Source organism: Diabrotica virgifera, chromosome 2, assembly GCF_917563875.1.
Source record: "Diabrotica virgifera virgifera chromosome 2, PGI_DIABVI_V3a".
Classification (NCBI taxonomy): Eukaryota; Metazoa; Arthropoda; class Insecta; order Coleoptera; family Chrysomelidae; genus Diabrotica; species Diabrotica virgifera.
The window spans coordinates 57,913,351-57,985,439 of record NC_065444.1 but is presented as its reverse complement, the minus strand read 5'-3'; the positions used below and the strand labels follow the sequence as shown (position 1 = coordinate 57,985,439).

Below are 72,089 nucleotides of genomic sequence, written 5' to 3'. Positions count from 1 at the left end.
AGTGGGTTCCAGCGAGGATTCACGATTTGTTTCAGACTCTAGTGCATAAAGACACAATTCAAATTACTGATAAGTATAGCGGCAGTAGCCTTGCATTTGTTAAGTTTTCAATTATTTTTTTATGTACTTCAAAAAGGTATGTTAATTTTTTTAGTTAATAAAAATACAGTTGCGTTACAACCATTTCTGTTTTTTTTTTAATTCGATTTTTAAGTAGTTTTTTAGTACTCGTATTAATGGTTTTGTTACAAATACGTCCGTGTAATATTTTTAGTTCTTTATACCCAAACATTTCCTTAATTTTGTAAAATAGGTATGATATTTTTCGTAATAGAGCTTCGTCTTTGCCGTAGGATAGGTAGCAAAATTAATATTAAGTCACAGTCAAACATTTATTTTTCAGAGCGAAAATGTGTTAAGTCCATTTTTTCCAAAAACAGTAATTTTTAGAAAATTTTCTTTTTAGTGGTAAAAAGAACAATGATCATTATTCACATTTATAAGAATTTGCCAAATAAAACTTAATGTATTAAATGGAAAATGTTACAAAACACTAAAAATAATTTTTATTTTCGCTCTCCTGTAAAATTTACATTTTGTGACTTAATACACTTTTGTTCTGAGGTACGGAGATAGAATTGAGTGGAGAAATGCAATTAGGGAAGCCGACCCCGCATAGGGATAATAGGCAAAGAGAATGATGATGATGAACTTGTATTTGAAACAATGTGTTCAATCTTCGCGATAAAACAATCGCGCGACTACAAAATTAAAATAATGGTATAGTATTACCAGCAATCTAAGAGACTCATTAATATTCAGCTCGGCGGGATGCTATTGTTCAAGGTGTGTAATTCCATAAACAAGGAATATACCTGTTTTATGAAATAATCTATGTTTATTCAATTTCACACCTTGAACAATAGCACCCCGCTGAGCTGAATATAAATGAGTTAAGACAGCTGGTAGTACTATACATATATAACATAATCATGTAGTTACTCTTATTGGTTCATATTCTGACGTTGACTGCGTTAAAATAATTGAATGATTGATAAGGAAATAGCTTCCGAACAATACTCCTAAACAGTGTTCTGCAAACAAACTGTATTTCTTTTAATAGTATTATTCAATGTATGTAATAAAGATCTATTGACAAACATACTGGAACGGCTGAACGAAAAGTGTACCATATACAGGGTGTTTGGTAAAGAATGGGCCATAGCTTAACCTTAGATTCCTGAGGTTAAAATAGGTCGATTTAAGCTAACTTACCTTAGTACAAAAGTTGATAAAAACCGAAATACAGGGTGTCAAAGTTAAACTTTTATTTTAAATTACAAATGGACCTTATACCAAATTAACGAAGGATCCAACGAAAACACTGGAAAACAAAATCTATAGAACTTTATTCAAATTTAAAAATGATCTAACATACTATCAAAGAAAATTAATTACACCTCATTACAGTAAGTCACCACATTTTTATGGAGTACCGAAAATTCATAAAGCGAACATACCACTTAGACCCATTTGTAGTACCATCAGTTCTCCTTGTAGTGAACTATCAAAATTTTTATTAAACATTATAAAACCATTTGCTAATAATGATGACACATTTATAAAAAATACAAAACATTTTGTAAACAAATTATCAACTATTGAGTTTAATCCAAATAATATTTTAGTAAGTTTTGACATAAACAGTTTATTTACAAATGTGCCATTAGATAAAACTTTAAACATAATCAAAACGAAATTAGAGAATGATGATACATTGACAACTAGGACAAAACTAAATATATCAGCTATAATGGAGTTATTGACATTATGTACTAATAATACCTATTTTCAACTAAATAATGAATTTTATAAACAAAATTTTGGTCTAGCAATGGGCTCCTCTTTATCTCCAATATTGGCTAATATATTTATGGAGGATTTCGAAACTAATATCATTTCTAAACAAAATTTAAAACCCACTGTATGGTGGAGATATATAGATGATGTGTTTTCAATATGGCCTCATAGATCAGAATTGTTGGATACATTCCTGAATATTATAAACGATCAAGAAGAGACAATAAAATTTACAATGGAAAAGGAATATAATAACACCCTGCCTTTCCTCGATGTTTTAGTCTTAAAGAAGGATACTGGATATGAGACTCAAGTGTATAGAAAACCAACACATACCAACAGATATCTCAATTACAAATCAAATCACAACATCAACGTTAAAAAGGGAATCATAAAATCCTTATATGATAGAGCCAAAATTACTTGTTCTAACGAAAATTCCTTTTTAGAAGAAAAACAATTCTTAACATCTGTTTTATTAAAAAATGATTATCCTTTATCGTTTATAAATAAGGAATTGTCAAGATTGGATCGAATGGAACAGAACAACATAGAACGGGATCCTACAACATTCACAAGAAATAATACGAGGAAAATATCAATACCATACATAAAAGGACTATCCGAGAAACTTAAAACAATAGGAAATAAATTCAACATTTCAACAACATTCAAAACAACCAACACATTGAGATCTATTCTATCTAAAACTAAACCTAACAATGAACAAGAAAGGACAAAGAATTGTATTTATAAAATACCTTGTGAATGCGAACAGTTTTATATAGGTGAAACATCAAGACCATTAAACGTTAGAATAAGTGACCATCAATCTTATATTAAAAATAGAGAATTTGATAGATCTCAAATATGTCAACACGCATGGGATAATGAACATAGAGTTCAGTGGAGAGATTCAAGTATAGTCCTGAAAGAAACAGACAGTAAAAAGAGAAAAATCAAAGAAGCGGCTCTAATTATGCTAAACGAAACCAATTGTGTCGCAAATTCCTCGGTGGAATGCAGTAGGATGTGGATACCCATACTGAAAGAGGAAGTCAATAGAAAGAAAATACCACAATTAGTAAGTCAATAGTCGAGTTAGTACATATTTTATATTTTAGTATTACTTATATACCCATGTATTATTGATATTATTTATAATTTAAACAAAATTATAGTAAAGTCAGAATTTGGTATTAATTTTGAGAGTAAATTAAATGTAAGACCAAATACTTACGATGTCGGGATAGTATCACGAGGTTTTTCCTGGTTTTCCCTCGTGATTTACTATGAGATCTCTAACGCGAGAATTTTAATGTCACCGTTGCATGTGGTTGTCTTTTTAAAGACAGATCACATGCTATGATTTTTTGTGACGGATATTCTTGAGTTGGGGTTGATTTCATGTAATCGAATGAACTATCTTTCAGTAAAGTCGTCCCAGGAACGCAACTCATAAATATTGGCAATATAATTTTAAAGTCTTCTACTTTAAAATGTATCATATGTATCTGAATTGCCGATATAAATGAGTCAAATTAAATAAATTATTAGAAGAATTTTTTTACTAAGCAACAACATTTTTGTTTATATTAATAGTATTTTGTATTTTGACAACGGCACCCGATTTGGGCGTCGAAACGTTAATAAAAATCATTTTTTAATAATATTGTGGCTTATTTCCCATTCTAAATAGTTAAAATTGTAAAAATGCCACAAGAAAATAGCTTCAGAACAACATTAAACTTTTATTTTATTTATTTTTGAATATTTCCTGACAGACATGGTAAGTTTATATAAACATAAATATTTCCTAACATAAACAACACGAAATTTGGTAAGCGGGGTTTTTTTGGGATGAGAAATCTAAATTCGCCACCAAAAATGATGTATTACCCAGAGTGCGCCACATACGTCTTTCAGTGCTCATTTAATAGGTTCCGTTTTTTTTTATCCCCCACTATACATACTTTTTGAATCAAAATTTTTATTCTCTTAATATTTTTACTTAAAAAAGGTATACTACATTCATCTCGCTAAACTCAACTGTTTTCGAGATAAACGCATTTTAAATCTGCGATACAACATATTTTTGTGCATAATATCATTGTAGTTAGACCCGAAAAATAAACTTGAAACCATAATAATGGCACCTATGTACGCCGTTGCTCCCGCCTGGCGGCGCTAGTGTAGTTGGAGGTCAAAGTTTTGACTATTCGTGAAGTTTGTATTAGTCCTGTCGCCAGGGGGGGTACAACGGCCTTCTTAATTCAGATGGACTTACCCAAGTTTTTTTTATGTATTTTGACCCGTAGAACACGAATTTTTTGGGTAACAGTTGATCCGGATGTCGATAAGATTGTTATAAACAAAGAAGTTGAGGAATTACATAACAGCGATTTCTCGCAAAACAAAACATTTTTTTGTATTTTTTGGGTCATTCTAACCAAAAAATGTTCCTACAAGTTTTTTCGTAGGATGCATAGTTTTCGAGATAAACGCGGTTGAACTTTCAAAAAATGGAAAAATTGCAATTTTTGAACCGGAATAACGTTTGAATAAAAAATAAAATAGCAATTCTGCTTACCGCCTTTAAAAGTTTAAGTCAAATTATATCTGTTTTGAATATTTGCATTGCTAAAAATTTATTTTTTGATTGTTAAAAAAAGCTATACACACATACTGTTTCCCGTGCCTAATACATGCGTTTTAATGCATGCTACTTAGAAATAGCCCCGCTTGCACTTTTACCTCCTCTACGTACTCGTTCGATTTTAAATGAGAAATCATTGAAACATCACTCAAGCACTAGGTGTTTATAGCTTTGTTTTAACAATAAAATAATACATTTTTGGCAATACAAATAATTAAAACCGATATAATTTGACTTGAACTTTCAAATGCGGTAAGCAGAATTGCTATTTTATTTTTCAATCAAAAGTTTTTCGGGTTCAAAAATTCCAATTTTTCGATTTTTTGAAAGTTCAACCGCGTATATCTCGAAAACTATGCATCCTACGAAAAAATTTGTAAGAACATTTTTCGGTTAAAATGGACCAAAAAATACAAAAAAATGTTTTGTTTTGCGAGAAATCGCTGTTATGTGCTTCCTCAACTTCTTGGTTTATAACAATCTTATCGACATCCGGATCAACTGTTACCCAAAAAATTCGTGTTCTACAGGTCAAAATATATAAAAAAAACTTGGGTAAGTCCATCTGAATACAGGAGGCCGTTGTACCCCCCCTGGCGACAGGACTATATATGGTGTTTTTGATTACGATTTAATAAATAATAAATTATGGCCGAAATATACGGATCTTGGAGACTGTTTGTGCGTTGAAAAACGAATTGAGAAGGGATGCGAGAGTTACTGGAAAAAGGAAACACTTATCGAATGATAAACTATATTAATCATCGTCTCAATGTTTTATTTCTATAGCTCAGAGGGTATTTATCTGGTATTGATTAACTCCCCACACGAGTCTGACAACTGTGTATAATATGATATGTGCGATCTGCCTTACTTTTTTTTATCAATTTAAAATTCACAATTAAGTGGGCTCAGCATTAATTTTTATGTTTATCTTATTTAAAAATGTGATATTTTCAAAATATGGCTGCTATGACAGTTGCGCATTTGGTGTAAATGTGGTTTAAGCATGGGGTGAGCGCAGTTGATTCTGCAATGTTGTCTTATTTAAAAAAAATTATAACTCCTTATGGAAATATAGAATGTGTTAATTTAATTAAGAGGAAACAGTAGCGATCAACAGGTAGCGAAAACGCGTTCCAAGATTGCGGCTGTAATTTTGAATATTTTTTCGAGATATTTGGCACACGTATTCGTAATATAATAAAGACAGAGGGTACAGAGCCCAATTTGAAAAATATATTAATATGGGGAAATTACTCTGTAATTAAATACAATATTAAAAAAACGAGCCTGTACCGCCATTAAGAAGAACAAAAAAATACACTTTCTTCAAATAAACTTTTTTATCCGATGCATAGATTTTGTGTCATTTTGGAACTACTAATGAAATAAAAAATTTTAGTAGTTCCAAAATGACACAAAATCTAGGCATCGGATAAAAAAGTTTATTTGAAGAAAGTGTATTTTTTTGTTCTTCTTAATGGCGGTACAGGCTCGTTTTTTTAATATTGTATTTAATTACAGAGTAATTTCCACATATTAATATATTTTTCAAACTGGGCTCTGTACCGCCATTCTTTATTATATTACGAATACGTGTGCCAAATATCTCGAAAAAATATTCAAAATTACAGCCGCAATCTTGGAACGTGTTTTTGCTACCTGTTGATTGCTACTGTATCATCTTAAGTATAATTATTTGGGTGTTTGTCTACGTGAAAGGCGACCTTAAATTTAAGGTGAAATTAGAAAAAATTAGGGTTAGGTTTGATCAGGTTATGTTTTAGTCACTAAAGAATATTTGAATGGTACTAGGTCACTTTAATTTTCAGTTATTAACTTATTTATATTATTTTCAATAAGGTTAGGTTTGCTCAGGTTATATTTTAGTCATTTTAAAGAATATTTTAAAGATAATATATCACTAAAATGTTCAGTTATTAACTTTTTTATATTATTTTCGATGACGCTAGGTTAGGTTTGGTCATGTTATGTTTTAGTCACTAAAAAATATTGAGAACTTGGAGAAATATTTAAAATTAGTATTTCACATTTTTCTATATTATTACTTCAAATATAAATTTTTTTACATGTTCACTCCATAAAAAGCGATTGTAGATGTGGCAACAGTGTGAATGTATATAAAATTGCATATCTTAATCCGTGCGTTTATAATAAATTTTGATCTGAATTTTATAGTGAAGTATTCTATTTTTTACAGTCAAATCTGGGGGCAATACTTAATCTGTTTCAACAAAATGTTTATTGCAGATACGTGCATTTATTCTCGGCACATATTTATCCCTTCTTATTGCTACAATCCACTTTTTTCTCATCAGAATATCTTTGGGAAACCTGTGTCCTGATGTTCTCGATGAGCACAAATGCACAGCACAACATTGAGGGATTTTATTTTCTCAAGTTTAATTCACACAGCGAAACAAATATGCAATATTTACTTGGAAATAGATTGATTTGAAGTATTGACGTAAGTTGACATGACCTCCAACTACACGAGCGCCACCTACGTTGAGCTTTCCAGATTAGCTGCCATTGTGTCAGTTCTCATATTTATGTCATTGCATCGCAAATTCCATTTGAAGAAATTTGCGATACATTTTTGTAAATTTTTATGGTTTTATTTTTAAAGTTATTTTTCGGGTGTAACTACAATGATAATATGCAAAAAATTATGTTGCCTCGCAGATTTAAAATGCGTTTATCTCAAAAACGGTTGAGTTTAGCGAGATGAATACAGTATACCTTTTTTAAGTAAAAATATTAAGACAATAAAAATTTTGATTCAGAAAGTATGTAGAGTGGGGGATAAAAAAAACTGAACGTATTAAATGACCACTGAAAGACGTATGTGGCGCCCTCTGGATAATACATCATTGTTGGTGGCGAATTTAGATTACTCGTCCCAAAAAACCCCCGCTTACCAAATTTCGTGTTTTATCCCATGCCTGTCAGGAAATATTCAAGAATAAATAAAATAAAAGTTTAACTTTGACACCCTGTATTTCGGTTATTATCAACTTTTGTACTAAGGTAAGTCAGCTTAAATCGACATATTTTAACCTCAGGAATCTAAGGTTAAGCTATGGCCCATTCTTTACCAAGCACCCTGTATATTATAATATATGGTATTAAAATGGACTTAAAGAAAACACAATTTATGGTCATTATAAAACATCCAACGAGACACTTCATATTAATATCAGATAGAAAGGGTAGATAAATACAAATATCTAGGAAAATTAATTGGTTAGTCAAAACGCAGAACAAACACCGGAGATTAAAAGCCGTATAGAAATATCAAGGGCAAAATTTAGAGACCTAAGAATGGATCTAAACATAAGGTTGTTGCGCTGCTACATTTTTACATCTTGGCTCTATGAATCTGAGGCCTGGACATTGAAGCAATTACAGATTTAGAAATTGGAGGCTTTTGAGCGTTGGTGTTATCGAAGAATGCTACGAATATCATGGGAAGACATAAGTACCAATACTGAAGTCATAACCTCCTCGTTACGAAATCTAAGGGAACGGTTTAGGTTTAGTCTGGGCTGTAACCAACTACTTAGAGCTGCTGTAAGTAAAATAAGAATTGTCATGTTGATATCCAACCTTAGATAGAAGATGGAACCTTAAGAAGAAGATATAAGATTTCTTATAAGATGTCCTCTTCATAATTTTTATAGTAAGGTACGTTGAAGCTTTAATTTCTTCTAATTTATATTTAATCTTTTCTAGTAATTTTTAAAGTAATCTAATAAAATCTACACAAGTGAACAAAAAATAGAAATGTTCTAGTAGAAGACGAATTACAAAACTAGCCCTACCATAAACTATAATTTAAACCACTTGACATATCTACCAATTTATGGTACCTAGGATTTAGAACCAAGTTCCAGAGATTAACGTGTCTCGCCTGAATTTAGAAGAAGAAAACAACTAATTTTTTGTCGTAAATACCTTATAATCGAGAAGAATGCCTCTTTACAAAACTGAAAATGCATTTTTTATGTAAAAAACGAAGATAAGCTACAAAAGCCTGTCGCCGTAGCGCCCATAGAGCTGTCGGCCTTACGAGAAATATTTATACCAAGATTATTTAAAATAGTTTCTAATTTCGATAATTATTTGATACAATAATATACACGCTTATTGATGACGAAATCCTACAAATGTTCACTTAAAATAAAATGGAAAGTTGGTAAACATATTTCGTAACAAACGTCCATAAATCCACCTTATAGAAAGAAGAAATTAGCATTTTCGACGCCAATGAACTCAGTCACGAACAGGTGGGTGCCACATGGCACAGCCATGGGCCAGGACATGGTGAAATTTTACAACAACCTGTCAAGAGGTTTGGATCTGCCATTTATTTGGGGTGGCAGGTTGAACAGACCGTGATTTTTAGAGAATGTTTCAAATGCAAAGGAGGACAAATGACACAAATAGTCCTGTTTTATTGATGGTATTTATGCAGGTTCTTGTATGTATTGGGAGAGGATGTTATAAAACGGAACGGAAACTGGGTATAGTTGGGATGAAAGAAACGTCTTCTGGACAATCTGTTTTAGTTAATGTGTTGGTCCTATATTTATTTTAAAAAGTGTTGATAATACTAAAAATACGACACAATTATTATGATAGAAAATAAAACATAATCTTTTCTAAATAAGTAATTTAAATGAAAGTATCGCTTTTTTAACTATTTATAATGGGAAATAAGCCACAATATTATTAAAAAATGATTTTTTATTAACGTTTCGACGCCCAAATCGGGTGCCGTTGTCAAAATACAAAATACAAATCGGCACCCGATTTGGGCGTCGAAACGTTAATAAAAAATCATTTTTTAATAATATTGTGGCTTATTTCCCATTATAAATAGTTAAAATTGTAAAAATGCCACACGAAAATAGCTTTCTTATAACGATATATGAATAGATTCTTTTAACGATATAAAAATTAATTTTTCTACAACCGTGTTAAAAATGCAATTTTTAGCACTGATTATGAGCGTTAAAAATGCTACTTTAAGGCACTAGTGCTTTAAAAAAATTTTAAGGCACTGCAGTTCGTATTGACCGTATATGCAATTCTGATGTAATGTCAAAAAAATATAAAATTGGAATGTCAGTCAAGTTCAAGTAAAAGTTTGTAGAAAAAATATTGTATGATATGCGTGTTAAAAAGTACATTTTTAAGGCACTCGTGTGAATTGCAGAACTCGCTATCGCTCATTCTGAAAACTTTCACATGCGTGCCTTAAACATGTACTTTTAACACTTATATCATAAATAACTATTTTATGTATTAAATATCTTTGCGGTTATCCTGCCACGTTGTAAACGGTTTTAGATTAGTGTTTTTTAAGCATACTTGACATGGCATGACTCGGAAAATTGTGGTGTTATAAATATGTTTGTATAACAACCTGCTATAATTTGACCGACTTAAAATTTTATTTTTATATAAGTACGAAATAACTACACAACCATCCTGCCTCTTTGTAAATAGCTTTATAGTAACATTCTTGAGATATGTGCAAAATGGCATGACTCAGAAAATCGTGTAACTTTCCACGAATTTTCTTACACATTTTTAACTATGTGTAGTAAAAAAGGTGTAACTAAACATCCTGCCATTTTGAATAATGTCTACTTAAATTATTTATTTTATAATAAAATTTATTTTATGACTCAGAAAATCACGGAACCAGGGTGAAAATTTTCCACGGAATTTTCCAAAAGACAAGTGCAGTTAAACATTAGGAGACGTCATGCCAACATTTTTTTCGATCATTTTCAAATAATTATGTTTAATTTATTAAGTTGGCAGGACTCATAAAATCATGATAATTTCATTATTTTCATTATGGTAGGGGAGCAAAGTATGCTAAATGTGCAGTCACTCGAGCGTTATGGGGACCTATTGGGTTGTCAAGAGTAGGTCCTAAAACCAAAAAAAGTTAAGTAAAGTTTTCCATTTTAGTGGGCGCCTGCCATTTTTTAATTTAATTTTCCATTTCCAACAATCGTTTTTTCCGATTATAACGCCATCTATCCATAATTCGAAAAATGTTTCGAATAAAAGTTACTTATTTTTACGTAAGGAATCCAAATCTGCAATAACAAATGGGGGCTCCTAAGATTTTTAAGATTAAGATTTTTAAGTAACCCCCTACCCCACCTCCGTGGGGGGTCGTGATTGGTGCCATTCGATAGCTTTTTCAAAAATATTTAATCAGTGCATATTACAGTTTTTCGATCTGATGTTCATTTCGCGAAATATCGCGGGATTCGTATTTAAAATATTAAATTTACTCCCCACCCCTCTCCGTTAGAAGTCGTGTTTCATTTCATTCGATAGATTTTTAAAAAATATTGAGCAAGTATTTTTTAGTTTTTCGATCTGTCATTCATTTTGCGAAATATTCTCTTTTTTCTTGTGAAACTTTGGGACTCACCCATTTCCTTACGCCCCGCTTAAATCGTCAGATTTTTGAAATATACATTTGTTTGCATGTAATTAACTTACCTTCTCTTAATCTGACAATTTTGAGTTGTTTTAAGGATAGATTTTTTTTCGGGCCCCCCTTAACGAACTCCCCTGTGTTAATAGCCAATATATGGTATAGGTAGATCTGCAGGGTACCAGGTTTCTCCCCATATGATAATCTGACGCGCTCGAGTAACTGCAAAAATCCCCGCTTGGGCTCCCCTACCATACATGTTCGTATATTCATATACACTCTTAGTCCGTTTGCAACCCTCCTGTCCCAAAAATTTTCTTCATAAAATTGATGGTATCCTGTGATTCTACGGATATGGCAGGACTTAAAAATTCATCGCAACTCCCCATTTTCTTCCTCATGGAAAATCTAATTTTCACAGGAAAATGTCACAGGAAACCCGTGGATTTTTCCATAAATTGTAAGTACCTTTTATAACCTTTCAGTATTGCAAAGGGCAGGACTTGGAAAATCGTGGTTGAAGTTATGTTAATATCTCCCGGTATATATCTCTAATCCTAGCTCCTAATTTGACAAAACATTTACAAAACCAAATCTCTTATACGTTTCTCTAAATACGTCTCTGGCTCTAAAGTAACAAGTTAAATGTAACATTTTTTCGTGCAGCCTACCATAACGTTAATACGATTGCACCTGCTTCCTACGAATGTGTCTACCTGCGTGAATCCTGACTTTATTTTGTTTGTTCGATTAAAATCGTCTGTACCAAACTGAATTAGGTACAGATACCAGCTTGGTCATGATTTTTACGTAAAATCCTTTTACTTTTTGTCTCTACGTATACATACGTATAAGGTAATCGAGCATTATTTTGAGTCATTCACTTTAAACGTGGGTAATTTGGAAAATTACATTATTCTTCTGCCCTTGTTAAGAATTAATCCTTAAAACTTAATACCAAATACCATATTCACCCCAAACTGGTTTTCTTGTATTGTAAATGCACAGCAGATTTTTGTTTTCGATTAAATATGGGGTTTCGGTTTCTGGAGAGCTTGTACTGTTTGAAAATTATTGAAATAACTTAAAGTCCAAAAAATCAATATTAAGTGAACACCTGTCAAATCCAAGTGTCATTTAGAATGTATCTACTTGAACTGTGTGATTGAAAATGATATTAAGTTGATTAATTAAGAAAATGTTAAACTACATGAAACAGTTCCAGTTAGCTGCAAAAGAGAATGGATGGCCCAAGAAGAAAAAGATGTAAACCTGACGATTGCTCTAGACTCTAGCTAGATGCTTTGGACACGTGCTTCAAATCATAGCCGTAGAGAAGACAAAAAATGATTTCGAATAACTTAAGAAGAGACCAAATATGCAATATGGTCACGAACACTTGGAGTATATCTATCAGTCGCAGTTTTAAACCTCCAAGGCAAAAGCGAGAAGAGGTTCTTCTACAAAATGAGGCAATGAATTTGCATAGATTTCAATTATTGGTTTTTAAGAATAGGGTAATCCAAGTTGATAACGAGGAGGTCTTTATTCATTCACATAATGACATCACTGTGCATTCAACTGTAGAAGAAGATATGGAAGTGAAAAAATCCTAGTAGCGCTGCTGAACGAAATTGTGGAAGAGGGAATACCTGTTATGATGGAGCCTTGTAACCGCGACCGGGAGGTTGGCCGAGAAATTAGAATTGGAAAGGAATTGGTGACTTCTGCTAAACAAATTCCTCTAAGACTTATTAATGTCAATTAGTGGTCCAGTGACCATCCAGAAAAGCAACAGTAGGAATCTGTATACCAGTGACGTTCATAATTCGTCAGACGCCATTATCCGATAATTCCAACGACAAATTCGAACAAATGATTGCAGTTGCAGGCCAACCTCTAGAACAGGCGGAGAAAACGAAATTATGCGAATTTTTTCGACGCTATCATAACATCTCCACCGAAAGGAGAGAAGACAGGAAGAACTACCGTTGTCAAGCATAAAAATTGATCTATAATGCCAAGCCAATTCGTCAAACAGCTCGACAATTACCACAGGCGAAGAGAAAGGAAGCTGAAACGATTGTAAGGGAAATGAAGAATAACGATAGGTATCTTTATCCTTAAATGTCTCTTTTGGAACAAGGACCAAACAAAAATCGACCTGTTCTAGCATGTTGACAAAATCACAGGTTGGACTCTTTTGAAAGGCCAACCCTGTACATTAATTTTTAAAATGATTTAACCACTAAAGCGTCTACTATTAACATTAACATCACTTTTATGGTTTGATTAAAATAGCCAAAATGAGACTATGTAATTCCATTTAATAAGAAAAAATATTCAAAAACCGTTTATCTCGATTCGCCAACGTTATCTAATTGCAAAACAAACAATATAAGTATGTACAGAAAATGAAAAAATGTTCTTAAATATATCAATAAAACGGTTTTTTTATCGTAAAACATGGCAAATTATTCATAATCACATAATTTCGGTTAGCCATTTGAAAACACGAAATGTTCATTAAAACACGAGATGAGATGAATAACCTTTCGCTCGATTAAAACACAAACTAGGATGTTATGTATTATTACTCCAGTCAATCAGAGTAAAAATAGGTTATCACCTCCGAATTCTCTTTCTCCAAAAGAAAAGAAATCACAGCTACATATTAGCATATTTAAAAGCGTGGTACTGTATGGATGTGAAACCTGGCAACTGAATGAGCGAACAGAACAAAAGTTGCTCACACTGGAAATGCACTTCTGGCGAAGATCGGCCTGCATCTCTAGAATCTCACACTAACGAATGAACGAGTACGAGATATTATGAATAGGAAAATAAACATAGTAGAAGGAAGAAAAACAACTTTGTTGGTATGGTCCTGTACAAACAATGGAAGAACATCGACTCCCAAAGCTGACAATGGAGTGGCAACTCCCGGAAAGAAGGAAAAGGGGCAGACCGAAAACTACTTGGATAAGTGGAATCTAGAAAGCAATGTCTGACCTGGAAAAGAGGAACCGGAAAGCGCAGGACGCTATAAACCGGTGCTATATACAGGGTGTTTGGTAAAGAATGGGCCATAGCTTAACGTCAGGTTCCTGAGGTTAAAATAGGCCGATTTAAGCTAATTTACCTTAGTATAAAATTTATAATAACCGAGATACAGGGTGTCAAAGTTAAACTTTTTTTTTATTTATTATTGAATATTTCCTGACAGGCATGAGATATCAACAAGAAATTTGGTATGTGGGCGTTTTTTGGGACGAGAAAACTAAATTCCCTACCAAAAATTATGTGTTGCCCAGAGGGCGCCACATACGCCTTTCAGCACTCATTTAATAAGTTCAATTTTTTTTATCCGTCACTCCGTACAATTTTGACATTAAAATTTTTATTCCCCTATTAGTTTTACTTAAAAAAGGTATACTTTTTCATCTCCCTAAACTCAACCGTTTTCGAGATAAACGCATTTTAAATCTGCGGTGCAAGATAATTTTTAGCATAATATCATTGTAGTTACACCAGAAAAATAACTTAAAACCATAAAATTATCCAAAAAGGTATCGCAAATTTCTTCAAATGGAATTTGCGATGCAATGACATAAATTTGAGAACTGGCACAATGATTATGGTTTTAAGTTACTTTTCGGGTGTAACTGTTATATTATGCTAAAAATGATGGTGTATCGCAGATTTAAAATGCGTTTATCTCGAAAACGGTTGAGTTTAGGGAGGTGAAAGAAGTATACCTTTTTTAAGTAAAACTAATAGGAGAATAAAAGTTTTAATGTCAAAATTATACAGAGTGGGGATAAAAAAAATTGAACGTAATAAATGAGTTCTGAAAGGCGTATGTGGCGCCCTCTGGGCAATACATAATTTTTGGTAGGGAATTTAGTTTTCTAGACCCAAAAAACCCCCACATACCAAATTTCATGTTGTTATCTCATACCTGTCAGGAAATATTCAATAATAAATAAGAAAAAAGTTTAACTTTGACAACCCTGTATTTCCGTTATTATAAACTTTGTACTAAGGTAAGTTAGCTTAAATCCGCCTATTTTAACCTCAGGAATCTGAGGTTAAGCTATGGCCCATTCTTTACCAAACACCCTGTATATTATCTCCGAATTCTATCTTAATACATCGATTTTGATGAAATTTTGGGAGAAGGCTCTACTTACTTTTTAATTCAGTCTGCCTCATGCCGATATGTGCTTATTATTTTTTAGGGGTGAAAACGAAGATCGGCTTGCATCTCTAGAGTCTCACACATAACGAATGAAAGAGTACGAGATATAATGAATAGGAAAACAAACATAATAGAATAAAAAAAACAACTTTGTTGGTATGACCGTGTACAAAGAATGGAGGAACATCGACTCCCAAAGCTGATAATGGAATGGCAACCCCCGGAAAGAAAAGGAGCAGACCGAAAACTAGCTGGATAAGTGGAATCCAGAAAGCAATGTCTGAGAGAGATCTACAGCCAGGAGATTGGACAGATCGACGCGGCTGGAAAATAGGAACCAGAAGGCGCAGGTCGCTATAAAACGGTGTTATACATAAATATCTTTGAATTATATCCTAATGCACTGATTTTGATGACATTTTGGGAGTAGACTCTACTTACTTTCTAATTCAGTCTGCCCCATGCCGATATGTGCTTATTATTTTTTAGGGGTGAAAACTACCCCTTATTGCCAAAACGGAATACAACTACCTGTACGTAAATCAAAGCACTTTTTAGGTTTTAATAGTGGATGATGAAGTTAAATAAAGGTCTTTTTATTCTTTAAAGATATTAAAATCTTTGGTTTTTAAAAGGTAAAGGGTCAAAGGGCGCAAGAAAGGTGATACTCGCGATATCAACCTAACTTAAAGTTGTGATATCTCTGACAGTTTTTACCCCCTGGAGGACTGGTGCCACACACAATGCCACGCAATTTCCCCCAAGTTTTGTAAAGACGGTTTTCCTTGTAAAGAGGCTGTGTGCTATGCTACAGCAACGAGCACAAAATCAAAATTTTTGCCAACAAAAACCCTACATTTTTTTAATCATTTTTTTCGTATTTCTTATCATTTTCGAGTTACACGGAGAAAGCTGCAGATTTTTAAGAAAATTTAAATATGCGCTCTATAACAATTTGATCTTATCTCTTTTTTTCAAAAACCCATGAATTTTAAACCAATCCAACTATTTGAGCATATACATAATAAAATAAAAAGTATTGTACAAGGAAAACGATGTATTTAAATTCTGGTGGATGCTCGGTTAAATATACTGCTCATTGTTTCTTAAAATATACATATCAAGTGATAAATCTCTTTTGCACCGTATCTCGCTTAGTTTGAATGTAATCGACATTTTACTCAATTTCAAGCACCACAAAAAGTGTTTTTTAAATGCCTTCATTGACTGAACTATATATTGTTTTTTTAATAAATGGCAAAAATTGATAGTAATTTTATGTTATTATTGTTTGGGTTAAAAATTATAAGGAAGGATACTATATCTAGGTAGGTTGTGTTATAATGACCCATATTAAGCTGCACCCCCCACCATCGCGAATAAAGTTCGGACTAGGCAAAAAATTTAGTGCTATTTATGTGCTAATTAGTTGCTCTATTCCGAATTTTGTTGCTCAAACCGTTTACCAGGAAATCGCGTTGAAAGTGGGGGGGTGCAAGTTAATGTAAAGCTGCACCCACCCACACCGAAAAAAGCTCAAACTTCTTGATTTTTTTTGGTGATCAATTTAGTGCTATTTATGTGCTAATTAGTTGCTCTATTCCGAAATTTGTTGCTCAAACCGTTTACCAGGAAATCGCGTTGAAAGTGGGGGGGTGCAGGTTAATGTAAAGCTGCACCCACCCACACCGAAAAAAGCTCAAACTTCTTGATTTTTTTGGTGATAAATTTAGTGCTATTTATGTGCTAATTAGTTGCTCTATTCCGAATTTTGTTGCTCAAACCGTTTACCAGGAAATCGCGTTGAAAGTGGGGGGGTGCAGGTTAATGGCAAGCTGCACCCACCCACACCGAAAAAAGCTCAAATTTCTTGATTTTTTTTGTGATAAATTTAGTGCTATTTATGTGCTAATTAGTTGCTCTATTCCGAATTTTGTTGCTCAAACCGTTTACCAGGAAATCGCGTTGAAAGTGGGGCGGTGCAAGTTAATGGCAAGTTGCACCCACCCACACCGAAAAAAGCTCAAACTTCTTGATTTTTTTGGTGATAAATTTAGTGCTAATTATGTGCTAATTAGTTGCTCTATTCCGAAATTTGTTGCTCAAACCGTTTACCAGGAAATCGCGTTGAAAATGGGGGGTGCAGGTTAATGGCAAGCTGCACCCACCCACACCGAAAAAAGCTCAAACTTCTTGATTTTTTTTGTGGTGAATTTAGTGCTATTTATGTGCTAATTAGTTACTCTATTCCGAATTTTGTTGCTCAAACCGTTGACCGGGAAATCGCGTTGAAAGTGGGGCGGGGCCAGCTTCTCATTAGACGCACAACGAAACACTTGTACACTAAAACAATGAGCAATAAAATCAGATAGCGGTATAGTTCGATGGTACGTGGTCCCTAAATTATTTTAGTACCAAATAATATGTACGAGTAATTTATTTATTTAACATATAACAGAGACACCTCTAGCGCGGAACAAGGTCGGGTGGGATAAACTAATGCATTTGCAAGTTCTACGGTTAGCAACAAAATCGGATACCGATATATTTCGATAGTACGTATCATCATGATCATAATCATCCAGCCCTTTTCGTTCACTGCTGGACATAGGCCTCCCTCATTTTTGTCCATTGTGCTCTATTTTGAGCACTTTGCATCCAATTTCTTGACATTTTCTTGAGCTCATCTGGACTGAAGCGTAGGTGGTCTTCCTCTACTTCTTTTGTCTAATCTCGGCCTGCCCTCAAGTAATCTCTTCGTCCACCCCCCATCACTGATTCGGGCGACGTGTCCGGCCCAGTTCCATTTCAGGGTGGCATTTCGGGAAATTACATCGGTAACTTCTGTTCTTCGCCTTAAGTCTTCATTTCTAACTCGGTCACGAAGCGATATACTCAGCATTGAGCTTTTCATTTTCCTCTGGGCTATTAGCAGCATTTTAGAAGTTGTAGCTGTCAATGTCAAAGTTTCGTCACCATAAGTTATCATAGGCAACACAAATTGGTCAAATGTTTTACGTTTTAGAGAAATTGGTATATCGCTTTTAAAGATGTCTTTGAGTTTTTCATAGGCTGCCCATGGTAGGTTTATTCTTCTTCGTAGTTCGCATGCTTGGTTGTCTCTTGTGATCTTTATTTCGTGTCCAAGGTATATGTATTTTTCCACTAGCTCTACTTCGTTGTCTCCAATATTGATATTTCCGCTAGGTACTAGGTTTGTCATGAATTTTGTTTTGGAGATGTTTATTTTGAGACACCTACACTGGCATACACTAACTAAAGTTCATGTAGCATGGTACATATCTCCTTGAGGTTGTCAGAGAACAAAACTATGTCGTCTGCGAATTTGAAATTTGTTAGTCTTCTACTTCACAAATAATAACTATCTATTTCTTTGATTTTAGATACATATTTTTATTACAATAATTATTAGTAAATTCTTTTAATTATGTCCGACTGGTATAGTATTTGACAAATAATTACATGATGTCAAAGTCAGATATAATATGATATATTTCCCTAATGGCGTTATTTTTAAAAATAACACTATTAAATTTAAATAACTAGTTAAATACATACTGTAAAGATGACAAATAACAACCTAAATAAAACTATGGTTTACAACAATTACGTTACGACTATTGCTGGTAAATGTACTTACTTGAAAACGAATTAATTCAAAATTCATTCAAATTTTTTGCATATAAAGAATATATTTAGTCGGAATGAGCGAAGCGAATTCTGAAATTCACATGAGTGCCTTAAAAATGTACTTTTTAACACGTATATCATACAATATTTTTTCTACAAACGTTATAAATATATAAAATACAATATTTTTTTAATTGCTGAAACCATGAAACCTATCACCCGTAAAAGATAGAACTGGTTGTCTAAACTCGAGGGGAATATCTAAAAATTCTTAGCGAAAATATTATACCGTTATATAAACTTGTTTTTTCTACAAACGTGTTAAAAATGCAACAATAGAGTTTAAATTAAATTTTAAAAAACCTTTTAAACCACCGTTTTCAAATTGTGCAAGTTTTACTATTAATATTAATGTTAGAAAATGAAATATAAATATTTTGACTTTTCACAATTTGACAATTCACTTTTAACTGCAGTGCCTTAAAATTTTTAAAGCACTAGTGCTATAAAGTAGCATTTTTAACGCTCCAATGGAGTGCTAAAATAGTTATTAATGAAACAGTTCGTGAAGTATGCTTTTTGCGATCGCACGCGATTTTTAGAGCACGAGCGACAACGGAGCGAGTTCGCAAAGAGTACTTCACGCACAGTTTCATACAATATTTTATCTACGATAAACAAATAAAAAAAGCTGTAACTCTTCTATTCTACAATTTTTAGAACTTTGAAATTTAAAAATTACAACTACTTTCAAACCACAAAACTGTCAAAACTCTTGTTATAATTCATTGCTCATATTGTCATCACCATGACAACGCGAAAATTAAGGATTCTCACCATGACAACTCGAAAGTTACAAACAGTGCGAAAAAGTAAATCCCATTTAAAATACATTGTTACTTAACGCCAGGGGCGTAGCTACCGCCGTATCAGCCGTATCAATTATACGGGGCCCCCGACATTCAAGGGCCCCATCGCGGCATGTCGAAACAAAATTCCATTTGCAAAGATTGAACTAAATATTCTACAGGTATTTCACTATTAAAACGCTTTGAAACAGTGTATGTTGTTTGAATATCAACATTTTGGTGTAGTGGATTCTTTATATATACCTATATAAATCATATTTACCTATTATCTATTCTCTGCCCCATAACAACAGAGCTTTATTGTTTTCAAGGTATCTCTCATTGTCAATTCCGTTGGCTGTGTGTGAGTTATTGTATAATGTATATTGAAGAATGCCGAATTGCAATTTTTGTAATCGCTTTATCTTTGAATATTTGAAACAGTATGTATTGTTCGGGTATATTATGTATGTTCGTATAATCTGTTCTTTATCTATAATTGTATTTATGTATATCTACATTTCTCCAAGAAATTAACGTATCACCTTAAAAATTGGTAATTTTTTATGTCTCATATTTCCTAAACCTGTTTTCCGATTTAGGTGATTTTTTTAAATGTTATAGTCATATTTTTGAACATTATCGTTTAATAATATTGTTGCTAGACAGGTAAATAGACGACCGGAGTGTGACGTCACAGCCAACTGCGGCTATATTCAGTGTTATGATGATCACTTGCAAACAAAGATTGTAAACACGTTGAAAAGTAAGGTTTTACCGAATCTCAAGACTTTTTAATTAGTATTCAATCTAAAAAAATAAAATAAAATATAAAATCTAAAATTTCTAAAAAACAAATAAATTGTAACCTTACTTCACCGAGACATACATTTTATTGTTATTTATATAAAACGTCATGCTTTATTATTTACACAACCATCTAAAATTGTTGTAGTAACTATAATAATACTTAAATATTGCAAAAAACGGAAATATTCTCTGTAAAAACTGAAAAAACAATAAAAAATACAAATTTGCCACACTAAACAACGTTTGTTTGGAAAACTCTGACATGACATATGTCAATAAAAATTGACACTTCTACGTCATCACTCCGGCTATCCATTGTTATTGTATACCGGGTGTACCAATCAAAAAGTAATTTTTTCTCAAAGTCACCACACCCTGTGGAATATTCTTGCATTTATAAAATACTGAAATTAAAACCCAACTATAGCCTCATGTGTTCTTAACATTCTGTTTTTCGATTCATTCGCTTATGTTGGATAGTAAAAAAGTTAGGTAATAATTTAACAACTCGCCTTATTTTTCATCGATACAGGGTGTTTTTAAATAAGTATGGCAAACTTGCAAACTTTATTGCAGCTTCCAGCTTCTCTTGTACTACATTGCTACCTTGTAATGTCATATTTAAATTCTTGAAGAAGTCAAAAATATAACAAATATACGCTACCTTGATTTACCGATTGGGATCATGAAAACTGTCTTTAAATTGAAATATTGCATCCCTAGCCGTTGGTGGATGTTGTTCTAAGAATATTGAAATTTCTTCCTTGAATTATTCAATTAATTCAAAAAAAGTTTTCTTTAAACATTCCCTTTTGATAGTCAACGCACTTCGCAGTCTAAAAGAAGATGTTCATGTGACACGGCGAGGCGAGGCGACCCGGCATTTTGCTTTCATGGCCCTGTACCGGGTCGCGACCCACCATTTGGGAAACGCTGCTCTAGCGCGTAGTTTGATTTTACGCTCGTCGTCCGTAGCAACCGTACAATCATACAATACAATCACATTGAACATTCAAACTGAAAGATATAAAAGTTAATGTTATGACATTATAACGACAGATATAAAATAGTTACAAGAAAGTTAGTGATTTAAAAATAGTTTCATTTTATTAAGTGATTGTAGTAAAAATGTTGTATGTATTACAAGCGCAAAGTGACATTATTTCTTTCGAGTAATTACCGCTCTCCGCTACGGTCGAGTGGTACCTCTTACTCTCAAGCAATAATGTATCACTTTTCGTTCTTAATACATAAAAAACTATTCAATTTGAGTTTTCAAATTGTACGAGTATTGTATGGTTGTACGGTTGCTACGGACGACGCGCGGTAATCAAACTTTAACGCGCTAGCGCGATAAAGTGACGGTACTCAGTAAACGTTAACTTTTCGTTGCCATTGACAAGCGAAAAAGTCTTCTTTATCAAGTGATTGTAGAAAAAATTTAATAGATTTGCTTGAGTTTTACCGCAAATAATTTGTGCTATATCAAAATGTATTTTATTTCTGTTAATATAATAATTAATAAATGTAAGATATTGTATTAGATTTTGTAATAAAAAATTTTAAAACTATATTAGTGATTTCTATAAAACACTCACCAGTGTACAGTCGGGCCAGTTTCAGTGTGTATTTGAGATTTTGGATGTGCACTAATGTTTGGCGTTCGGGTTTTCCACATTTTCTGAATTTTATTTTGGTACCGTGCAGGTATTTTACTTGACGAGATGTTATCAAAATAAAAATCACAAAATTTGGAAAATCCGAAAGTCAACAACAATGCACATCCAAATCTCAAATACAAAGTGAATCTGGTCGGACTGTAAGATACCTCACCGAAGAATGAAACTTCAGCCGCTTCAACACCACCTTTAAGACTAATATTCAATTGTTTTATTTTTAAAACATTCACAAGCCACAAAGATTTTGTATTTTTTTTAGAAATTTATAATTCACACTCGTATTCGTATCTTACATCAACATGATGGTTACTTGGTGAAAGTTTGTATGTTAATTACAAAATGTGGAAGTATGTATATAGTCCATATGGTGAGACCGCTCCATATAGTCTATATGGTGAGTCTGAAAACATTTCTGATTCGGTTTCTTTGTGGATTCCTATTAAAAAATGTCCCCTTTAAACAAATCTGAAGGGTACCGATTATCAGAAACAAATATTACAATCAAACGGCAGAAATCAAAATAGAAGACCAGTTAACTGATAAAATTGCAATAGAACGAGGAGTACGACAGGGCTGTATTTTATCTCCACTACTATTCAATATTTACTCTGAATGGATATTTAAAGAAGCTTTAGACGGTTGTGCGAAGGGAGTATTAATAAATGGTGAATGGTTGAATAACATTAGATATGCAGATGACACCATAGTTTTCGCCGATAATCTGAATGATTTACAGATACTAAAAAATCGTATAACAGAAGTCAGCAACAGAGGAAGACCAAATTTATGACAATTAGTAAAAAACCAATATTAAACGCTCAACTTACAGTCAACCAACAGAATATCGAAAGAGTTGAGCAATATACATATCTGGGTACGAATTTAAATAGCCAATGGGACCACTCAACAGAAATTAAACAGCGAATAATAAAAGCGAAAGCAGCATACGTTAGAATGAGACCAATTTTCAACAGTCGAGACATATCATTAAAAACAAAATACCGTCTGTTGAAAAGCTACATATTCACAGTTCTGCTCTACGGAATGGAAGCGTGGACACTAACTGTTGCATCTATGAATCGGCTCGAAGCTTTCGAAATGTGGTGTTATAGGCGCATCTTACGTATATCCTGGGTTGAACGAATTAATAATGTAAAAGTGCTGCGTAGAATGGGGAAAGACTGTGAAATTCTCATAACCATCAAAACAAAAAAATTAGAATATCTAGGACATGTAATGAGAAATCAAGAACGTTACGGCCTTCTTCAACTGATTCTCCAAGGGAAGGTAAATGGTAAAAGAGGGCCGGGAAGAAGACGCATTTCCTGGCTTCAAAATTTACGAAAGTGGTATAACACCACTACCACTGAACTGTTCCGCGTTGCGGTAAACAAAGTCAAGATAGCGATGATGATCGCCAACATCCGAAACGGATAGGCACTTTAAGAAGAAGAAGAAGGATATATGGCGGAATTTTTATGCAGAAATTGTTTAAACAATTTTTTTAAACAAATACATAAGACCACCTTTTTTGCCCTGGAACATATATTTCTAGATTGTAAACTAGCCCTACGAAAAGATACGAATAAAAAATCTGCAGGCGAAGATTGTGTAATTACTGATGCAATAAACATCGGAGGCACTTGTCTTCTTAAGAAAATAAAAGACCTTTTTAACATGTGCCTTTTAGATAGCAATATACCCGACAAATGGCGTAATGCTCAAGTATTTCTATTGCACAAAAAAGGAGATCCCCATGAATTAGAAAATTACAGATAAGTCTTCTTAGTCACTTATACAAACTCCTTACAAGAATAGTTACGAATCGTCTTGAGAAAAAACTTGATTTCTACCAGCCAATTTGGAACAAATGATCACCCACAGTGCATTAAAACGGTAATAGAAAAGACTATCGAATACAATCGACCACTCTTTTTGGCTTTTGTAGATTTCCATAAAGCCTTTGACACGGTAGAATGTGACAAAATTCTGGAAGTACTACAAGCATGCCGCATTGACTACCGATACACAAGGTTAATTTACAATACATACAAGAACGCAACTATGTCGGTGAAACTACATAAAAACACGGACCATATCCCAATCGGCAGAGGAGTCCGACAGGACGATAACTTATCGCCTAAACTCTTTACCGCAGTACTAGAATATGCTTGTAAATAACTTAACTGGGAAGAGCGAGGCCCGAATATTAACGGTAGAAGATTAACAAATTTGAAATTCGCAGACGACATAGTTTTGTTCTCTGACAATCTCAAGAAGATATGTACCATGCTACATGAACTTTAGTTAGTGTACGCCAGTGTAGGTGTCTCAAAATAAACATCTCCAAAACAAAATTCATGACAAACCTAGTACCTAGCGGAAATATCAATATTGGAGAAAACGAAGTAGAGCTAGTGGAAAAATACATATACCTTGGACACGAAATAAAGATCACAAGAGACAAACAAATAAGCAAACTACGAAGAGGAATAAACCTACCATAGGTAGCCTATGGAAAACTCAAAGACCTATTTAAAAGCGACATACCAATTTCTCTAAAACGTAAAACATTTGACCAATTTGTGTTGCCTATGATGACTTATGGTGCCGAAACTTTGACATTGACAGCCACAGCTTCTAAAATGCTGCAAATAGCCCAGAGGAAAATGGAAAGGTCAATGCTGAGTATGTCGCTTCGTGACCGAGTTAGAAATGAATACTTAAGGCGAAGAACAGGAGTTACCGATGTAATTTCCCGAATTGCCACCCTGAAATGGAACTTGGCCGGACACGTCGCCCGAATCAGTGATGGGGGGTGGACGAAGAGTGCAGGCCGAGATTAGACAAAAGAAGTAGAGGAAGACCATCTACTCGTTGGACTGATGAGCTCAAGAAAATGTCACGAAATTGGATGCAAAGTGCTCAAAATAGAGCACATTGGACAAAAATGAGGGAGGCCTATGTTCAGCGGTAAACGAAAAGGGCTGTATGATGATGATAATGATACGTACTATCGAAATATATCGGTATCCGATTTTGTTGCTAACCATAGAACTTGCAAATGCATTAGTTTATCCCACCCGACCTGGCTCCGCGCTATACATATGTGTCTCTGTTCTATGTTAAATAAATAAGTTACTCGTACATATTATTTGGTACTAAAATAATTTAGGGAACACGTACCATCAAATTATACTTCTATCTGATTTTATTTCTCATTGTTTTAGTGAACATACAAGTGTTTCGTTGTGCGTCTAATGAGAAGCTGGCACCGCCCCACTTTGAACGCGATTTCCTGGTAAACGGTTTGAGCAACAAAATTCGGAATAGAGCAAGTAATTAACACATAAATAGCACTAAATTTTTCACCAAAAAAATCAAGAAGTTTAAGCTTTTTTCGGTGTGGGTGGGTGCAACTTGCCATTAACTTGCACCGCCCCACTTTCAACGCGATTTCCTGGTAAACGGTTTGAGCAACAAAACTCGGAATAGAGCAACTAATTAGCACATAAATAGCACTAAATTTATCACCAAAAAAAATCAAGAAGTTTGAGCTTTTTTCGGTGTGGGTGGGTGCAGCTTGCCATTAACCTGCACCCCCCCACTTTCAACGCGATTTCCTGGTAAACGGTTTGAGCAACAAATTTCGGAATAGAGCAACTAATTAGCACATAAATAGCACTAAATTTATCACCAAAAAAAATCAAGAAGTTTGAGCTTTTTTCGGTGTGGGTGGGTGCAGCTTTACATTAACCTGCACCCCCCCACTTTCAACGCGATTTCCTGGTAAACGGTTTGAGCAACAAATTTCGGAATAGAGCAACTAATTAGCACATAAATAGCACTAAATTTATCACCAAAAAAAATCAAGAAGTTTGAGCTTTTTTCGGTGTGGGTGGGTGCAGCTTTACATTAACCTGCACCCCCCCACTTTCAACGCGATTTCCTGGTAAACGGTTTGAGCAACAAAATTCGCAATAGAGCAACTAATTAGCACATAAATAGCACTAAATTTTTTGCCTGGTCCGAACTTTATTCGCGGTGGTGGGGGGTGCAGCTTAATATGGGTGTTATAATGTCAGTAAGTCGTTGTTCTTCGATTATAATACAGTATACAGTTGTTAGGAAGATCAAGAAGAAACGCATAACCACAACATACCGCTATAGCGGAAGGGATTCTCGTGGCATTAAGAGAAGACTTTAATTCGCAACAACTTAATTTTATACAAATTTTCACCAGCGTTTAACTACAAAAGATATTTTATTTTCGATCTTCAATAATTGCAATTTAAATGCTTTTATCTACTCTATCTCATATTATGCATACGTTTTTAGTTTGTGAAAACTGTCATTATAGGTAGCAGTGCGTGAAGGATTTAAAGTGTGCGTGAAGTAACAATGTATTTTAAACGGGGATTACTTTTTCGCACACTTTCATAACGAGCGATCCACAATTATTGGGATCAAAGCTAGCCGTGCAAAAAATTACTTACCTATGTCTTTTTTTAATCTGAATTTATATCATTGGCTTATCAATTAATTTTGATTAACATTATAAAACATAAAAATTCAGTCAAAACCTTTAACACAAAACTTTAATCAAAAATAAAAAGATTTAACAAAACAATAATAAATAAAATAAAACAATATGCTGTATATTTATGTCCACCACCAACTTCTCTACATAACCTAAATTTTCTTGTTAAGTTGACGTACACTGCAAATGTGAGGTAAACTGGAAAGTATATCTGAATTAAGAATAGACATGCACTGTACAGCTATCTCTGTCGTTATAATCAAATACATATCCTTAACTCGCGTTGTCATGGTGATGATATATTTGAGCAATAAATTACAACAAAAGTTTTGACAGTTTTGTGGTTTGAAAGCAGTTAGAATTTTTAAATGTCAAAGCTCTATAAATCGTAGAATAGAAATGAATTCCAGTGACAAAGAGTTACAGTTTGTTTATTTGTTTATCGTAGAGTAGATAAAATATTGTATGAAACTGTGCGTGAAGTACTTTTTGCGAACTTACGCGATGTATAGCACTCGCGCCGCTGTCGCTCGTGCTCTAAATATCGCGTGCGTTCGCAAAAAGCATACTTCACGAACTGTTTTATAAATTACTATTTTTAGAGCTTTCTTTAAGTATTTTATATTAAGGATCAAGCACTGGCGAAGCGTCCATGTAACCACTGTTACCATTGGTAACAGTTAAAAATCTTGCAAATAAATATTTTATGACTACTATGAAATAATTCCATTTATATTTTTTACCAACAGAAATATTTGTTAATAGTATCTACCTAATTCAGTCAATAGCCAACTACATAGACGCACGAAAATATTGGCGAGATATGTGAACACATTGCACGTTATTATATTATGCTGTTAGCAATTCTGGCAGTGGTAACGCAAGAGGAAGGAGGAACCTCGCTGTCGCGCGGGAATAAATAGCTCGTTTATGAAAATTTTGAAGGAGCGACGGCTCTAGAGACGGCGCGCGGGCACGCTGTGTATATCAGTATTGTAACCATTTTGAGGATTGGTAACGTTGCTTTAGTACCTATTACATATTACAGTGTGCGTGCATTTAGACATGGAAGAGTGTTGCTGCGTATTGCGTAATTGATCAACTACTTGAAAAGTCATTCTCGTTGTATATATTTTTTTTATATATACATTTATATATACATATTTTTATATATACATATTTTTTTTATACATAATTTTGAAGAAAAAAATAAGATTATTGAAAATGGAAGAATTAAAATATAAACAACAGTTTTCAAAATCTGTTCTTTTTCCTACTTCATTTTTTATGTTAATTTTATGGTGGAATATGTTTAGTTTGTTTCATATTTATTGTTATACCTGTTACATATACATAATTACATACATACCTATAATTTGGCAATAGTGATTTATTTAATTTTATCCCACAGGATTGAAAACAAAAACGTATATTTGGGAGGTTCAAAATATTTTTTTTTAAAATAAGATTTTTTTACGTCTGGTTTTGGTAACACTTTAGAAAAAGTCACGCGTCGCCACTGGGATCAAGTAATTTAATTTTTTTTGCACAGTGGCGCCTGAATAGCCTCAAAAGAAGTTCTTCGTGTATTTAAACGCACACACAATAAATATATTTCAAGATAACATAAATTGTAAAACATAATATTGTTACGACAGTGCCGTAAAATGTATTCCATATAGAAAAAGTCCCTTGACGAAAAACAAGAAGAAATTGGAAATTCTAGACTGTTGTGAGATGTCACCGAAAAGTCTCGAAATGCCTGGGAAAATCTGGAACGCCAGGAAATTTATATAAACAACGCACCTTGATAGCTTTCATTTAGTTCTATTAGTTGTAGGTAATGTACCTAATATTGTTGCTGTTCAAATAAAGTGATTTTCAAGGGTACCATTCACCATTGGGAAAATGAAGGGAAAAGAAAAGTGATTGGGTTAAGAAAATTTAAATATATACTCACGAATTTAATGACTATTTTTGACAGATAATAAAACTGCTCGTACCTGAAACAAAAAAACTGTTAAAATGATTATTTTACATTAATTAACATTAATGACAGTACAAAAAATACAAAGCGAAGTGGAAGATTCTCGAGTACATCCTCATTTTCAAATCTCACATTTAGTACATTGAACATTGAATGACGGTTTTTGCTCCACATTCTAAAGAACCGCTTGGATTGATTAGAAATTTGGCATATACATAGGTAACATGTCAAAGAAGAAAAGTGATATTATACCAATCCACAGGGAAGAAATTCCTGTAGCTGGCTGTATACCATTATTACAAGTAAAATTTAATAAAAAATTTTTGTCCTGGTAAAAGGTATATTAGTTTAAAAAGCCCCTATAGGGCTACAAACATAGAAACAAAACGTTTTCGCTCTGTAACAAGAGAATCATCAGTGTTACAAGAACATGGTGAGCCACCCAAAAATACAAAGGATAAAACCTTTTAAAAGTAGACTAAAAGTCTTACATAAATTTAAACATCGTAAAATTATTATCAATTATTATCTAGTAACCCACTTACCACGTGTGGGAGTCATATGTTGCCCTAAAGCCACATCCATAGGAATTATATCCATCCTTTGGATTTTACGATGTTTAAATTTATATAAGACTTTTAGTTTACTTTTAAAAGGTTTTATCCTTTGTATTTTTGGGTGGCTCACCATGTTCTTGTAACATTGATGATGCTCTTGTTACAGAGCGAAAACGTTTTGTTTCCATATTTGTAGCCCTATAGGGGCTTTTTAAACTAATATACCTTTTATCAGGACAAACATTTTTTATTAAATTTTACCTGATATTATACCGATGTGTGTTTTTGCCCTGGTGGTGAGTTTCACCCTTTCTCGGGGGTGAAGTGAAAAAATATACTTTTAAAATAAGTCCGGAAATGGATAAACTGACTAATTCGAAGTGACTTTTCTTCTATAGCATTATTTCAATAAGTTAATACATTTCGAGATATTTGCGAGTAAATATATTCATTTTTCAACAAAAAAAAACACTGTTTTCGGCGGTTTTTTTGCAAATAACTCAAAAAATAAGCATTTTATCGAAAAAAACATTTTTAGTAAAAATATAGCTTCTACAAAAGTGAAAAAAATGGTGTATGCATGAACTTTCTACAGTGCGTCCATAAAGTAACGCATAAATTCATTATTTCGTAAACCGGCGATATTAAGGAAAAATCCCGAAACAAGTCGATTTTTATTTTTAAATTCCGATGTTTTGGAATATATATCATACTAGTGACGTCATCTATCTGGGCATAATGACGTAATCGATGATTTTTTTAAATGAGAATAGGGGTCATGTGATAGCTCATTTGAAAGGGTATTCAATTCTCTATTCACCAATATAAACATTAACATATTTATTTATACAAGGTGTTCAAAAAAAGATTTTTTATTTAAAATAATTGAGACAAAAAGAAGAATGTATGTAATTTATTTAATTCAAAATACGTTTTACTGTTGTCAGAAAACAGAAAAAAATGTTTATTTGACAAATAAATATTGTTTTTCGCTTAAATTCAATGTTAAAGCTGCCACCCACCTGTCTCTTGGCAGTTTGAACATTTCGTTTAAACGAAAATCAATGTTTATTTGTCAACTAAATTTTTTTCTGTTTACTGACGGTAGTAAAATGTATTTTGAATTAAATAAATTACATATATATTCTTCTTTTTGTTTCACTTATTTTAATTAAAAAAATGTTTTTTGAACACCCTGTATAAATAATTATGTTAATGTTTATATTATTGGATAGAGAATTGAATACCCTTTCAAATGAGCTATCACGTGACCCATATTTCCATTAAAAAATCATCGATTACGTCATTCCGCCCAGATGGATGACGTCACAGTATGATAAATATGCCAAAAAATCGTAATTTAAAAATAAAAATCGACCTGTTTCGGGATTTTTCCTTAAAGTCGCTGGTTTACGAAACAACGAATTTATGCGTTACTTTATGGACGCACTGTATATTCAGTAGAAGCAAAGTTTTAGATTTCGTTCAGATTTATAACATTACTGAACATTTCGTGTACGATTTTGTGTAGTTTTCTTGTATATTCTAGTATTTCTTAGTCATAATAGTCCCCTGTTTTATACCGCCAACGCAAAGCCGCGTTAGCGGTATAAAACGGATTATAGCAGGGTAGTCTGCTATTTCTATGGCCTACGGCAGAGGTCACCAATTAGCGGACCGCGGTCCGCATCCGGACCGTGAGCTAGTTTTGTGCGGACCGTCAATAAATTCAGAATATACCTAGTGTTTGGCAATTTTCAAAATATTTGGCCATGAAATTGTGTACTATGTTTGGCTCAACTTATGTGTGCGAAGCCGCTTTATCAAGAATGAACTTTATTAAAAATCGGTAGAGATCTCACTTAACAGATGAATATCTCAACTCCCTAATGAGACTCCAAACTCACTAAAGTGACACTAAACTAAAGACAGTTGCACTAAACTCACTCCAAACTTCAGACAGGTTGTACATAAAAAAATGTAATTTTTACTAATCATTAATTTTGAAATTAAGTAAGCTGTAATATAAAATTGTCATAAGCATTTTTTTATACATATTTAGTTCCTCTCTACTATATGTTAAGTAGGAGTACTTTTCAAATGTGCATTTACTTAAAATAATTTTCAGATTTAATAAGTTTGCAACAAACACCTTGCATTGAAACTAATGTAGAAAAGTTAACATGTTAATTAGCATTTTGTACTATGATTATTTATTTTAAATTCCTCAGTTTCTTTTCTACAAAATTGAAGATGTCTAAAAACTTCATTGGCATTCAAAATATAAATTCCTAATTTTTAAAATATTCTCAGTAACAATTTACAATACTGCTGTTTTCAAAATATACTGATAATAACATCAAAACAATACACAATGAATTTATATTTTATTTATTGTACCACGAAAACTTACAGAAAAGTATACAGTAACCAAAAAACAATCAGATATTATTAGTTTTCCTTTCCATATTAGTCCATGTGTGAGGCCATTTCGTATGAAAAATGTTTTTGACTCGATTTCTTTGCGGATTTCTGTTCAAAAATGTCCCCTTTAAACAAATCAGAAGGGTGCCGGGTGAAACAATTTTTTAAGCAAATTCAAAATTACTTTTTTGCCTCGAAAAATGTATTTTTAGGTTTCTTGGGTAATTATAAAAAATAAAGGTCTCTTGTCATATTTCTGAAAAGATAGTTTTAGAGTTATAAGCGATTTAAAATCTGAAAAATGCAAAAATATGCATTTGCGATGCTTGAAAACTCTTAAGTTTTAATAAAATGACAGATCTTTTTTTATTTAAGATGACCCAAAGATGACCGATGTGAAGTTATCCATAGATTCCATCCATAGATTTTTTTTTCAAAATATCGCAAAAATACTGGGACAATAGTACTACCAAGCAAGTATATTATTAAATTAAAGGAAACCAATAGTAAAACTTATACTTAATATAAAATTTTATATTAAAACCAATTTTCCACACTTTGCAGTTCATATTCTCAAAAAGCGAAGAAATACACTTTTTATTTTGGATTTTAATTTTCTTTATGAAATAATGCTTATTAATAAACAACATATCCAAAAATTGAGGAGGAGTGTTTTCACTTAACAGAAAAAATAAATTTTAAAGATTGTATGAGTGCGATTCTTATGGAGGAAACATGTCTTTGTTAAACACCGCAAAAACGGAGAATACACTTTTTATTTTGGATTTTAATTTTTTTTAAGAAAGTATGCTTATTAATAAACAACATATCCAAAAATTGAGGAGGAGTGTTTTCACTTAACAGAAAAAATAAATTTTAAAGATTGTATGAGTGCGATTCTTATGGAGGAAACATGTCTTTGTTAAACACCGCAAAAACGGAGAATACACTTTTTATTTTGGATTTTAATTTTTTTTAAGAAAGTATGCTTATTAATAAACAACATATCCAAAAATTGAGGAGGAGTGTTTTCACTTAACAGAAAAAATAAATTTTAAAGATTCTATGTGTGCGATTCTTATGGAGGAAACATGTCTTTGTTAAACACCGCAAAAACGGAGAATACACTTTTTATTTTGGATTTTAATTTTTTTTAAGAAAGTATGCTTATTAATAAACAACATATCCAAAAATTGAGGATGAGTGTTTTCACTTAAGAAAAAAAATAATTTTTAAAGATTGTACGTGTGTGATTCTTATAGACGAGACACATGTCGTAGTTAATCACCTCAAAAACGGAGAAATACACTTTTTATTTTAAATTTTAATTTTTTTTAAGAAAGTATGCTTATTAATAAACAACATATCCAAAAATTGAGGAGGAGTGTTTTCACTTAAGAAAAAAAATTATTTTTAAAGATTGTACGTTTGTGATTCTTATGGACGAGATATGTCGTAGTTAATCACCTCAAAAACGGAGAATACACTTTTTATTTTGGATTTTAATTTTTTTTAAGAAAGTATGCTTATTAATAAATAACATATCCAAAAATTGAGGAGGAGTGTTTTCACTTAACAGAAAAAATAAATTTTAAAGATTGTATGTGTGCGATTCTTATTGAGGAAACATGTCTTTGTTAAACACCGCAAAAACGGAGAATACACTTTTTATTTTGGATTTTAATTTTTTTTAAGAAAGTATGCTTATTAATAAACAACATATCCAAAAATTGAGGAGGAGTGTTTTCACTTAAGAAAAAAAATAATTTTTAAAGTTTGTACGTGTGTGATTCTTATAGACGAGACACATGTCGTAGTTAATCACCTCAAAAACGGAGAATACACTTTTTATTTTGGATTTTAATTTTTTTTAAGAAAGTATGCTTATTAATAAACAACATATCCAAAAATTGAGGAGGAGTGTTTTCACTTAAGAAAAAAAATAATTTTTAAAGATTGTACGTTTGTGATTCTTATGGACGAGACATGTCGTAGTTAATCACCTCAAAAACGGAGAAATACACTTTTTATTTTGATTTTAATTTTTTTTCATAAAGCATGCTTATTAATAAACAACATATCCAAAAATTGAGGAGGAGTGTTTTCACTTAAGAAAAAAAATAATTTTTAAAGATTGTACGTGTGTGATTCTTATAGACGAGACACATGTCGTAGTTAATCACCTCAAAAACGGAGAAATACACTTTTTATTTTAAATTTTAATTTTTTTTAAGAAAGTATGCTTATTAATAAACAACATATCCAAAAATTGAGGAGGAGTGTTTTCACTTAAGAAAAAAAATAATTTTTAAACATTGTACGTTTGTGATTCTTATGGACGAGACATGTCGTAGTTAATCACCTCAAAAACGGAGAATACACTTTTTATTTTGGATTTTAATTTTTTTTAAGAAAGTATGCTTATTAATAAATAACATATCCAAAAATTGAGGAGGAGTGTTTTCACTTAACAGAAAAAATAAATTTTAAAGATTCTATGTGTGCGATTCTTATTGAGGAAACATGTCTTTGTTAAACACCGCAAAAACGGAGAATACACTTTTTATTTTGGATTTTAATTTTTTTTAAGAAAGTATGCTTATTAGTAAACAATATATCCAAAAATTGAGGAGGAGTGTTTTCACTTAAGAAAAAAATAATTTTTAAAGTTTGTACGTGTGTGATTCTTATGGACGAGACATGTCGTAGTTAATCACCTCAAAAACGGAGAAATACACTTTTTATTTTGGATTTTAATTTTTTTTCATAAAGCATGCTTATTAATAAACAACATATCCAAAAATTGAGGAGGAGTGTTTTCACTTAAGAAAAAAAATAATTTTTAAAGATTGTACGTGTGTGATTCTTATAGACGAGACACATGTCGTAGTTAATCACCTCAAAAACGGAGAAATACACTTTTTATTTTAAATTTTAATTTTTTTTAAGAAAGTATGCTTATTAATAAACAACATATCCAAAAATTGAGGAGGAGTGTTTTCACTTAAGAAAAAAAATAATTTTTAAAGATTGTACGTTTGTGATTCTTATGGACGAGACATGTCGTAGTTAATCACCTCAAAAACGGAGAATACACTTTTTATTTTGGATTTTAATTTTTTTTAAGAAAGTATGCTTATTAATAAATAACATATCCAAAAATTGAGGAGGAGTGTTTTCACTTAACAGAAAAAATAAATTTTAAAGATTCTATGTGTGCGATTCTTATTGAGGAAACATGTCTTTGTTAAACACCGCAAAAACGGAGAATACACTTTTTATTTTGGATTTTAATTTTTTTTAAGAAAGTATGCTTATTAGTAAACAATATATCCAAAAATTGAGGAGGAGTGTTTTCACTTAAGAAAAAAAATAATTTTTAAAGATTGTACGTTTGTGATTCTTATGGACGAGACATGTCGTAGTTAATCACCTCAAAAACGGAGAATACACTTTTTATTTTGGATTTTAATTTTTTTAAAGAAAGTATGCTTATTAATAAACAACATATCCAAAAATTGAGGAGGAGTGTTTTCACTTAACAGAAAAAATAAATTTTAAAGATTGTATGAGTGCGATTCTTATGGAGGAAACATGTCTTTGTTAAACACCGCAAAAACGGAGAATACACTTTTTATTTTGGATTTTAATTTTTTTTAAGAAAGTATGCTTATTAATAAACAACATATCCAAAAATTGAGGAGGAGTGTTTTCACTTAACAGAAAAAATAAATTTTAAAGATTGTATGAGTGCGATTCTTATGGAGGAAACATGTCTTTGTTAAACACCGCAAAAACGGAGAATACACTTTTTATTTTGGATTTTAATTTTTTTTAAGAAAGTATGCTTATTAATAAACAACATATCCAAAAATTGAGGAGGAGTGTTTTCACTTAACAGAAAAAATAAATTTTAAAGATTCTATGTGTGCGATTCTTATGGAGGAAACATGTCTTTGTTAAACACCGCAAAAACGGAGAATACACTTTTTATTTTGGATTTTAATTTTTTTTAAGAAAGTATGCTTATTAATAAACAACATATCCAAAAATTGAGGATGAGTGTTTTCACTTAAGAAAAAAAATAATTTTTAAAGATTGTACGTGTGTGATTCTTATAGACGAGACACATGTCGTAGTTAATCACCTCAAAAACGGAGAAATACACTTTTTATTTTAAATTTTAATTTTTTTTAAGAAAGTATGCTTATTAATAAACAACATATCCAAAAATTGAGGAGGAGTGTTTTCACTTAAGAAAAAAAATTATTTTTAAAGATTGTACGTTTGTGATTCTTATGGACGAGATATGTCGTAGTTAATCACCTCAAAAACGGAGAATACACTTTTTATTTTGGATTTTAATTTTTTTTAAGAAAGTATGCTTATTAATAAATAACATATCCAAAAATTGAGGAGGAGTGTTTTCACTTAACAGAAAAAATAAATTTTAAAGATTGTATGTGTGCGATTCTTATTGAGGAAACATGTCTTTGTTAAACACCGCAAAAACGGAGAATACACTTTTTATTTTGGATTTTAATTTTTTTTAAGAAAGTATGCTTATTAATAAACAACATATCCAAAAATTGAGGAGGAGTGTTTTCACTTAAGAAAAAAAATAATTTTTAAAGTTTGTACGTGTGTGATTCTTATAGACGAGACACATGTCGTAGTTAATCACCTCAAAAACGGAGAATACACTTTTTATTTTGGATTTTAATTTTTTTTAAGAAAGTATGCTTATTAATAAACAACATATCCAAAAATTGAGGAGGAGTGTTTTCACTTAAGAAAAAAAATAATTTTTAAAGATTGTACGTTTGTGATTCTTATGGACGAGACATGTCGTAGTTAATCACCTCAAAAACGGAGAAATACACTTTTTATTTTGATTTTAATTTTTTTTCATAAAGCATGCTTATTAATAAACAACATATCCAAAAATTGAGGAGGAGTGTTTTCACTTAAGAAAAAAAATAATTTTTAAAGATTGTACGTGTGTGATTCTTATAGACGAGACACATGTCGTAGTTAATCACCTCAAAAACGGAGAAATACACTTTTTATTTTAAATTTTAATTTTTTTTAAGAAAGTATGCTTATTAATAAACAACATATCCAAAAATTGAGGAGGAGTGTTTTCACTTAAGAAAAAAAATAATTTTTAAACATTGTACGTTTGTGATTCTTATGGACGAGACATGTCGTAGTTAATCACCTCAAAAACGGAGAATACACTTTTTATTTTGGATTTTAATTTTTTTTAAGAAAGTATGCTTATTAATAAATAACATATCCAAAAATTGAGGAGGAGTGTTTTCACTTAACAGAAAAAATAAATTTTAAAGATTCTATGTGTGCGATTCTTATTGAGGAAACATGTCTTTGTTAAACACCGCAAAAACGGAGAATACACTTTTTATTTTGGATTTTAATTTTTTTTAAGAAAGTATGCTTATTAGTAAACAATATATCCAAAAATTGAGGAGGAGTGTTTTCACTTAAGAAAAAAATAATTTTTAAAGTTTGTACGTGTGTGATTCTTATGGACGAGACATGTCGTAGTTAATCACCTCAAAAACGGAGAAATACACTTTTTATTTTGGATTTTAATTTTTTTTCATAAAGCATGCTTATTAATAAACAACATATCCAAAAATTGAGGAGGAGTGTTTTCACTTAAGAAAAAAAATAATTTTTAAAGATTGTACGTGTGTGATTCTTATAGACGAGACACATGTCGTAGTTAATCACCTCAAAAACGGAGAAATACACTTTTTATTTTAAATTTTAATTTTTTTTAAGAAAGTATGCTTATTAATAAACAACATATCCAAAAATTGAGGAGGAGTGTTTTCACTTAAGAAAAAAAATAATTTTTAAAGATTGTACGTTTGTGATTCTTATGGACGAGACATGTCGTAGTTAATCACCTCAAAAACGGAGAATACACTTTTTATTTTGGATTTTAATTTTTTTTAAGAAAGTATGCTTATTAATAAATAACATATCCAAAAATTGAGGAGGAGTGTTTTCACTTAACAGAAAAAATAAATTTTAAAGATTCTATGTGTGCGATTCTTATTGAGGAAACATGTCTTTGTTAAACACCGCAAAAACGGAGAATACACTTTTTATTTTGGATTTTAATTTTTTTTAAGAAAGTATGCTTATTAGTAAACAATATATCCAAAAATTGAGGAGGAGTGTTTTCACTTAAGAAAAAAAATAATTTTTAAAGATTGTACGTTTGTGATTCTTATGGACGAGACATGTCGTAGTTAATCACCTCAAAAACGGAGAATACACTTTTTATTTTGGATTTTAATTTTTTTAAAGAAAGTATGCTTATTAATAAACAACATATCCAAAAATTGAGGAGGAGTGTTTTCACTTAACAGAAAAAATAAATTTTAAAGATTGTATGAGTGCGATTCTTATGGAGGAAACATGTCTTTGTTAAACACCGCAAAAACGGAGAATACACTTTTTATTTTGGATTTTAATTTTTTTTAAGAAAGTATGCTTATTAATAAACAACATATCCAAAAATTGAGGAGGAGTGTTTTCACTTAACAGAAAAAATAAATTTTAAAGATTGTATGAGTGCGATTCTTATGGAGGAAACATGTCTTTGTTAAACACCGCAAAAACGGAGAATACACTTTTTATTTTGGATTTTAATTTTTTTTAAGAAAGTATGCTTATTAATAAACAACATATCCAAAAATTGAGGAGGAGTGTTTTCACTTAACAGAAAAAATAAATTTTAAAGATTCTATGTGTGCGATTCTTATGGAGGAAACATGTCTTTGTTAAACACCGCAAAAACGGAGAATACACTTTTTATTTTGGATTTTAATTTTTTTTAAGAAAGTATGCTTATTAATAAACAACATATCCAAAAATTGAGGATGAGTGTTTTCACTTAAGAAAAAAAATAATTTTTAAAGATTGTACGTGTGTGATTCTTATAGACGAGACACATGTCGTAGTTAATCACCTCAAAAACGGAGAAATACACTTTTTATTTTAAATTTTAATTTTTTTTAAGAAAGTATGCTTATTAATAAACAACATATCCAAAAATTGAGGAGGAGTGTTTTCACTTAAGAAAAAAAATTATTTTTAAAGATTGTACGTTTGTGATTCTTATGGACGAGATATGTCGTAGTTAATCACCTCAAAAACGGAGAATACACTTTTTATTTTGGATTTTAATTTTTTTTAAGAAAGTATGCTTATTAATAAATAACATATCCAAAAATTGAGGAGGAGTGTTTTCACTTAACAGAAAAAATAAATTTTAAAGATTGTATGTGTGCGATTCTTATTGAGGAAACATGTCTTTGTTAAACACCGCAAAAACGGAGAATACACTTTTTATTTTGGATTTTAATTTTTTTTAAGAAAGTATGCTTATTAATAAACAACATATCCAAAAATTGAGGAGGAGTGTTTTCACTTAAGAAAAAAAATAATTTTTAAAGTTTGTACGTGTGTGATTCTTATAGACGAGACACATGTCGTAGTTAATCACCTCAAAAACGGAGAATACACTTTTTATTTTGGATTTTAATTTTTTTTAAGAAAGTATGCTTATTAATAAACAACATATCCAAAAATTGAGGAGGAGTGTTTTCACTTAAGAAAAAAAATAATTTTTAAAGATTGTACGTTTGTGATTCTTATGGACGAGACATGTCGTAGTTAATCACCTCAAAAACGGAGAAATACACTTTTTATTTTGATTTTAATTTTTTTTCATAAAGCATGCTTATTAATAAACAACATATCCAAAAATTGAGGAGGAGTGTTTTCACTTAAGAAAAAAAATAATTTTTAAAGATTGTACGTGTGTGATTCTTATAGACGAGACACATGTCGTAGTTAATCACCTCAAAAACGGAGAAATACACTTTTTATTTTAAATTTTAATTTTTTTTAAGAAAGTATGCTTATTAATAAACAACATATCCAAAAATTGAGGAGGAGTGTTTTCACTTAAGAAAAAAAATAATTTTTAAACATTGTACGTTTGTGATTCTTATGGACGAGACATGTCGTAGTTAATCACCTCAAAAACGGAGAATACACTTTTTATTTTGGATTTTAATTTTTTTTAAGAAAGTATGCTTATTAATAAATAACATATCCAAAAATTGAGGAGGAGTGTTTTCACTTAACAGAAAAAATAAATTTTAAAGATTCTATGTGTGCGATTCTTATTGAGGAAACATGTCTTTGTTAAACACCGCAAAAACGGAGAATACACTTTTTATTTTGGATTTTAATTTTTTTTAAGAAAGTATGCTTATTAGTAAACAATATATCCAAAAATTGAGGAGGAGTGTTTTCACTTAAGAAAAAAATAATTTTTAAAGTTTGTACGTGTGTGATTCTTATGGACGAGACATGTCGTAGTTAATCACCTCAAAAACGGAGAAATACACTTTTTATTTTGGATTTTAATTTTTTTTCATAAAGCATGCTTATTAATAAACAACATATCCAAAAATTGAGGAGGAGTGTTTTCACTTAAGAAAAAAAATAATTTTTAAAGATTGTACGTGTGTGATTCTTATAGACGAGACACATGTCGTAGTTAATCACCTCAAAAACGGAGAAATACACTTTTTATTTTAAATTTTAATTTTTTTTAAGAAAGTATGCTTATTAATAAACAACATATCCAAAAATTGAGGAGGAGTGTTTTCACTTAAGAAAAAAAATAATTTTTAAAGATTGTACGTTTGTGATTCTTATGGACGAGACATGTCGTAGTTAATCACCTCAAAAACGGAGAATACACTTTTTATTTTGGATTTTAATTTTTTTTAAGAAAGTATGCTTATTAATAAATAACATATCCAAAAATTGAGGAGGAGTGTTTTCACTTAACAGAAAAAATAAATTTTAAAGATTCTATGTGTGCGATTCTTATTGAGGAAACATGTCTTTGTTAAACACCGCAAAAACGGAGAATACACTTTTTATTTTGGATTTTAATTTTTTTTAAGAAAGTATGCTTATTAGTAAACAATATATCCAAAAATTGAGGAGGAGTGTTTTCACTTAAGAAAAAAAATAATTTTTAAAGATTGTACGTTTGTGATTCTTATGGACGAGACATGTCGTAGTTAATCACCTCAAAAACGGAGAATACACTTTTTATTTTGGATTTTAATTTTTTTAAAGAAAGTATGCTTATTAATAAACAACATATCCAAAAATTGAGGAGGAGTGTTTTCACTGAAGAAAAAAAATAATTTTTAAAGATTGTACGTGTGTGATTCTTATAGACGAGACACATGTCGTAGTTAATCACCTCAAAAACGGAGAAATACACTTTTTATTTTAAATTTTAATTTTTTTTAAGAAAGTATGCTTATTAATAAACAACATATCCAAAAATTGAGGAGGAGTGTTTTCACTTAAGAAAAAAAATAATTTTTAAAGATTGTACGTTGTGATTCTTATGGACGAGACATGTCGTAGTTAATCACCTCAAAAACGGAGAATACACTTTTTATTTTGGATTTTAATTTTTTTAAAGAAAGTATGCTTATTAATAAACAACATATCCAAAAATTGAGGAGGAGTGTTTTCACTGAAGAAAAAAAATAATTTTTAAAGTTTGTACGTGTGTGATTCTTATAGACGAGACACATGTAATCACCTCAAAAACGGAGAAATACACTTTTTATTTTGGATTTTAATTTTTTTTAAGAAAGTATGCTTATTAATAAACAACATATCCAAAAATTGAGGAGGAGTGTTTTCACTTAAGAAAAAAAATAATTTTTAAAGATTGTACGTTTGTGATTCTTATGGACGAGACATGTCGTAGTTAATCACCTCAAAAACGGAGAATACACTTTTTATTTTGGATTTTAATTTTTTTTAAGAAAGTATGCTTATTAATAAATAACATATCCAAAAATTGAGGAGGAGTGTTTTCACTTAACAGAAAAAATAAATTTTAAAGAATGTATGTGTGCGATTCTTATTGAGGAAACATGTCTTTGTTAAACACCGCAAAAACGGAGAATACACTTTTTATTTTGGATTTTAATTTTTTTTAAGAAAGTATGCTTATTAATAAACAACATATCCAAAAATTGAGGGGGAGTGTTTTCACTTAAGAAAAAAAATAATTTTTAAAGATTGTACGTTTGTGATTCTTATGGACGAGACATGTCGTAGTTAATCACCTCAAAAACGGAGAAATACACTTTTTATTTTGATTTTAATTTTTTTTCATAAAGCATGCTTATTAATAAACAACATATCCAAAAATTGAGGAGGAGTGTTTTCACTTAAGAAAAAAAATAATTTTTAAAGATTGTACGTGTGTGATTCTTATAGACGAGACACATGTCGTAGTTAATCACCTCAAAAACGGAGAAATACACTTTTTATTTTAAATTTTAATTTTTTTTAAGAAAGTATGCTTATTAGTAAACAACATATCCAAAAATTGAGGAGGAGTGTTTTCACTTAAGAAAAAAAATAATTTTTAAACATTGTACGTTTGTGATTCTTATGGACGAGACATGTCGTAGTTAATCACCTCAAAAACGGAGAATACACTTTTTATTTTGGATTTTAATTTTTTTTAAGAAAGTATGCTTATTAATAAATAACATATCCAAAAATTGAGGAGGAGTGTTTTCACTTAACAGAAAAAATAAATTTTAAAGATTCTATGTGTGCGATTCTTATGGAGGAAACATGTCTTTGTTAAACACCGCAAAAACGGAGAATACACTTTTTATTTTGGATTTTAATTTTTTTTAAGAAAGTATGCTTATTAATAAACAACATATCCAAAAATTGAGGAGGAGTGTTTTCACTTAACAGAAAAAATAAATTTTAAAGATTGTATGAGTGCGATTCTTATGGAGGAAACATGTCTTTGTTAAACACCGCAAAAACGGAGAATACACTTTTTATTTTGGATTTTAATTTTTTTTAAGAAAGTATGCTTATTAATAAACAACATATCCAAAAATTGAGGAGGAGTGTTTTCACTTAACAGAAAAAATAAATTTTAAAGATTCTATGTGTGCGATTCTTATGGAGGAAACATGTCTTTGTTAAACACCGCAAAAACGGAGAATACACTTTTTATTTTGGATTTTAATTTTTTTTAAGAAAGTATGCTTATTAATAAACAACATATCCAAAAATTGAGGATGAGTGTTTTCACTTAAGAAAAAAAATAATTTTTAAAGATTGTACGTGTGTGATTCTTATAGACGAGACACATGTCGTAGTTAATCACCTCAAAAACGGAGAAATACACTTTTTATTTTAAATTTTAATTTTTTTTAAGAAAGTATGCTTATTAATAAACAACATATCCAAAAATTGAGGAGGAGTGTTTTCACTTAAGAAAAAAAATTATTTTTAAAGATTGTACGTTTGTGATTCTTATGGACGAGATATGTCGTAGTTAATCACCTCAAAAACGGAGAATACACTTTTTATTTTGGATTTTAATTTTTTTTAAGAAAGTATGCTTATTAATAAATAACATATCCAAAAATTGAGGAGGAGTGTTTTCACTTAACAGAAAAAATAAATTTTAAAGATTGTATGTGTGCGATTCTTATTGAGGAAACATGTCTTTGTTAAACACCGCAAAAACGGAGAATACACTTTTTATTTTGGATTTTAATTTTTTTTAAGAAAGTATGCTTATTAATAAACAACATATCCAAAAATTGAGGAGGAGTGTTTTCACTTAAGAAAAAAAATAATTTTTAAAGTTTGTACGTGTGTGATTCTTATAGACGAGACACATGTCGTAGTTAATCACCTCAAAAACGGAGAATACACTTTTTATTTTGGATTTTAATTTTTTTTAAGAAAGTATGCTTATTAATAAACAACATATCCAAAAATTGAGGAGGAGTGTTTTCACTTAAGAAAAAAAATAATTTTTAAAGATTGTACGTTTGTGATTCTTATGGACGAGACATGTCGTAGTTAATCACCTCAAAAACGGAGAAATACACTTTTTATTTTGATTTTAATTTTTTTTCATAAAGCATGCTTATTAATAAACAACATATCCAAAAATTGAGGAGGAGTGTTTTCACTTAAGAAAAAAAATAATTTTTAAAGATTGTACGTGTGTGATTCTTATAGACGAGACACATGTCGTAGTTAATCACCTCAAAAACGGAGAAATACACTTTTTATTTTAAATTTTAATTTTTTTTAAGAAAGTATGCTTATTAATAAACAACATATCCAAAAATTGAGGAGGAGTGTTTTCACTTAAGAAAAAAAATAATTTTTAAACATTGTACGTTTGTGATTCTTATGGACGAGACATGTCGTAGTTAATCACCTCAAAAACGGAGAATACACTTTTTATTTTGGATTTTAATTTTTTTTAAGAAAGTATGCTTATTAATAAATAACATATCCAAAAATTGAGGAGGAGTGTTTTCACTTAACAGAAAAAATAAATTTTAAAGATTCTATGTGTGCGATTCTTATTGAGGAAACATGTCTTTGTTAAACACCGCAAAAACGGAGAATACACTTTTTATTTTGGATTTTAATTTTTTTTAAGAAAGTATGCTTATTAGTAAACAATATATCCAAAAATTGAGGAGGAGTGTTTTCACTTAAGAAAAAAATAATTTTTAAAGTTTGTACGTGTGTGATTCTTATGGACGAGACATGTCGTAGTTAATCACCTCAAAAACGGAGAAATACACTTTTTATTTTGGATTTTAATTTTTTTTCATAAAGCATGCTTATTAATAAACAACATATCCAAAAATTGAGGAGGAGTGTTTTCACTTAAGAAAAAAAATAATTTTTAAAGATTGTACGTGTGTGATTCTTATAGACGAGACACATGTCGTAGTTAATCACCTCAAAAACGGAGAAATACACTTTTTATTTTAAATTTTAATTTTTTTTAAGAAAGTATGCTTATTAATAAACAACATATCCAAAAATTGAGGAGGAGTGTTTTCACTTAAGAAAAAAAATAATTTTTAAAGATTGTACGTTTGTGATTCTTATGGACGAGACATGTCGTAGTTAATCACCTCAAAAACGGAGAATACACTTTTTATTTTGGATTTTAATTTTTTTTAAGAAAGTATGCTTATTAATAAATAACATATCCAAAAATTGAGGAGGAGTGTTTTCACTTAACAGAAAAAATAAATTTTAAAGATTCTATGTGTGCGATTCTTATTGAGGAAACATGTCTTTGTTAAACACCGCAAAAACGGAGAATACACTTTTTATTTTGGATTTTAATTTTTTTTAAGAAAGTATGCTTATTAGTAAACAATATATCCAAAAATTGAGGAGGAGTGTTTTCACTTAAGAAAAAAAATAATTTTTAAAGATTGTACGTTTGTGATTCTTATGGACGAGACATGTCGTAGTTAATCACCTCAAAAACGGAGAATACACTTTTTATTTTGGATTTTAATTTTTTTAAAGAAAGTATGCTTATTAATAAACAACATATCCAAAAATTGAGGAGGAGTGTTTTCACTGAAGAAAAAAAATAATTTTTAAAGATTGTACGTGTGTGATTCTTATAGACGAGACACATGTCGTAGTTAATCACCTCAAAAACGGAGAAATACACTTTTTATTTTAAATTTTAATTTTTTTTAAGAAAGTATGCTTATTAATAAACAACATATCCAAAAATTGAGGAGGAGTGTTTTCACTTAAGAAAAAAAATAATTTTTAAAGATTGTACGTTGTGATTCTTATGGACGAGACATGTCGTAGTTAATCACCTCAAAAACGGAGAATACACTTTTTATTTTGGATTTTAATTTTTTTAAAGAAAGTATGCTTATTAATAAACAACATATCCAAAAATTGAGGAGGAGTGTTTTCACTGAAGAAAAAAAATAATTTTTAAAGTTTGTACGTGTGTGATTCTTATAGACGAGACACATGTAATCACCTCAAAAACGGAGAAATACACTTTTTATTTTGGATTTTAATTTTTTTTAAGAAAGTATGCTTATTAATAAACAACATATCCAAAAATTGAGGAGGAGTGTTTTCACTTAAGAAAAAAAATAATTTTTAAAGATTGTACGTTTGTGATTCTTATGGACGAGACATGTCGTAGTTAATCACCTCAAAAACGGAGAATACACTTTTTATTTTGGATTTTAATTTTTTTTAAGAAAGTATGCTTATTAATAAATAACATATCCAAAAATTGAGGAGGAGTGTTTTCACTTAACAGAAAAAATAAATTTTAAAGAATGTATGTGTGCGATTCTTATTGAGGAAACATGTCTTTGTTAAACACCGCAAAAACGGAGAATACACTTTTTATTTTGGATTTTAATTTTTTTTAAGAAAGTATGCTTATTAATAAACAACATATCCAAAAATTGAGGAGGAGTGTTTTCACTTAAGAAAAAAAATAATTTTTAAAGATTGTACGTTTGTGATTCTTATGGACGAGACATGTCGTAGTTAATCACCTCAAAAACGGAGAAATACACTTTTTATTTTGATTTTAATTTTTTTTCATAAAGCATGCTTATTAATAAACAACATATCCAAAAATTGAGGAGGAGTGTTTTCACTTAAGAAAAAAAATAATTTTTAAAGATTGTACGTGTGTGATTCTTATAGACGAGACACATGTCGTAGTTAATCACCTCAAAAACGGAGAAATACACTTTTTATTTTAAATTTTAATTTTTTTTAAGAAAGTATGCTTATTAGTAAACAACATATCCAAAAATTGAGGAGGAGTGTTTTCACTTAAGAAAAAAAATAATTTTTAAACATTGTACGTTTGTGATTCTTATGGACGAGACATGTCGTAGTTAATCACCTCAAAAACGGAGAATACACTTTTTATTTTGGATTTTAATTTTTTTTAAGAAAGTATGCTTATTAATAAATAACATATCCAAAAATTGAGGAGGAGTGTTTTCACTTAACAGAAAAAATAAATTTTAAAGATTCTATGTGTGCGATTCTTATTGAGGAAACATGTCTTTGTTAAACACCGCAAAAACGGAGAATACACTTTTTATTTTGGATTTTAATTTTTTTTAAGAAAGTATGCTTATTAGTAAACAATATATCCAAAAATTGAGGAGGAGTGTTTTCACTTAAGAAAAAAAATAATTTTTAAAGTTTGTACGTGTGTGATTCTTATGGACGAGACATGTCGTAGTTAATCACCTCAAAAACGGAGAAATACACTTTTTATTTTGGATTTTAATTTTTTTTCATAAAGCATGCTTATTAATAAACAACATATCCAAAAATTGAGGAGGAGTGTTTTCACTTAAGAAAAAAAATAATTTTTAAAGATTGTACGTGTGTGATTCTTATAGACGAGACACATGTCGTAGTTAATCACCTCAAAAACGGAGAAATACACTTTTTATTTTAAATTTTAATTTTTTTTAAGAAAGTATGCTTATTAATAAACAACATATCCAAAAATTGAGGAGGAGTGTTTTCACTTAAGAAAAAAAATAATTTTTAAAGATTGTACGTTTGTGATTCTTATGGACGAGACATGTCGTAGTTAATCACCTCAAAAACGGAGAATACACTTTTTATTTTGGATTTTAATTTTTTTTAAGAAAGTATGCTTATTAATAAATAACATATCCAAAACTTGAGGAGGAGTGTTTTCACTTAACAGAAAAAATAAATTTTAAAGATTCTATGTGTGCGATTCTTATTGAGGAAACATGTCTTTGTTAAACACCGCAAAAACGGAGAATACACTTTTTATTTTGGATTTTAATTTTTTTTAAGAAAGTATGCTTATTAGTAAACAATATATCCAAAAATTGAGGAGGAGTGTTTTCACTTAAGAAAAAAAATAATTTTTAAAGATTGTACGTTTGTGATTCTTATGGACGAGACATGTCGTAGTTAATCACCTCAAAAACGGAGAATACACTTTTTATTTTGGATTTTAATTTTTTTAAAGAAAGTATGCTTATTAATAAACAACATATCCAAAAATTGAGGAGGAGTGTTTTCACTGAAGAAAAAAAATAATTTTTAAAGATTGTACGTGTGTGATTCTTATAGACGAGACACATGTCGTAGTTAATCACCTCAAAAACGGAGAAATACACTTTTTATTTTAAATTTTAATTTTTTTTAAGAAAGTATGCTTATTAATAAACAACATATCCAAAAATTGAGGAGGAGTGTTTTCACTTAAGAAAAAAAATAATTTTTAAAGATTGTACGTTTGTGATTCTTATGGACGAGACATGTCGTAGTTAATCACCTCAAAAACGGAGAATACACTTTTTATTTTGGATTTTAATTTTTTTAAAGAAAGTATGCTTATTAATAAACAACATATCCAAAAATTGAGGAGGAGTGTTTTCACTGAAGAAAAAAAATAATTTTTAAAGTTTGTACGTGTGTGATTCTTATAGACGAGACACATGTAATCACCTCAAAAACGGAGAAATACACTTTTTATTTTGGATTTTAATTTTTTTTAAGAAAGTATGCTTATTAATAAACAACATATCCAAAAATTGAGGAGGAGTGTTTTCACTTAAGAAAAAAAATAATTTTTAAAGATTGTACGTTTGTGATTCTTATGGACGAGACATGTCGTAGTTAATCACCTCAAAAACGGAGAATACACTTTTTATTTTGGATTTTAATTTTTTTTAAGAAAGTATGCTTATTAATAAATAACATATCCAAAAATTGAGGAGGAGTGTTTTCACTTAACAGAAAAAATAAATTTTAAAGAATGTATGTGTGCGATTCTTATTGAGGAAACATGTCTTTGTTAAACACCGCAAAAACGGAGAATACACTTTTTATTTTGGATTTTAATTTTTTTTAAGAAAGTATGCTTATTAGTAAACAATATATCCAAAAATTGAGGAGGAGTGTTTTCACTTAAGAAAAAAAATAATTTTTAAAGTTTGTACGTGTGTGATTCTTATGGACGAGACATGTCGTAGTTAATCACCTCAAAAACGGAGAAATACACTTTTTATTTTGGATTTTAATTTTTTTTTCATAAAGCATGCTTATTAATAAACAACATATCCAAAAATTGAGGAGGAGTGTTTTCACTTAAGAAAAAAAATAATTTTTAAAGATTGTACGTGTGTGATTCTTATAGACGAGACACATGTCGTAGTTAATCACCTCAAAAACGGAGAAATACACTTTTTATTTTAAATTTTAATTTTTTTTAAGAAAGTATGCTTATTAATAAACAACATATCCAAAAATTGAGGAGGAGTGTTTTCACTTAAGAAAAAAAATAATTTTTAAAGATTGTACGTTTGTGATTCTTATGTACGAGACATGTCGTAGTTAATCACTTCAAAAACGGAGAATACACTTTTTATTTTGGATTTTAATTTTTTTTTAAGAAAGTATGCTTATTAATAAACAACATATCCAAAAATTGAGGAGGAGTGTTTTCACTTAACAGAAAAAATAAATTTTAAAGATTCTATGTGTGCGATTGTTATGGAGGAAACATGTCTTTGTTAAACACCGCAAAAACGGAGAATACACTTTTTATTTTGGATTTTAATTTTTTTTAAGAAAGTATGCTTATTAATAAACAACATATCCAAAAATTGAGGAGTGTTTTCACTTAAGAAAAAAAATAATTTTTAAAGTTTGTACGTGTGTGATTCTTATAGACGAGACACATGTCGTAGTTAATCACCTCAAAAACGGAGAATACACTTTTTATTTTGGATTTTAATTTTTTTTAAGAAAGTATGCTTATTAATAAACAACATATCCAAAAATTGAGGAGGAGTGTTTTCACTTAAGAAAAAAAATAATTTTTAAAGATTGTACGTTTGTGATTCTTATGGACGAGACATGTCGTAGTTAATCACCTCAAAAACGGAGAAATACACTTTTTATTTTGGATTTTAATTTTTTTTCATAAAGCATGCTTATTAATAAACAACATATCCAAAAATTGAGGAGGAGTGTTTTCACTTAAGAAAAAAAAATAATTTTTAAAGATTGTACGTGTGTGATTCTTATAGACGAGACACATGTCGTAGTTAATCACCTCAAAAACGGAGAAATACACTTTTTATTTTGAATTTTAATTTTTTTTAAGAAAGTATGCTTATTAATAAACAACATATCCAAAAATTGAGGAGGAGTGTTTTCACTTAAGAAAAAAAATAATTTTTAAAGTTTGTACGTGTGTGATTCTTATAGACGAGACACATGTCGTAGTTAATCACCTCAAAAACGGAGAATACACTTTTTATTTTGGATTTTAATTTTTTTTAAGAAAGTATGCTTATTAATAAACAACATATCCAAAAATTGAGGAGGAGTGTTTTCACTTAACAGAAAAAATAAATTTTAAAGATTCTATGTGTGCGATTCTTATGGAGGAAACATGTCTTTGTTAAACACCGCAAAAACGGAGAATACACTTTTTATTTTGGATTTTAATTTTTTTTTAAGAAAGTATGCTTATTAATAAACAACATATCCAAAAATTGAGGAGGAGTGTTTTCACTTAAGAAAAAAAATAATTTTTAAATTTTGTACGTGTGTGATTCTTATAGACGAGACACATGTCGTAGTTAATCACCTCAAAAACGGAGAATACACTTTTTATTTTTGATTTTAATTTTTCTTATGAAAGAAATTAAACCATTAATAAATAACATATCCAAAAATTGAGAAAGATTGTTTTATTTTTTTTTATTTATTAGATATTCAAAAATTGAAGAGCGTTTATAGTTAAAAAATTTGCATGTTGGCATATATACTAAGTACTTTGAATAAAAAGTGCAACACCTCTGATTTCAACGGATTTTATTGAAATTTTCACAGACGTCGTAATGGAGTTAACTCATTACTAAGTAACTTTTTTAATTGTTTTATAAAACTTTTTTTGAATTTTTTTTTTAACTATTTAAGCTTATAAAACTTATTTATTGGTTTTTTGGATATTAATGTGATGATTAATAATATTTTTAGTGTGGGAAACACTCCCTTTATTTTTATTTGACTAGTATTCTTGTGAATTATGATTTACCCAACCATTGTACCATTAGCTGTTAAACTCTTATTGAATAATTATTATTACTCATAAAAGAATTTACCTAAGCTTGTATGCAATCTGCCGGTATAATACCATTTTTGAGAAATGACAAAACCGATTTCTTTTGAAAGTATTGATCAGCTTAAAGAAAATCTTGGTTATTTATTACTTATTCAAATTTTAGTTTTCTGCATTTTTGAAATGAATTTAAATAAATGACAAATGCCATAGTCTAATCCTACTTTTAGAGGGGCATTGTATTCATATTGTAGCTGATTAAATATATTCCTACACCTAGCTTTAACCGCCCAGGTAGTTTGTTATTAATCACCCTTTATTTTAAGAGATTAGTTTTTGAACAGTACTTTTGTAACTTTCCAACCCATAGGATTAAGGGATTTAACATGTTTCTGCTAATAACAATAATTGTTCGAAAACCTATAAAATCTCTGATAGAATACTTTTATTTATATAGTTTTAAACTCTGTTGTTGTACGGAATCTTCGCGACAGTCAGGTGCTTTTCTCGGGCGTTTAGTCCATCTTATTAAATTTATTTCTTTACTTTCGCAATTTTTTTATAATCAGTTTTGTCACTGTAGTGTCTGTACTTAGTATTTACGTTAGTTTATGTGTAGTGTAAAGTGACTTATTATAGAAAAATAAAGTTCAAGTCGTCCTAGATCACACCAATCAAAAGAATTAGGATCTCCTTCCTATGGTAATACTCCACTTGGCTCTAAACCTCACATCCCAGTCAGTCTAGTGTTTTAGGGTAAAAATTTTTATAACTGCAGCCTTCTAAAGTACCGCATTGATTTTTATGAAATTCGACAAGGAGCTTATTTGACTTTCGTCTTCAAAAGTTATAAATTATTATCTTATATAATGTGCTATACATATTATGTGCTTTTTGCTTTTAAGGGGTAATAACAACTACCCTCTCTGACAGAAGATTAAAAACTACAGATTTATGCATTATTTATTAAAGATGTACATCATGTTTAAATATGTGTAATAATTATTTGTTTATCTTATCGAATATAGATTTGGGATACATTTCAAATTTTCGACCCTTAAAACTACCTTTCAGATCAACATTTACAAAAAAAACTACGGATTGAACGAGTTTAATGTTGCATTTTTAATGACTGTTCGTCCACATTTGTTTAGATAAAGGTATGCTATAGGCATTAGACCTGGATCCCGCGTAAGAAAAAAAAGTTGATTAATAGCAAGCTGAAAATTTGTTAATAGCTTAACGGTGTCTAGTCGGACAAACATTGATGCATGGGAATACTGGAACAGGGGAAGTTTTAACGGTGGACCATGATAAACGTGTCGTCCTGACAAGTTTATGATGGTGAAAAATAGCAAGTTGTTTTTAAGTTTATTCAATAGCCAACGTTATATAATATATGAAAAAATGTTTGTCCGACAAAAAGGTTGGGCATTTTAACGAGTCCGACACGTAGAACATGTCACATCACAGGAATTATGTTGGTGATGAATAACAGTCTGATTTTTGCAAGAGAGTTTAATGAAAGGTTAAAAAAGCAATTGGAAGTTCTGTCGGACAAAATTAATGGGAAATTGTCCTAGTCGGACATTCTAAACATGTAAGATATAGACAAAAATGTTGGTGATAAATAGCAAGCTAATTTTGATTTGTTTATGTAAAAATTATATTTTGTAACGCAAAAAGTTATATGTCGGACAAAAAGTTTGGGCAAATCGAAGGAAATAAATAAAAAACATTTTTTCAGAATGACTTAGTCACATATTGATAAAGCTATTTTAGCTGTATATTATTATTTATATTCACATATTTGCATGTGCATATATATACATGCACACTCCAAAAACAGTGAGGTAAGTATCAATGCATGTATATACAGCAAAACAATTATTTTTTTGGGTGGAGTTTGTCCTAGATATTCTCAAAATGATAATAAAAAATGTCAAAGAACATGTGAAAGCAATCTCTTAGGGTTTTCTAATTAGGCGCATCAGAAAGTACGGAAAATTTCCTACAAAAAACGTTGTATACACTTTTTTCCATACTTAAATCTTAACCCTGTAAACGACATTGAAAAATGTGAAGAGTGTAAAACTCCGGTGCTTATAAGAATAGACGTAAATATGACACATTTTGCTTAGAAGTATGTATTATAATAGAAGGCTGCATTTGTCAGTGTGACACTTTGTGCTATACAAAGTAGTATTTGAAAGTACATGGTCTCTGAGTTTCTGTTTGCCACGTGTGTTGAAAATTAAAATTTATATTAACTATGGAGTGTTTTTGTGTCTATTTTTGAGTGTCAACAGTTTAAATTTTAAGTCGCCAAATCAAAAGTGAAACCATTCAACGGAACATTTTTGAGTAATTTTCGAACATTTTACAAAGTTCGTAAAATGCTTGGTCATCAATTCAATGAGGTTCAGTTGCCAGATAATTGTGAAAATTCTATTGAATATCATTCTTCGTGCTGTAATGCTTTGCTTGATTGAAAAAGGGTACCTAAATAAATTATTAAAATTGTATAACGTAATTTTTCTCAACTTTCTACAAATGAAATATATTAATGTAATATGTCACATGGCTAGAAATAATTTGCTGCCAAAATAAATCGATTAGTTTAAATTTGAAGTTACGATTGCAATTTATTATGAATTATTGTCAAAAGTGACAGTTTTCTTAAATGGAAATGTATTCATAGACATAAGGGTAGACAGGGAATACACTGCAAAAAGTCGATAGGTGGTCTATCTATCTCTTTTAACCAAGCGATCCCGCGCATGTGGCAGACAAAGATAGCTAGACCACTCAATCCATAATATACTTTGCCTGATCTACTATAAATGTATTACAGTGAGGTGTATAAATGATGTTGAGATAAATCGAAAGATATCGATTGTAATTGACTGCAGGTACTTTTGACATAGAATGATCACCCCTTATTGAAATTTCAAAAATTATTTTTTTAAATTGTCCGACTACAAAATCTACCCCTTATTTTTTTCCGACAAAAGTCATTCTTGGTAAGGAATAATTTACTTAATTAAATTTCATCTTTGTCGGAAAGCTATTTATCACCAGCATTTTTGTGTATATCTTACCTGTTTAGAATGTCCGACTACGAAAACTTCCCATTAATTTTGTCGGACATAACTTCCAATTGCTTTTTTAACCTTTCATTAAACTCTCATCCAAAAATCAGACTGCTATTCATCACCAACATAATTCCGGTGATGTGACATGTTCTACGTGTCGGACTCGTTAAAATGCCCAACATTTTTGTCGGACAAACATTTTCTCATATATTACATAACGTTGGCTATCGAATAAACTTAAAAACAACTTGTTATTTTTCACAATCATAAACTTGTGAGGACGACACGTTTATCATGCTCCACAGTTAAAACTTCCCCTGTTCCAGTGTTCCCGTGCATCAAAGTTTGTCCGACTAGACACCGTTAAGCTATTAACAAATTTTCAGCTTGCTATTAATCAACTTTTTTTTCTTACGCGGGATCCAGGTCTATATCATACATAAAAAAATTGAAATGCCTACATCTACCGTTCTTTTTATATTTAATATATTGAAGATGCTCGAAAGTCCGATTACGGGCAGACAGGTTTTTTTTAAGTTTTGATATTAATACAAAGTTTTTTGGGAATAATACCACATAAAATTGAAAAATATTCTTTATTTGTATATGTACCGCCGAAGCGAGTACATTCAGAAAAATAATAAAGATAATAATAAAATTAATAAATAAAAAAATAAGAACAAAGAAAAACATTCAGAACAATATTTTGATATTAAAATAAATTATTTTTAACATCTTTTTGCACATTTGTTTAGATAAAGAAATGCTATAGGATAAATAAAGAAATTGGAATGTCTTTATTTACCATTAATTTGATATTAAAACAAATTCCTTTTTAAATTTTCCTGCACATTTTTTTAGGTAAGGTATGCTATATGATATATAAAAAATTGTAATGCCCATATCTACTATTATTATTTTAAACTTAGATGACAGGAATGATGAAGGTACTAATTGATTTAAAATTAACTATGAAGAGCAAACTTTTTTAAAATATTACTTTACGATACAATAGACAATTACTCTATGATTCAATAGACAAAAGTATGCTTCTGGGACTGGGTCGTTATTATCGGGGCAGGTAAAAACGGAAAATTTGAAAACTCAAGGCCGGTATATAGGGTACATGAAATTACTAATAATCAACTTTAGAAAAACCCAAAAAGAGAAAGTGCATAAGCCTTTATTTTGTTTAGTGGGGACTGAGTTTCTTCAAAATATGTGTTTGTCAGTAAATTTATAAATTCTGATAGACATAGGCATTCTAATTTTTTAGTAGTGAACATTTTATCGGACAAAGTTTGTAGTGAATATACTGTTTTTTTTTTAATTTTTTAAACATTGTAGTTGTGTTTTCTATCGCTTGGTAGAGCAAAGTTTATTTTACTGTCTTGTGTGTTAAAAGCAAGGGTTGTAAAAATGAATAACAGTTTTGATATTGCCTTAAGTGAATATTTTTACTCAAAAAACGTTTCTTTGCATAATCTTTTAAGGTGTAGAACGTCAGACAGTCTAATAGCCGAGGCAGCTTTAAATTTGTGTGGTGCAGATTCCCCTCTGAATAGACTAAAAATATTTAAAAAATGTTCCAACACGAATTCAAACTTTTACAAAACATATTCGTGTCTTATACAACAACAAAAAAACGAAGTAGTGGATATTTATAATAATAATAATATAACTTTTTCTAGTGAGGATCTAATTAATAATGTCGATTTAAATAATTCGTTTGATGTACATCCTGAAGTATTTAACAATATGTCCTTTTTTGAAACTACCGTTAATGCCCCCTCCGAGACAAACACAAACAATTTGTCACAAACACCATTGGCAAATTTTGATATAGCAGACATTTCTTGTTTGGATAAATCTGTTACTATGGATAAAACTTTAAATATTTCTCATGATAACAATATTATCGATCCAGAGATCAAGAAATTTTATAACATACACCAAACACAACGCGAAGCATTATTAATTCCCGTAAGTTCACGAAATATACATCCCAACACATTAATAGTTAACTCTACTTGTTCAGTGTTTGAAGGAACATTTTTGTTAAATAAGCAAGAGTTTTCTACAATATATGATAAAAAATCAAAAAAATTTAAGCCAAAATTATACAGTTTTACAATAAGAGAAAACTTTAAGAAAGTAAATAATATTTGTATTTTATGCATCAAGGGTTGCAATTATCTAAAAGGTAAAATTATTATTTACGGTTATTGCTCACAACCCGATTGTAAAAAATTTAAAATCATTTGTAAAATAAGTTCAAGCCTAAATGCCCATGTATACAGTAATTCTATTAATTTTTTTCACGGTAGTCAATTGACATCCCAAGTTCGAGGAGTTGAAAGAATATTACTTGGTGACCGATTACTGCCAAACACAGCTTTCAACATCAGAAATGATGATATTAATAACTGCTGCTATGGAGTAGAACACTCTAAAAATTTAAATATGATTAAGAGTGATGTAGTATACAGGAAAGTTAAATCTGAGGCTAATGCCAGAAATGATAGATTAAGGGATGATCTTACCGACATAATTCAAATGCAAAAAGAAAATAAAAATTATATTCCTTATACATTTAGGGTGTGCACATTAAGTAGGGAACAGTTATATTTTGTTAAAAATAATAATAGGTTTAATGTATCTTCAATACATATAGACGCAACTGGTTCAGTCGTTAGAAAACCTTTTGCAGATTCAAAGAGAATACTATATTATGCCAGTGTTGCTCAGTTAAATACAAAAAAAATTGTACCTCTTTTGGAAATGGTAACTAATAGCCATGATATTGGAAACATTTCATCATGGTTAAATGAATATAGACATTATTGTTTAAGAAATAATGTACACTGGCCTGCATTTAAAGTAGCAACCAGTGATTTTAGTGTGGCAATTTTAAATTCAACTTGCGAAGCTTGGAATTTATTAACGTTACAAGACTACTATAAACTATTGTATAGGTCAGTTACAGATAAAACAGTCGATTTAAGTAAAATAATAATTATTAAACTCTGCTGTGCACACATGATAAAACTAGTCTCTCGTGACATCAACACATACTTTTTAAAATCTGCTTCCGATACAAAATCTTTAATAAAAGAAATTATTGCTACTTTATTTAATATAATTTCCTTTAATGACATTGAAACAGTGCTAAACTGTTTTTTCTATCTTTTGGCAAGTCCTCAAATTACCCAAGAAACTAAGATGATAACAAATAAATTACTATCAGTACTAACATCATACAAAATTACTAACTCAGAAATTATTGCTGAGAGTAAAATCAGTGATGACAATTTATCATATTTTTACAACAATAATACGCTGCCTTCAAGTTCTGCCTTTTATTCAAACAACTTATTTTATATATACTTTAAAAATATGTTTGACGCGGTTCTAGAAGGACATGAGAACTTAAATAAGACTGAAACAGAAAATCCGTTTTATAACCCAGAATTTGGGTCTTACTTTATCCAGCACTATATTCCATTCTTACCATTGTGGAGTGGAATTTTTCATGGCAGAACAAGCAACGCTCCCGTAGAAAACTACTTTGGGTTATTAAAAAATAATATATTAAATAATAATTTACATTTAAAATGTTCACGTTTTGTACGGAAGGTACGTCACTACGTTTTAAGCCAATATAGAGAACATAAATATAAAATAAAAAGAATTAGATGCGCTTCCAAGTTACGTACTAAAATTTAAAAAAAAGGAAATGAGAAGCAAAATAAAATAGAAGAAACGTGGTGTAAAAGAAAGAAAAGCATGCACACTTATTTTAAACAACAATTAATTAAGAAATATTTTGAGAACACCAAGGCAATAATAGAAAATGTAAACAGTCAAAAAACTCCAAATATCAAAGAAACAGACCACGAATACTATATAAAAACACATGATTTTATTTACCCCTGTTATGCAAATGGCGATTACGCAATAACAAAGTTTAACGACGAGTTATTGTTCTATACCAGTTTTTCTTACCTAGCGGCAAGTAAACAAAACTGTACAGACATGTGGTTGGACAATTTTCTCGTGGATTATGTTTTAAACATTTTTCGAAATAGCAAAAATCACATAAAAATTTTCTTCAGTTACACGGTTGAGAAAATACTAAGAGGACTGGAAAAATGGTCAATAAATAGTCAGATTTTGTTCTTTCCAATACTTGTACTAAACCATTGGATGGTGATGAAAATCGATACTTGCAACAAATCTGCAGAGTTTTATGATCCACGTGGTAATAACAGTAAAAAAGGAAAATATTACTTTTATAGAATAATGTCAATGTGTACAAATACGGGCGATAATGTTGCTGCAGATTTCACTTTTAGTTTTAATAACATGCATCCAGTTCAAACAGATTCTTGGAATTGTGGTGTGTTCACACTGTATTATTGCGAAACTAATATAAAAAAAATTTTAGTTGATAAAAATTTTAATCCGAAACTATACAGAAAATATTTAGAGTACCTTATTATTACAACAACCGAAAATATAACTACAAAATGTGTGCATTGTGGAAAAAGTAATTGCGAAAAAGAGTACAAAAAATGTAAGCGATTTTCTCACCGTCAGTGTATACAACAAAATAAAATAACATCGTCATGCTCCTATGTATAAAATTACAAATAAAACAGGTCTGGGTTTTTGCTTTGAAATTTCGTTTTTCCTAAAAAATCGAATGGGGTGCGACTAAGGGTTCAGTTCACGTCTGGCAGCCCCGTTTAAACAGGAAACCCTTAACACTAATTAAAACAATAATTTTTGGATATGTTGTTTATTAATAAGCATACTTTCTTAAAAAAAATTAAAATCCAAAATAAAAAGTGTATTTCTCCGTTTTTGAGGTGATTAACTACGACATGTGTCTCGTCTATAAGAATCACACACGTACAAACTTTAAAAATTATTTTTTTTCTTAAGTGAAAACACTCCTCCTCAATTTTTGGATATATTGTTTACTAATAAGCATACTTTCTTAAAAAAATTAAAATCCAAAATAAAAAGTGTATTCTCCGTTTTTGCGGTGTTTAACAAAGACATGTTTCCTCCATAAGAATCGCACACATACAATCTTTAAAATTTATTTTTTCTGTTAAGTGAAAACACTCCTCCTCAATTTTTGGATATGTTATTTATTAATAAGCATACTTTCTTAAAAAAAATTAAAATCCAAAATAAAAAGTGTATTCTCCGTTTTTGAGGTGATTAACTACGACATGTCTCGTCCATAAGAATCACAAACGTACAATCTTTAAAAATTATTTTTTTTCTTAAGTGAAAACACTCCTCCTCAATTTTTGGATATGTTGTTTATTAATAAGCATACTTTCTTAAAAAAAATTAAAATCCAAAATAAAAAGTGTATTTCTCCGTTTTTGAGATACTTACTTACTTTCCGTGTCCGGAACACCAACAACTTTAAATTCTGTATTTCCAATGGTTGGCCACATAGATGGCCCTGTCATTTGCTATAATTAAGTCTTGTTCTGTGCAGGTCTCTCTCATCTCTGTGCATGATAGTAGATGCCGGCTGGTCTGAACCGCGCCACAGTCGCAGGTATCGTCCTCCTGGTATCCCCATTTTTTCAGGTTACTAGCACAACGTGAAACGCCGGTTCTTAGTCTGTTTAGCGCTTTCCAAGTCGGATACGGTAAATTGTGTCCAGCAGCCATTTCCTCCGAGGGAGGAAAATGTGTCGCAGTAGTTGACGCTTGCCATAGGTGTATTCGGCGCGTCTCTGGCGCTTCGGGGATGGATCTTGATGTTTTCAGGAAGCTTTTCCGAGATCTTAGTCTGCTTGGCTGAGTTTGGTGGTCATATAAGGGGTGTCTTCGGTCCGTCTCCTGCTTTTTCCGTTCTACCTCTGACGTGACCTTTCTCCTGATTGGTGGTGGAGCAATTCCAGCAATGGGGTATACCTCTTCGATAGGTGTCGGTTTCAGGCAACCCGATATTATACGGACCGTTTCATTTAGAGCCACGTCGACGTTCTTTGCGTGAGCAGAGTTTGCCCATACTGGTGCTCCAAACTCCGCGGCCGAAAAACATAATGCCAAGGCAGAAGTGCGGAGAGTGTGTGGTTGTGCTCCCCATTTTGTATTAGTTAGCTTGCGGATGATATTATTTCTGGCACTTACTTTCTTCTTAACATCTTGACAGTGGTATCGGTAAGACAGAGTTCTATCCAGACGGACGCCAAGGTATTTTGGCGTCTTGTTGTGTTCCAGCATCTGACCACGCCATTCCACCTCCAGCAACCTTCGGGCATGCTTGTTTCTCAGGTGGAAAGCACATACCTGGGTTTTTGTGGGATTGGGTTTCAGATGGTTTTTATCATAGTATAGAGCTAAGTCTCCCAGGGCATCTGTCAGCTTCACTTCGACTTCATTGAAGGTTCTTCCCTGAGCTGCCACCGCTGTATCATCAGCGTAAATAAATTGCCTTGTTTGTTGGTGTATGGGTTGGTCGTTGGTGTATATGTTGTATAGAAACGGCGCGAGGACACTTCCCTGTGGTAGCCCATTTTTTTGGTCCCTCCACCGACTGTTCTTGGACTGGAGCGTTACGTAGAAGCGTCTATTCTGGAGGAGACATTTCACTAACCTTGTTAGTCGGAAGTCCTTTGTAGTTTCGTAGAGTTTTGCGAGTAGCCGTTGATGGTTAACTGTATCATAGGCGGCAGTTAGGTCTATGAACGCTACTCCTGTTATTTCCTTCCGTTCAAAACCATCTTCAATATGTTGGGTGAGATTAAGAATTTGACTGCAGCAGCACTTTCCGGGTCTGAATCCTGCTTGTTCTGGAATAATTTTAGTCTCCACATATTCTGCGATCCGGTTCAGTATCATTCTTTCAAAGGCCTTGAAAAGGTGGCACAAGAGAGATACAGGTCTAAAACTCTTTGTATCCGCCGGATCCTTCCCTGGTTTTAAGAGGGCTACCACTCTAGCTTTTCTCCAGATTTTGGGGATTTGTAATGTACGGATGCAGCAATTCATCATTTTTACGAGCCACTCTACGGTTTTTAGTCCAAAGTTCTTTATTTGCTCTGTTCGTATGTCGTCCAGGCCAGCCGCTTTATTATCTTTCATTTGATGGATCGCGCCTCTCATCTCCTCTAGACAAAAGGAGGTACCTAGAACATCTCTTTCTTCGTCGATATTCCGTTGAGCTCTCACCTTGTTCTTTCTTGATGTCGTCTTACCGTTCATTAGAAGATGATGGGCTATCTGATCGGGTGTGACTTCTGTCATGTTGACTGCCGGAGCAGCGGGATCGTTGCCAAGATTCCGAATCAGCTTCCAGGCACGTCTGCTGTTTTGTTTCATGTCCAGACTCGTGACCAGCTTGCACCACCTTTCCGTTCTGTTGGCGGATATCGCATCCGTTTTTGAGATGATTAACTACGACATGTGTCTCGTCTATAAGAATCACACACGTACAAACTTTAAAAATTATTTTTTTTTCTTAAGTGAAAACACTCCTCAATTTTTTGGATATGTTGTTTATTAATAAGCATACTTTCTTAAAAAAAATTAAAATCCAAAATAAAAAGTGTATTCTCCGTTTTTGCGGTGATTAACTAAGACATGTTTCCTCCATAAGAATCGCACACATACAATCTTTAAAATTTATTTTTTCTGTTAAGTGAAAACACTCCTCCTCAATTTTTGGATATGTTGTTTATTAATAAGCATACTTTCTTAAAAAAAATTAAAATCCAAAATAAAAAGTGTATTCTCCGTTTTTGAGGTGATTAACTACGACATGTCTCGTCCATAAGAATCACAAACGTACAATCTTTAAAAATTTTTTTTTTCTTAAGTGAAAACACTCCTCCTCAATTTTTGGATATGTTGTTTATTAATAAGCATAATTTCTTAAAAAAAATTAAAATCCAAAATAAAAAGTGCATTTCTCCGTTTTTGAGGTGATTAACTACGACATGTGTCTCGTCTATAAGAATAACAAACGTACAATCTTTAAAAATTATTTTTTTTTCTTAAATGAAAACACTCCTCCTCAATTTTTGGATATGTTGTTTATTAATAAGCATACTTTCTTAAAAAAAATTAAAATCCAAAATAAAAAGTGTATTTCTCCGTTTTTGAGGTGATTAACTACGACATGTGTCTCGTCTATAAGAATCACACACGTACAATCTTTAAAATTTATTTATTCTGTTAAGTGAAAACACTCCTCCTCAATTTTTGGATATGTTGTTTATTAATAAGCATTATTTCATAAAGAAAATTAAAATCCAAAATAAAAAGTGTATTTCTTCGCTTTTTGAGAATATGAACTGCAAAGTGTGGAAAATTGGTTTTAATATAAAATTTTATATTAAGTATAAGTTTTACTATTGGTTTCCTTTAATTTAATAATATACTTGCTTGGTAGTACTATTGTCCCAGTATTTTTGCGATATTTTGAAAAAAAAATCTATGGATGGAATCTATGGATAACTTCACATCGGTCCAAAGATGCTAAGAAAATATTTTCGCGGGCAAAAAAAGTGATGAAAAAATATTAAACAATTTCTGCCCAAAAATTTCGCCCGGCACCCTTCTGATTTGTTTATAGGGGATATTTTTTAACAAGAATCCACAAAGAAACCGAATCAGAACAGTCAGCCACAGGCAGCATAAATCCGGACCCCGGAAATGTCATAGGTTTTCGAAACGGACCCTCAGGGAAACTAATTGGTGACCCCTGGCCTACGGTATACAAGGAGGGTAACATTGCCAGTGCTACGCTACAACGGCCTATTATTACCCCTGGCTTGACCCAATGTACTCATGTTATTCAGGCCGAGTCGACCTGGGGCCTATAGACATTTTTTTTAAATGTCTAGAGTCTAGAGTCTAAATTTTTCGCCGGCGCTGGGATTCGATCCCCGGCCTACCTGCGTGGAAGTCAGACTTCCTACCGCCTGAGCTAACCGGCCTGTAGTAATTTTTTATTTTGCTTAATGTTAACTCCATCCATTATTTTTTTGATTTCGTTGCATGTTCTGTCAGTTTCCATGAAATATAAGCGGTTTTCTGTGAGTAGTTCTTTATATGTAGTATTCCTCCCACTCTTCTTCTGATACGTCTTGTATTTGGACTCGTTCGTTGGTATTTTTCCTTAAAGATTGTAATATTTTCCAGGATTCCTATTTCCTTGTTCCTCCTATTTTAGATTCCTCCTTAATTCAGATGGACTTACCCAAGTTTTTTTATGTATTTTGACCCGTAGAACACGAATTTTTTGGGTATCAGTGGATCCGGATGTTGATAAGATTGTTATAAACAAAGAACTTGAGGAACTACATAACAGCGATTTTTCGCGAAACGAAACATTTTTTTGTATTTTTTGGATGATTCTCAGCAAAAAATGGTCTTACAAGTTTTTTCGTAGGATGCACAGTTTCCGAGATAAACGCGGTTGAACTTTAAAAAAATCGAAAAAGTTCAATTTTTGAACCCGAATAACTTTTGATTAAAAAATAAAATAGCAATTCTGCTTACTGCATTTGAAAATTCAAGTCAAATTCTATCGGTTTTGATTATTTGCATTGCTAAAAATTAAGTTTTTATTTGTTAAACAAAGCTATAAATACATAGTGTTTCCCGTGCCCAATGCAAGAGTTTTAATGTACGTAATCTACGTAGAAATTGTCTGTATGCGCGCCTACTCGTTCGATTTCAAATATGAGAAATGCATTGAAAACATCATTCAATCACTATGTGTTTATAGCTTTGTTCAACAATAAAAAAAATAATTTTTAGCAATGAATAATCAAAACCGATAGAATTTGACTTGAATTTTCAAATGCGGTAAGCAGAATTGCTATTTTATTTTTCAATCAAAAGTTATTCGGGTTCAAAAATTGCAATTCTTCGATTTTTTGAAAGTTGAACCGCGTCTATGTCGAAAACTATGCATCCTACGAAAAAACTTGTGAAAACATTTTTTGCTCAGAATGACCCAAAAAATACAAAAATGTTTTGTTTTGCGAAAAATCGCTGTTATGTGATTCCTCAAGTTCTTTGTTGATAACAACCTTATCGACATCCGGATCGACTGTTATCCAAAAAATTCGTGTTCTACGGGTCAAAATACATAAAAAAACTTGGGTAAGTCCATCTGAATTAAGGAGGCCGTTGTACCCCCTCTGGCGACAGGACTATATGTATTGTTCAAAATATGCACGCGTTTCTTCTCATTCTACATTCTTCTTTTGTTCTTCTTCGTTTTACTTCTCTGTTTTTGTGTTGGGTTGGTAGCTACTTTTGTACATCTTCTGGGAATAGGGTGTTCATACTTTTCATATATGGAATTTTCTTTTCTTCAATACAATTTTTTGGTTTCTTCGTTTATTTTTACTTTGTATTGGGTATTTCTTTTCGAGTTCTCCCAAAGCTCCTTATATCGCCTCTTTTATATAGGTATAAATGGAGTCGATAAATTCGACCAAATTAAAAGTATTTGCGAAATAAACAGAAAAAATCACAAAAAATGGTGGAATCGCATTTTTCTAATCTAGCTCGATATACGAATTCGACTGTATCGCTTGAAAGGCCGTATTCGACTGCTAGTAAAGTGTAATTTAATTATTAGATACTTTATCTTCACAAAATTATTAAAAACCAATAAAAGAACTTTTAATTTTCAAGTTTAACTGTTACAGTTATTTGACAATAATTAAAAAAAAGAATTGTAGAACGCTCCCATAAAACATGGAGCATGGAGCTGTTTTATATCGAAATAGGTAACAAATGACTAAAACTGGCATGAAAAAGAAGATTTACTATTGTAGAATCAGGCCTAGGTCCTAAATTTTTTAAGTGTATACATTAACGAATTTGACGGGAGCGTCCATCTTGGAACACGTTATGAGTATGCATACAAAATAATCCAAAAATGATTCAGTCCTTTGATTCCAAACTCTGGTCCGTCTCTGCATTTTATAGAAACAATTAAGCCAGCACGGCGAGCACCTGTCCCCCACTGACATACGTGATTCAGACCATTTTAAATTAAAGTCAGAAAAACAAGTCTTCCATCAAGACCTAAAATACCTCGAGACATCCTGACGTGTGTTACAAACTTCCCATTAGCAGTCATTTGACATAGAAATCACGCAAAAATAAAACCCACCAGCGATCCGACCCCCTACAGACCGAGTTGTTTCTTTTTATTTTCGATATTTTTCGTTTGTTTTTTGGTTAGCGCAGCCCTCACAATCGGAACGGGCAAGTACCATGACACCGCTCGTCGCAACGACCGTGAACTTTGCCCTATCGCGGTGTGGTGTGCCTTTAAGGCCTTAATTTGGTACCTACAATTTTCCAAAGCAGTGTCGGAATCTCAACGACACCAAAAGGGAAATACGAATTTTAACCTAAAAGGTGGAATTAAAAAACAAGATAAAAAAGAGGAAGTAACGAAATAGAAGATATTATAAATACAAACGAAACGTTAAGTTATAAACAAGTTATAAACGACAAATATAAACAAAATTTTCAGCGTTAGATTATCTAAAACCACATAAAAAAATAGTCCATAAAACAGATGTGACAGCTGATTTCATACAAAATTATGACACCTTATATGGATGAGTTCCTACAATTCAACTAAATATTAATAAAACAGGCAGTAATCAAAATACAATATTTAAAATAGTAACTGAGAAGTCTCTAGAAAATATACATTTGTTTACACTGATGCATCAAAATGCGAAACTGATCAACAAATACAAACTGGTTATGGAGTGTATATTACTAACATTCGATTTTTCATTTTCATCTAAGTTACCTTCAATTATGAATAAATGTACAGCAGAAATAGTAGCAATTAATAAGGGTATAACTGTGTGCTTAAATAAGGGCATTACTGATTGTATTGTCTTTAGCGATTCTAAAAGCGCTATACAAAAATTAAGTCAAATAGGTATTAATTCAAAAAGTGATTATATTGCACTAGAAACAAAAAAATTAATTATTGAGGCCAATTCTATCGGCAGACACTATAAACTATGCTGGATTCCAGGTCACTCAGGAATAGAGGGTAATGAACATGTGGATAATTTAGCAAACATTGGCAGGTGTCTTAAGATTCCTCAGGAGATAAAAATAAACTATACAGAACTTTGGCCAACTCTAAAAGATAATATAAAAAATTGGGCAATAAATTTTTAATTATTTTTAAAATTTAGGACAACAACGCCCTAACGCCCTAGGGCATTAAATTTAAATGGCTAGTTAAATACTGTCAAGTTGACAAATAACAACCTAAGTAAAACTATGGTTACCACAATTACGTTACGACTATTGCTGGTAAATGTACTTAGCTGAGTTAACACCTTTTTTCTGGCATTCTGGAGCTAATCCCAGTGCTTGAACCTTTCTATACCATGCCCGTCCCAAATGAAAACAACATCCATGAAGATCTGCTTCAGGAAATGCCATACGAATACCATGAATGGAAATTTCAAAGTCTGAAGTTGTTACTTTAGAGAATAGAGGACAATTAATTGTAAAACATTCTTCTATGATATATTCAAAAGTGAGATTAATATGAAGACGACTTTTTATTTTGAAGTAAACAAAAGACAAGAGGAATGTAATGTCCATTTTTCAAGCCATATATACTAAACAATTGAGTGAAAAAACGAGGAGAGTATTCAAAAGTTCCGTCAACATACCAATTGGAAACAGTTGAAAGAAAACGAAGATTTGAAAAGCATGTTAATATAACAATATTTTTGATTATCTTTGTCTAAAATTTTCATTTCTATTTGTAATAATAGAAGATAAATCAAGAGCTTGATGAAATTCAGATATATTTTTGGGAAGTTTAATTAAAGAATTAGTGGTTCTAGCATAATATAAATTTTGTCTCACCTTATTGATATCATTGATAGTAAATGTCTCTATATTTGTCTTCTTAAGTTCTTTACAGATGAGCTTCATTGGTTTTTCTCTGAGATCTTCCACGGCTGCTCTTTTTATTGGATTGTTTACGGCTTTCCTATTGTAAACTTCGGCAGACAACTTCTCGTGGTTATGATCTAATATTGATTCAATATTATCGTATTTTCACATCCCTGTGTTTTCACAAATGCTTTGCAGGTTTTTTAGTACATTAGTACATATTTAGTACAATATAAACAAACAAAAAGATTAAGGTAAAACTACCTATTCATGGAATCGTTAAAAAGAGATAAGAATCGGAATTGGAATTACCCAGAAAAGCTGGCTATTAGATTGTCGGAACAAGTTTCTTTTCTAAAAAGAAATGTCATACTGTGAAATATTTATGTTACCAGATTTTATGTACATTTTAGTACCTATTTAAATTATGAATTGGCAACATTGTCTCATTATACAGAGATAAAGTAGACAAAATATCAGCCTAAATGTTTAACAAATCGGAGGCATTTCGATTGTACCTGGGAGGCATTTCATGTATGAAAATATTTACCTGAAAAAATGGGAGGCATTTCGATAACACCGGTTCCAATATATAATAATTGACGGCCGAACAAATTGTATAGAGCTTATCATTCCTGTCAAGTGTTTTATGGTCGAGGAAATGTAACACGCATTGTTGCAATATTGAAATAATCATAATATTTTTGTTAGTTTCCCTAACGATGTTAACAACCAATTATGTCATTTTGAAAACACTTTTGGAAACATTCTATTATTGAAGGGCTCTTGCTAAGTTCTGCTAGGCATGCCCATTTAAATCTTAATTATTCAAAGTCTATAATTGTGCTAGCCAAAAAAACTATCAGCCTTCTTATTTGATGATCCCAGGTTAAGCTGTTTTCGTATAAGAGGCTTATGTTTTGATGTGGATGGTTTATAGGTATAGTATAGATCAGCGATACTCAACCTTTTTCTTTCCTGGGCCACATAGTAGCTATTGCCACAGCTTGCGGGCCGCAATCAAGATGAAGTAGTATACAGGGTGTTTCATTGGAAAACGGAAATACTTTAATGGTGAATAAAGGTAAATGAGGCGATTCTAGACATACTAAATTTATTGCTCCACCCACTTTATAACCGAGTTACAGGGTGTTTTATCGATTTTGCTCATTTCTTTCTGGACCCATAACTTTAGAATCACCTTGTATATTTTTTTGACATTTGGTACACATATGTCACATATATAACCCAAACCACCCTAATCACCTACTAGTAACAAGAAAAATCCAGATCCGAATTAAACAAAATTATAAATCCGTTGTGACCTTGAAACATCATCCTGTATATTGAAATTTTCAAAACCCGTCTGCACATTTGAAAAGAGCTTCCATTTTTTGCGCAGACAATTCAATGACTTTAATTTTAAAATTATGTCGAAATTTATAAGAACTCGAACTTTCAAAACAAAAATTTCGATATAATTTCAAAATTAATCTAGCAATTAATGAGCAATTAAACTTAGTTTTTTGTGCCCTTTTCAAATGTGCAGACGAATTTTTTAAATTTTAATATACAGGGTGTTGTTTCAAGTTCACAATTATTTTTATTTTTTTTTTGTTAATCCGGACCTGAATTTTTCTTGTGATTACTAAATGGGTCGTTGCAATGTAGTAAATAAATATTAATTATTTTTAAAATCAGTATTTATTCATTAACTTTAATAATTTATTATTAAAAGTTAATAATACCCTGCTTTTTAATCAGAGTTCTTAAAAATTTCAATATAATTTAAAATTAAAGTGATTAAATTGTCTGCCTCACGCCCAAACACGCCTCAAACACATCGGCACACTATCAAATAATTTGAAAAACACGTGAAATTTGACAATTAATTTGATCACAGGGCCCTTTAGTTAGCCTTCGGACCGCATAAAAAACGCAAGAGGGCCGCATGCGGCCCGCGGGCCGCAGGTTGAGTATCACTGGTATAGATCATTCTTTAAGATTGCCAATATTACGCGGGCCTACTATGGCACTGAAAGAAGAAGCGTTTACAAATGACTCGCACACTGAGGGCACGAAAAAAATTTTGTGAATATATCAGGCTTGCGCAGCGAAAGGATTAAATAGACACTTCTACACTATAGCTGTAAACAAAATAAAATATAATATGCTTCTATCAATTACAGTGATACAAAAATTGCTTACGAATGAAGGATATGTCTGTCACCCTGAAACCTGCTTTTACAATAAACTTTGTTTTTTGTGTAAAACTAATAAACAATGTAACGTAGTTTTCATGAACCTTGAAATATATTATTCCCTTGTTTGTCTGCCACTGCTCGAATAAGGAGTTCTTCAGATGAAATAATACTTGCTAATGCTTATTCGGAATGTTTGCATGTGGGCGTTGTTCCACGACGGCCGTTTTGGTTTTAGCTCATTGTTGAATATTATTAATCGGCGTAAAAGAATTCGACGATATGCTCTTGTGTTACCAAAGGCTCGACTTGCAAATGAGCGTTTATTATAGTAGTTGACGAACATTGTTTCAAAACGGGGATGGTTTCTTAGAAGTCGGGCCGAGGTATTAATGTGTCACGGACCAGAAAGAAAAGAAAACAAAACGGAGGTTTACCATAAGATGAGTCATTTTTTATAAATATTGGATCAAACTTATTAGATCAGGGCATTTAGTAAAAAAATAAATCTATTTTTAAATACAGCACCTATCAACTTGCAAGTTTTGCATTATGTTCGGGATGACGACGTGAGCAAAAAAGTCTACAACAGAAAAATGGGTGGAAATGCATAATCGCATTTAAAGTGCATACAATGCACCCAAAAGAGCATATTAGTATATTATGCAACGAGCATTTAATGATGGTATTATGAAGCGAGTATGAGGGTAAGAAACGAGCCGTATGCGGCGAGTCTCGTATAGAGTACGAGCTTCATAATGATAATTAAATGCAAGTTGTATACACTATTTTTTCTATAATCATTCACAACAAAAAATATATTCAAATTTATTAATTTTGTAACAGATAAATTCAGTAGTTTGACGGTTTGTTTACATATTGAGAACTGTCAAAGCGTATGTATTTGACTCGCGATTCTATTGGTTAAAAATCTGTATCTTAATGAAAATCTATATCATAATGAAGTTCATTATGATACAGGTAGTGACATCATAATATTTATATATTATAGTATGAGAATAGAAAAAAATCGGGGTGTTTGGGATCGCTGAACATGAATACGCCATCAGAACCCCCCCCCCCCCCCCCCGCAGCACCTACCTGGTGCCTAGGATTACTTCTAAGACACGTCATCTGGAGTTTCGAGGGTTCTCGGGGCACAACATTAATACAACAGTTTACTCGGAGGTTTTTAGGGTTGCTGAACACAAATATTACATCGGAGCCGACCATCAAAGCACCTAGTGCCCAGGGTGACTACTATGCACGTCATACACTAGGGTGACCAAATAATAAACTTAAAAAAACGGGACACATCCAAGGAGCAGAAGCGGACCAAGAATTTTCCTTGTGAAAGATAAGTTACATTTTTCTAGTATTTTTTATATTTTTCATAGGGGGAAGGGAGTTTAACCCTCAACACACGACAGGTAGGGGCGATTGAAACGTGGTCTCTTAAATAATTGGGGACCTATAAATCCTTTTCAATTTACCTTTGAATATGTAATTTACGTACGATCAAGACTGTGAAACAGATAGAACACTAAAAGACTCCGCCAGAATGACATGGATCAACAACGCGTCAGAACAAAACAGGGACGAATACAAAATACCGAGAAGCAAAGCCAACTCAACAAATAAAAAGAAAGAAAAATGACTGGTTTCGCTGGAGGATATTGAAAAAGACAGAGAAAACCACAACATAAAACAATTTTACAAAAACGTCAGAGCAACAAAAAATACGCCCAGCATTAAAACAAGTGTACTAAAAAACCAAAAAGGAGAAACCGTGTTTGAAGACAAACAGATCAATAGAATATTACGAAAAAATGCTAGTCACTATGAAGGAACCACACATACAAGATAACGCATATACAAGATAACGACTAAATAGAAATTTTCACAGAAGTACAGAAACATATATTAAAAACCTAAGAAACGGAAAAGCAGCAGGAGAAGATGAAATAGTAGTGGAAATAATAAAATAGGCAGGAAAAGAATTACATAAAGAAATAAACCAGCTAATACAACAAAATTTAATATGGACAAAACAGACTACAGACGATTGGAACACACGTATTATAGTGCCTACATATAAAAAAGGAAATCGTAAGGAATTTTATTAAACATCACATATAACATTCTAGCAAACATATTAAACATGAGACATGAGACTTAAATAATGCGCTGAACAAATATTAGGAGAATACCAGAACGGGTTCAGACTGGGGAGGTCGACGATTAATTCGATACATACAGTGGAGCAACTAATTCAAAAATCGAGAATACAACAGAGAAATGCACCTAATATTCATAGATTTCAAAAGCGCTTTTGATACAATCGGGCGAAAATGATGGAGGAGCTAGAGAATGTTGGAATCCCAGAAAAATTAAGACATATGCTAGCAGTGAGCCTAAAAACACCAGAGCAAGCTCCAGTTTCAACGGAACAACTTCTAAGGAGATAAATCTATCTATCTCCCCGACACTATTCAATCTGATATTGAAAGTAATCATAAGGAGGACAAACTTTGCAAACAAAAACATTAATATAGATCAACTTCAACTAGTAGCATAGACAGATGATCTAGTCATCATAGCGAAGACGAAGATGATACTTATAAAAGCAGTTGGAAAATTAGATGAGGAAGCGAAGAGAATAGGACTAAAGATAAATCAGCACAAAACAAAATACATGACGATAGGGAAGGATGACACAACAACTCAGAAATATCTTATAACACAGAACCATAAATTTTAAACTGTATCCACCAGAGGAAAGGATTCTGAAAAACAACATTTGGAATGAATATAAATCTGCTGAGAATCAAGACTCTAAGTATAAAATAAACCTATATAGAACCTTTTGTTACATATGGGATGGAAAGAACGTCGATTAACAAGATAGAGGAAGATAGCCTTCTGAAATTTGAAAGAAAAATATTGAGGACAATACTGGCCCACAATGTAACAAGAGAGGGAGACATAAGAAAGAAAACAAATGCCCAAATTGAAAAAGATTTGACCCCGGGACAAATCTTTAAAAAAC

General features: G+C 31.3%; 1 long non-coding RNA gene across 13 annotated transcripts; it reads right to left on the bottom strand.

The window, feature by feature from the left end:
- Positions 1–32,206: 32,206 nt before the first annotated feature.
- On the bottom strand, positions 32,207–50,262 carry LOC126879511 (uncharacterized). 13 transcript variants are annotated; one of them, XR_007696084.1, is made up of 4 exons: positions 49,601–50,261; positions 45,500–48,705; positions 43,176–44,785; positions 32,207–40,857 (listed from the first exon to the last, which is right to left on the bottom strand). It is a non-coding gene; the product is annotated as an uncharacterized LOC126879511 (long non-coding RNA). The 13 variants fall into 13 exon arrangements; XR_007696085.1 differs by having other exon boundaries at positions 45,500–48,887; positions 49,783–50,261; XR_007696088.1 differs by having other exon boundaries at positions 32,209–40,857; positions 45,500–46,387; positions 47,819–50,261.
- Between the last annotated feature and the right edge of the window lie 21,827 nt (positions 50,263–72,089).